Source organism: Coregonus lavaretus (genome assembly GCF_964263955.1).
Source record: "Coregonus lavaretus genome assembly, chromosome: 6".
Classification (NCBI taxonomy): domain Eukaryota; kingdom Metazoa; phylum Chordata; class Actinopteri; order Salmoniformes; family Salmonidae; genus Coregonus; species Coregonus lavaretus.
In genome coordinates this window covers 14,890,115-14,962,203 of record NC_139993.1, presented here as the reverse complement: position 1 = coordinate 14,962,203, position 72,089 = coordinate 14,890,115, and the positions used below count along the sequence as shown (strand labels likewise).

Here is a 72,089-nt window from a genome sequence, read left to right as displayed (position 1 = left end):
AAAAATACCCATAAAAATCCATCAATTTAAGCAAGAGATATCTATTTTTGCTTTGGATGCGTCTCAATCCACCGCGTCCGCCTTTGTCGCACTTCTGTATCTGCGGTGAAAGGTGAGACATCCCAAAAATTGGTCTTCAAACAAAAATGTCTGTAGCGTCCGAATGGTTTGGCCTACAAACTTTCTATGTTAAGATGAGACTCTCACGAACACGATGGGACTCATTTGAAGTTGGTACAACCAATTTGCTAACTTCTGTCTGTAGCGTCCGAACAGGACAGACACTTCAGAACAAACTTATTTTTGATTTTTTGGGGGGGACTATCTGTGGTTCCATGTAGTGAATCTGTTATTCAATACGTTTGTAAAGGCTAATAGCAGTAAGGCCCCAACATTTATCTAATTAAATACTTGTTTTATATATTTTTTTGATACTTCAAGGGGTTTTTAAATTCTAAATCAAATAGCTAAATGAGCCTTGGCATGATCTTCTTAAAACAATTCCATTAGTATTGGTCCAAACACAATAAGGCACTTACATTTTTTGCATTTTAGTCATTTAGCAGATGGTCTTATCCAGAGCGACATAAAGTTAGTGAGTGCATCAATTTTTCCTACTGGCCCCCCGTGGGAATCGAACCCACAACCCTGGCATTGCAAGCGCCATGCTCTACCAACTGAGCTACAGGAGGCTACTTACATCACACATAAAGCAAAAGATAAAACAGTACATCATATAACATTATTACTCCACTACATATCTAAAGTACAAAATGTATAATACCACCCTAAAACAATATTACAATATAGGTGTGTGTAGAGTGTGTGTGTGCGTATGCATGTGTCTGTTCCTGTGTGTGTATGTATATCTCTTCACTGTCCCCGCTGTTCCATAAAGTGTATTTTTATCTGTTTTTTAAATCTGATTCTACTGCTTGCATACCTGATGTGGAATAGAGTTCCGTGTAGTCATGGCTTTATGTAGTACTGTGCACCTCCCATAGTCTGTTCTTGACTTGTGAAGAGACCTCTGGTGGCATGTCTTGTGGGGTGGGCATGTGTGTCTGAGCTGTGTGCTAGTACTTTAAGCAGACACCTCGGTGCATTCAGCATGTCAACACTGCTTACAAAAACAAGTAGTGATGAAGTCAATCTCTCCTCCACTTTGAGCCATGAGAGATTTACATGCACATTATTTATTAATGTTAGCTCTCCGTGTACATTTAAGGGCCAGCCGTGCTGCCCTGTTCTGAGCCAACTGTAATATTCCGAGGTCCCTCTTTGTGGTACCTGAACACATGACTGAACAGTAGTCCAGGTGCGACAAAACTATGGCCTGTAGGACCTGCCTTGTTGATAATGTTGTTAAGAAGGCACAGCAGCGCTTTATTATGGACAGACTTCTCCCCATCTTAGCTAATGTTGTATCAACATGTTTTGACCATGACAATCCAGGGTAACTCCAAGCATTTTAGTCCCCTCAACTTGCTCAATTTCCACATTATTTATCAAGATTTAGTTGAGGTTTAGGGTTTAGTGAATGATTTTTCCCAAATACAATGCTTTTAGTTTTTGAAATATTTGAGACTAACTCCTTGCCACCCATTCTGAAACTATCTGCAGTGATTTCACTCGCTGAAGTAGCTGACGTGGATAGTGTTGAGTCATCCGCATACATAGACACACTGGTTTTACTCAAAGCCAGTGTCATGTCATTAGTAAAGATTGAAAAAAGTAAGGGGCCTAGACAGCTTCCCTGGGGAATTCCTGATTCTACCTCAATTATGTTAGAGACTTCCATTAAAGAACACCCTCTGTGTTCTGTTAGACAGGTAACTCTTTATCAATATACAGTGGGGAGAACAAGTATTTGATACACTGCTGATTTTGCATGTTTTTCTACTTACAAAGCATGTAGAGGTCTGTCATTTTAATCATAGGTACACTTCAACTGTGAGAGACGGAATCTAAAACAAAAATCCAGAAAATCACATTGTATGATTTTTAAGTAATTCATTTGCAAGTTATTGCATGACATAAGTATTTGATACATCAGAAAAGCAGAACTTAATATTTGGTACAGAAACCTTTGTTTGCAATTACAGAGATCATACATTTCCTGTAGGTCTTGACCAGGTTTGCACACACTGCAGCAGGGATTTTGGCCCACTCCTCCATACAGACCTTCTCCAGATCCTTCAGGTTTCGGGGCTGTCACTGGGCAATACGGACTTTCAGCTTTCTCCAAAGATTTTCTATTGAGTTCAGGTCTGGAGACTGGCTAGGCCACTCCAGGACCTTGAGATGCTTCTTACGGAGCCACTCCTTAGTTGCCCTGGCTGTGTGTTTCGGGTCATTGTCATGCTGGAAGACCCAGCCACGACCCATCTTCAATGCTCTTACTGAGGGAAGGAGGTTGTTGGTCAAGATCTCGCGATACATGGCCCCATCCATCCTCCCCTCAATACGGTGCAGTCGTCCTGTCCCCTTTGCAGAAAAGCATCCCCAAAGAATGATGTTTCCACCTCCATGCTTCACGGTTGGGATGGTGTTCTTGGGGTTGTACTCATCCTTCTTCTTCCTCCAAAAACGGCGAGTGGAATTTAGACCAAAAAGCTCTATTTTTGTCTCATCAGACCACACAACCTTCTCCTATTCCTCCTCTGGATCATCCAGATGGTCATTGGCAAACTTCAGACGGGCCTGGACATGCGCTGGCTTGAGCAGGGGGACCTTGCATGCGCTGCAGGATTTTAATCCATGACGGCGTAGTGTGTTACTAATGTTTTTTTTTGAGACTGTAGTCCCAGCTCTCTTCAGGTCATTGACCAGGTCCTGCCGTGTAGTTCTGGGCTGATCCCTCACCTTCCTCATGATCATTGATGCCCCACGAGGTGAGATCTTGCATGGAGCCCCAGACCGAGGGTGATTGACCGTCATCTTGAACTTCTTCCATTTTCTAATAATTGGGCCAACAGTTGTTGCCTTCTTACCAAGCTGCTTGCCTATTGTCCTGTAGCCCATCCCAGCATTGTGCAGGTCTACAATTGTATCTTAGATGTCCTTACACAGATCTCTGGTCTTGGCCATTGTGGAGAGGTTGGAGTCTGTTTGATTGAGTGTGTGGACAGGTGTCTTTTATACAGATAACGAGTTCAAACAGGTGAAGTTAATACAGGTAATGAGTGGAGAACAGGAGGGCTTCTTAAAGAAAAACTAACAGGTCTGTGAGAGCCGGAATTCTTACTGGTTGGTAGATGATCAAATACTTATGTCATGCAGTAAAATGCAAATTAATTACTTAAAAATCACACAATGTGATTTTCTGGATTTTAGATTCCGTCCCTCACAGTTGAAGTGTACCTATGATAAAAATTACAGACCTCTACATGCTTTGTAAGTAGGAAAACCTGCAAAATCGGCAGTGTATCAAATACTTGTTCTCCCCACTGTATGTTCCGGGATTCTTCCGATGGCATTGAGGAGTATACCGCCTCAGTCACCGGCTTCATCAGTAAGTGCATCGACAACGTCATCCCCACAGTGACCGTATGTACATATCCCAACCAGAAGCCTTGGATTACAGATAACATCCGCACCGAGCTAAAGGCTAGAACTGCACTTTCAAGGAGTGGGACACTAATCCAGACGCTTGTAAGAAATCCCGCTATTCCCTCAGACAAACCATCAAACAGGCAAAGCGTCAATACAGGACAAAGATTTAATCCTACTACACTGGCTCTGATGCTCGTCGGATGCTGCCCAGTGACGCGAGCCTACCAGAAGGGCTTCGAGGCAAGCAACATTGAAGCATGCATGAGAGCACTAGCTCTTCCGGACGACTGTGTGATCACGCTCTCCGTAGCCAATGTGACGTAGCCAATGTGAGAAATATCTTTAAATATGGGCCATACGGATTACTAGGATGTGTACTCAGAGCATGCACGGACCGACTGGCAAGTGTCTTCACTGACATTTTCAACCTCTCCCTGACAGAGTTTGTAATACCTACATGTTTCAAGCAGACCACCATAGTCCCTGTGCCCAAGAAAGCGAAGGTAACCTGCCTAAATGACTACCGCCCCGTAGCACTCATGTCGGTAGCCATGAAGTGCTTAGAAAGGCTGGTCATGGCTCACATCAACACCATCATCCCGGAAACCATCGACCCACTCCAATTCGCATACCGCCCCAACAGATCCACAGATGACGCAATCTCAATCGCACTCCACACTGCCCTTTCCCACCTGGACAAAAGCAACACCTACGTGAGAATGATGTTAATTGACTACAGCTCAGCGTTCAACACCATTGTGCCCACAAAGCTCATCACTAAGCTAAGGACCCTGGGACTAAACACCTCCCTCTGCAGCTGGATCCCCAGGTGGTAAGGGTAGGCAACAACACATCTGCCATGCTGATCCTCAACACGGGGGCCCCTCAAGGGTGTGTGCTTGGCCCCCTCCTGTACTCCCTGTTCACCCACGACTTCGTGGCAAGCACAATACCAACTCCATCATTAAGTTTGTTGACGTCACAACAGTGGTAGGCCTGATCACCGACATCAATGAGGCAGTGTGGTGCCAGGACTACAACCTTGCCCTCAACGTGAGCAAGACAAAGGAGATGATCGTGGACTACAGGAAAAGGAGGGCCGAACACGCCCCCATTCACATCGATGGGGCTGTAGTGGAGCGGGTTGAGAGTTTCAAGTTCTTTGGTGTCCACATCACCAACAAACTATCATGATCCAAACACACCAAGAAAGTCATGAAGAGGGCACAACAACGCCTTTTCCCCCTCAGGAGACTGAAAAGATTTGGCATGGGTCCGCAGATCCCCAAAAAGTTCTACAGCTGCACCATCGACGCCTGAAATGGCAAGTGCTCGGCATTCGACCGTAAGGCGCTACAAAGGGTAGTGCATACGGCCCAGTACATCACTGCGGCCAAGCTTCCTGCCAACCAGGACCTATATACTAGGCATGTCAGAGGAAGGCCCAAAAAATGGTCAAAGACTTCAGTCACCCAAGTCATAGACTGTTCTCTCTGCTACAGCACGGCAAGTGGTACCGGAGCGCCAAGTCTAGGACCAAAAGGCTATCTGGACTATCTACACTACCGTTCAACATTTTGGGGTCACTTAGAAATGTCCTTGTTTTCCATGAAAACATACATGAAATGAGTTTGAATAGGAAATATAGCAAAATGAATAGGAAATGTAGTCATTTGCAAGGTTAATTATTAATTACTTTGCTTTCGTCAAAGAATCCTCCATTTTCAGAAATTACAGCCCTGCAGACCTTTGGCATTCTAGTTGTTGATGTAATCTGAAGAGATTTCACCCCATGCGTCCTGAAGCACCTCCCACAAGTTGGATTGGCTTGATGGGCACTTCTTACGTACCATACGGTCAAGCTGCTCTCACAACAGCTCAATAGGGTTGAGATCCAGTGAATGTGCTGGACACACCATTATAGGCAGAATACCAGCTGACTGCTTCTTCCCTAAAATGTTATTGCAAAGTTTGGAGCTGTGCTTTGGGTCATTTTCCTGTTGTAGTAGGAAATTGGCTCCAATCAAGCGCCGTCCACAGGGTATGGCATGACGTTGCAAATTGGAATGATAGCCTTCCTTCTTCAAGATCCCTTTTTCTGAGATATGGCTTTTTCTTTGCAACTCTGCCTAGAAGGTCAGCATCCCAGAGTCGCCTCTTCACTGTTGACGTTGAGACTGGTGTTTTACGGGTACTATTTAATTAAGCTGCCAGTTGAGGACCTGTGAGGCGTCTGTTTCTCAAACTAGACACTAATGTATTTGTCCTCTTGCTCAGTTGTGCACCGGGGCCTCCCACTCCTCTTTCTATTCTGGTTAGAGCCAGTTTGCGCTGTTCTGTGAAGGGAGTAGTACACAGCGTTGTACGAGATCTTCAGCTTCTTGGCAATTTCTCGCATGGAATAGCCTTCATTTCTCAGAACAAGAATAGACTGACGAGTTTCAGAAGAAAGTTATTTGTTTCTGGCCATTTTGAGCCTGTAATCGAACCCACAATTGCTGATGCAACAGATACTCAACTAGTCTCTCTTATTGCTTCTTTAATCAGCACAACAGTTTTCAGCTGTGCTAATTTGCTAATAATTGCAAAAGGGTTTTCTAATGATCAATTAGGCTTTTAAAATTATAAACTTGGATTAGCAAACACAATGTGCCATTGGAAGACAGGACTGATGGTTGCTGATAATGGGTCTCTGTAGATATTCCATTAAAAATCAGCCATTTCCAGCTACAATAGCCATTTACAACATTAACAATGTCTACATTGTATTTCTGATCAATTTGATGTTATTTTAATGGACAAAAAAATTGGTTTTCTAGGTGACCCCAAAGTGTTGAACGGAAGTGTCCATTGACAATTTTTACTCGCTGTTTTTTATCTATGCATAGTCATTTTACCCCTACCTACATGTAAAAATTACCTTGACTAACCTGTACCCCCACACATTGACTCGGTACCGGTACCATCTGTATATAGCATAATTATTGTTATTTTATTGTGTTATTTTTTACTTTAGTTTATTTAGTAAATATTTTCTTAACTCTATTTTCTTAAATCTGTATTGTTGGTTAAGGGCTTGTAAGTAAGCATTTCACAGTAAGGTGAACCTGTTGTATTTGGTGCATGTGAGAAATAAATTTTGATTTGATGTATTGCTACCACTGTATCATCAAATGTATTATCTAAGTGAGTTTCAGAGATACTCAGAATATGAACATAATCTGTTACTAGCAAGTTATTGAATTAATGAAACTTGTTTCTGTCACGATCGCTAGACGGAGTAGACCAAGGCGCAGCGTTGGAAGCAAACATACTTTATTAATCGAATGATAAACACGAACAGCGAAAAACAAAACAACAAACGATACGTGACATCCAAAGGACAAACCTAACTAGGAACAAACCGAAAGGAACAAGATCCCACAACTATTGTGGGAAAACAGCCTCTATAAATATGGCTCCCAATCAGAGACAACCAGCAACAGCTGACACTCGTTGCCTCTGATTGGGAACCACTCTGGCCAACACAGAAATACAATACATAGAATTTCCACACCCTGGCTCAACATATAGCGTCCCCAGAGCCAGGGTGTGACAGTACCCCCCCCTAAAGGCGCGGACTGCGACCGCGCCTAAACATCAACAAACCAGGGGAGGGCTGGGTGGGCATTCCTCCTCGGAGGCGGTTCCGGCTCCGGGCTTGACCACCACCCTTCAACCTTCCCCCCATGGCGCCCCTGGTCCGGTCTGGCCCCACTGACTGGAGCTGGACTGGACATCGTAGAAGCGGATTGCTTCAGCTCCGGTGTGGAACAGCTGACCGGTACCTGACCAGGCACCGGTGACCCAGGCACGGGTTGTGCCGGACTGACGACGCACACCCCTGGCCTGGTGCGTGGAGCAGTGACGGGCCGGACCGGGCTGACGATGCGCACCCCTGGCTTGGTGCGTGGAGCAGCTACGGGCCGGATCGGGCTGACGATGCGCACCCCTGGCTTGGTGCGTGGAGCCGGAACGGGCCGTACCGGGCTGACGATGCGCACCCCTGGCTTGGTGCGTGGAGCAGCAACGGGCCGTACTGGACTGACGATACGCACCCCTGGCTTGGTGCGAGGAGCAGGAACAGGCCGGGCCGGGCTGGCAACGCGCACCGTAGGCTTGGTGCGTGGAGAAGGAACAGGCCGGGCCGGGCTGGCGACGCACACCGTAGGCTTGGTGCGAGGAGCAGGAACAGGCCGGGCCGGGCTGGCGACGCGCACCGTAGGCTTGGTGCGAGGAGCAGGAACAGGCCGGGCCGGGCTGGCGACGCGCACCGTAGGCTTGGTGCGTGGAGCAGGAACAGGCCGGGCCGGGCTGGCGACGCACACCGTAGGCTTGGTGCGAGGAGCAGGAATAGGCCGGGCCGGGCTGACGACGCGCACCGTAGGCTTGGTGCGAGGAGCAGGAACAGGCCGGGCCGGGCTGGCGACGCACACCGTAGGCTTGGTGCGAGGAGCAGGAACCGGCCGGGCCGGGCTGACGACTCGCACCGTAGGCTTGGTGCGAGGGGCAGGAACAGGCCGGGCCGGGCTGGCGACGCGCACCGTAGGCTTGGTGCGAGTGGCGGGAACAGGCCGGGCCGGGCTGGCAATACACCTCAGTACCTCTCGCCGTGCCTCTACAACTTCCTTCCCTCCTCTCACCAATGGCTCCCGTAACCCGGTGGCCTTCTCTCCTCGTCTCCCATTTCGCCCTGTGGCAGCCTCCTGCTGCCCAGTCGCCCATGCCATGTGCCCCCCCCTAAAAATGTTCTGGGGTTGCCTCTCGTCCGTCCGACGACGACACTGTTGACGCCGTTGCTCCTCTCTCGCCAGGGCCTTAATCTTAGCCCATGGCCCCTTGCCCCCGAGCATGTCCTCCCAGGACCACGATTTGCCCACCTGGGCCATCGCCAACCTTTCCAGCTCCTTTCCCGGCGCTTCCTCCCATGTCCAGGCCGCCTGCTCCTGGACACGCTGCTTGGTCCTGGTATGGTGGGATCTTCTGTTACGATCGCTAGACGGAGTAGACCAAGGCGCAGCGTTGGAAGCAAACATACTTTATTAATCGAATGATAAACACGAACAGCGAAACAAAACAACAAACTATACGTGACATCCAAAGGACAAACCTAACTAGGAACAAACCGAAAGGAACAAGATCCCACAACTATTGTGGGAAAACAGCCTCTATAAATATGGCTCCCAATCAGAGACAACCAGCAACAGCTGACACTTGTTGCCTCTGATTGGGAACCACTCTGGCAAACACAGAAATACAATACATAGAATATCCACACCCTGGCTCAACATATAGCGTCCCCAGAGCCAGGGTGTGACAGTTTCTTAAGCTACCAATGTTAATCTGGGCTATTTTTAGCACTTTTCTGTGATGCTTTACTGGGAAGCTTAGCAGGAGTAGACATGCTCATTTTATTTATGTTAGTGCAGGGTGAGCTGCACACAGTGGACTTCCTACTAGGGCACTCCGCCTCAGTGCTAACAGTATAACTCTGGTTCATAAGCACATGACAACTGCATACAATAGCTGTAGGATCAGCAGAGGCATTCAGGGCAGTTAGAGGGACATAAATTAGGTTATTTATATTGTGTCTGCCAATGCCCCTGGGATAATGTACATTTGCTGAAGCATTATGACAACTCAGCGACACAATGGTAGGGATTAACTGAGCTGGGCTTGGGTCATTGATAAGTAATTGTCTCAAATCAGCCTTATAATGCTGTGAAAGGATCCAGGAACCCAAATTGTTTGGGTGGATCCCATCCTCCTCATAAAACGTGTTTTGTTTCCAAAAGGTGTTGAAATTGTCAACAAAAGTTACACCCATTGTTGTGCAATAATCACGTAGCCAGTTGTAAAGAGAAATAATCAATGCCACGATTCAGAGAGGGCACAGGGTCAGATATGATGGGTCTTTTTATCAGCGTCTAGCAGAGAATCAATAAGCTCTTTAAAATTCAGTTTTGACTGTTCAGAGCTGCCGTTCATAGTGTCATTAAAACCCACATGGACTATGATAGAATAGATTTCCATGTCCTGGTGTAGAACATTCAGGAGCAGCTTAGTAATGTCATTTACTAAAGCTGCAAGATAGCACAATGTTTTTGCACCAGGAGCAGTTCTTACTATGGAGCTGCCCAACATCACGGCTGGGGAGAAGGACAAGGAAATCCGCGTACTCCCACGCTTCACAGGATCCAGAGAAACTTTTAAGGACGGGCGAGAGGCAGAATATCTTGAGCCCTGTAGCTCCCGATGTCTGGGCAGGCCTCCGACAGATGACGAAACCCCGCTCGTTCTAGAGCAGGGACGGAAGGTTGCCGACGTCGACTTCAAAATCGTAGGCGAAGGAGTAGGCACAGCGGCCATAGACACAGGTATCCCCAGCGATGAAGGTGCAGGAAGATCAGGCTCCAGGGAGGCGAATCTATTTGTTGTTTGTATCCAATCCCAGCCTCTCGTTGGGGTGTAGCCTGCGTTGAGGGAGGCCGTTGTCTTCGGCTTCCACGGCTCGTTGATTGGCATGCTCCTCTTGCTGTGCTCCTTCGATTCCGCTATCAGATGGGGGAGGAGATTAAGGAGATTGCTCCCCTGGCGAACGAACTCCGGGCAACACCGGCCTTTCGGACAATGACAAACGGCAAGGCGGAGATGCATCCAACAAGCCCGAACATCGTCCAGCCACCGGCGCAGAAAAGTTAAACATTCCACTCAAATTTTCTTACGTAGACTGGCGACCTGCTTGATCAAGGAAGCCACTTCAATCCTATAATCCTCATCAAGCAAACAATTGCCGCATTGGAACTCCAAGTGATTTAGCTTGTCCCGAAACTAATCGTAGTAGATACAGCTCCTACAGCGCTGTAAACGTTAATTTACTTCTCCAGACAAGAAGGGCTCCATTGCAAAACTCATCTGGGACTAACTTCGTTAGCTTGATGGTTAGCAGCTTAGCTAGCTAGCTAGCTAAGTTTAGTGGCTCTGTCAAGCAGGCTTCAACTTGTCTGCTAAGCGGGATTCTGGGACAAGAAATAGCAGTCCTAGCTGTTAAAAGCTAACCGCATCTCGGAATCCATTGAAAAACAAGTTCAGTATTTACACTTAACTTAGATTGGTTACTTTTAGTCAAAAACAACAAACCGAGCATCCAAGTGTTTCCAGCATACAAACCAACCAAGTGTCAAAGTGTTTCCAGCTTACAGTGTTCAGCTGTGCACTCTGATGAATTATTATGGCTTGGATAAGTTTTAGCTTGGTCGGGGCGGAGGAGAGTGAGAACAGGGTGGATCAAGTCATGTAAGCGACAAAGTTTGTACGGATGATCAGATTGAATGGTGTGCGCTTGTAATCAGCTGTTCAATATTGACTGCAGAGACCGTGGCATGAGTGAGGCGAGGTTGTAGATATAATGGGTTATCGTAAACTATGGAGTTCGACAGGATTATCTAGGTTTATGCTTTGGCGTCATCTATGGGCTGAATGTTACGTGGTTGGACCAGTTATCGATCTCCTTCCAAAACGTGGTTAGACTTGTATGAACTTCAAGTAATACTGAATACAAACCCCCCTAAAATGGTTTCTCCCAAATCTGGCAACCCTGTTTAGCTTTCGCACTATGGCTAGGCTACGCAGTAGGCTTGTATTTGAGGTGATAACATTTGCTTTGTGATTTGTCAAAAACTGTAAATGACTTGTCAAGTCATATGCTCTGGTTCTTGTATACACTGTAAAAAGCACATAGAAGATTTGTAATATGCTGAAAAGTGGCCAAACTAAGTTGATCTTATTCGGGCATTGGGTGCAGCCATCTTTGACTTTGACTTTGTTTATTTGTGTCTTATAGTGAATGGCATTCTGGGATTAGGGAGTTTTCGCTTGTCAAACATAAACAAACATAGCTGCCATCAAATAATTTAGTCGCTATTAGCTTAGTTGACACGTATCTCTTTTCTAAACAATATTACATTTCTCCCTTGTGCTCACCAGAGATGTGGTACATTGTAAACAAGTCTAGCTGTTAAGATCGCTAACTTATGTTTAGTTTTTTTGTCAACGCAACCTGTTATTTAGACTGGTTTATGGAATGAGTTTAGCTGTGGATGTGTTCCGTGTGATGCTTGGATGATGAAGTTTGCATTTATCTTTTACAATAAAAGGTGAAATTGAGGAATAAAGTTGTGAAGACCTTTATTTTCCATCAGTACAAAACATTGAGATGCTTTTCAGACAACCATGCTGTTGACGCGTTTGTTGCATCATAGGTTCTGTTGCTACTGTTCCAATCACATATTTGCGATGGTACACTGCAAGGACCATTCAACAATAATCACAAATATGTGATCGTATGCGTCAAAGGGTTAACAGTCTTAATATATTCAGTTACTGCCAGCACATTTAAACAGACACAGCATCACACAAAGGAGAAATTCAATGCAGTGAGGTATTTATGTGAGTCTCCTCCGGTTCAGTGGGGATAGATGGCGGAGTGGTAAGCAGGGAAAAGCGGGCCAGTGGTCCTGGTGTTGGAGCTTTCAGTCAAAGGAGCTGCTTCCTTTTCATAGGAGCTCATGCGTATGCTCAACATCCTTTCTCGGTTCAGTTCTCAATTTGTTCAGTCCGAAGCGATAAAGTTTGTTAAGACACTGGGGTTTAATATAATTTTTGGGTCCCTTCTGGGAGAAATAGGAAACTCAATGGTTCGTCGTGATTGATCAGTGTGTTGTTCAACAAAGTTCCTCTCAGGTGATTGTTTCCAGTGGTGGAAAAAGTACCCAATTGTCGTACTTGAGTAAAAGTAAAGATACCTTTTTAATAGAAAATGACTCAAGTAAAAGTGAAAGTCACCCAGTAAAATCCTACTTGAGTAAAAGTCTAAAAGTATTTGGTTTTAAATACACTTAAGTATCAAAAGTAAATGTTATTGCTAAAATATACTTAGTATCAAAAGTTAAAGTATAAATAATTTCAAATTCCTCATATTAAGTAAACCAGACAGCACCATTTTCTAGTTTTTTTTTTAAATTTACGGATAGCTAGGGGCACGCTCCAACAGTTAAACATAATTTACAAACGAAGCATGTGTTTAGTGAGTCCGCCAGATCAGAGGCAGTAGGGATGACCAGGGATGTTCTCTTGATAAGTGTGTGAATTAGACCATTTTCCTGTTCTGCTAAGCATTCAAAATGTAAAGAGTACTTTTGGGTGTAAGGGAAAATGTATGGAGTAGAAAGTACTACATTTTCTTAAGGAAAAGTAAAAGTTGTCAAAAATGTAAATAGTAAAGAAAAGTACAGATACCCCAAAAAAATGACTTACTGTAAGTAGTACTTTCAAGTATTTTTACTTAAGTACTCTAAACCACTGATTGTTTCTCTTGGAGTCGGATGGTAAATGTCAGACCTGCGTTAGGTTTCTAAAGCGGTGAATCATTGAAACTCTAAGGTGGTGGCAACACCTCCCAAAGTTCCGATTTGATTTCTGGTTAGTAAGTCCTCATATTTATAGGGAGACTCACAGAAGGTCGGTCTGTTTAATTGGGACCGCCCTGCAGATTGTAAGGATTCAGCATAGCAATGTTCATATGATATAAACCTGAGATTTGCCCATAAGTGTTCACATAATGCCAAAAGGTGATGTTGAACAAGAAAAAACCATCTCCAGCATGAAATACAGTGGCTTGCGAATGTATTCACCCCCTTTGGCATTTTTCCTATTTTGTTGCCTTACAACCTGGAATTAAAATTGATTTTTGGGGGGTTTGTATCATTTGATTTACACAACATGCCTACAACTTTGAAGATGCAAAATATTTTTTATCGTGAAACAAACAAGAAATAAGACAAAAAAACAGAACTTGAGAATCTCCCACATGCCTTTTGGCAAACACCAAACGTGTTTGCTTATTTTTTTCTTTAAGCAATGGCTTTTTTCTGGCCACTCTTCCGTGAAGCCCAGCTCTGTCCTCTGGACAGATAATCCAATCTCCGCTGTGGAGCTTTGCAGTTCCTTCAGGGTTATCTTTGGTCTCTTTTTTGCGTCTCTGATTAATGCCCTCCTTGCCTGGTCCGTGAGTTTTGGTGGGCGACCCTCTGGCAGGTTTGTTGTGGTGCCATATTCTTTCAATGTTTTAATAATGGATTTAATGGTGCTCCGTGGGATGTTCAAAGTTTCTGATATTTTTTTATAACCCAACCCTGATCTGTACTTCTCCACAACTTTTTCCCTGACCTGTTTGGAGAGCTCCTTGGTCTTCATGGTGCCACTTGCTTGGTGGTGCCCCCTAGCTTAGTGGTGTTACAGACTCTGGGGCATTTCAGAACAGGTGTATATATACTGAGATCATGTGACACTTAGATTGCACACAGGTGGACTTTATTTAACTAATGATGTGAATTCTGGAGGTAATTGGTTGCACCAGATCTTATTTAGGGGCTTCATAGCAAAGGGGGTGAATACATATGCACTTTTCCGTTATTTATTTTTTATAATTTTTTGAAACAAGTAATTTTTATCATTTCACTTCACCAATTTGGACTATTTTGTGTATGTCCATTACATGAAATCCAAATAAAAATCAATTTAAATTACAGGTTATGATGCAACAAAATAGGAAAAACGCCAAGGGGGCTGAATACTTTTGCAAGGCACTGTACATAGTCTGCAGAGTTCAAGGATGGCCCTGGTCAAATATCTACCTTTTCATATTACACTTATTATTACACTTAGTACACTTTTAATACATAAACTCAGCAAAAAAAGAAATGTCCTCTCACTGTCAACTGCGTTTATTTTCAGCAAACTTAACATGTGTAAATATTTGTATGAGCAAAACAAGGTTCAACAACTGAGACATAAACTGAACATGTGACTAACAGAAATATAATAATGTGTCCCTGAACAAAAATCCAGAAAATCACATTATATGATTTTTAAGTAATTAATTTGCTCACCTACCAACCAGTAAGAATTCCGGCTCTCACAGACCTGTTAGTTTTTCTTTAAGAAGCCCTCCTGTTCTCCACTCATTACCTGTATTAACTGCACCTGTTTGAACTCGTTACCTGTATAAAAGACACCTGTCCACACACTCAATCAAACAGAGTCCAACCTCTCCACAATGGCCAAGACCAGAGAGCTGTTTAGGACATCAGGGATACAATTGTAGACCTGCAAAAGGCTGGGATGGGCTACAGGACAATAGGCAAGCAGCTTGGTGAGAAGGCAACAACTGTTGGTGCAATTATTAGAAAATAGAAGAAGTTCAAGATGACGGTCAATCACCCTCGGTCTGGGGCTCCATGCAAGATCTCACCTCGTGGGGCATCAATGATCATGAGGAAGGTGAGGGATCAGCCCAGAACTACACGGCAGGACCTGGTCAATTACCTGAAGAGAGCTGGGACCACAGTCTCAAAGAAAACCATTAGTAACACACTACGCCGTCATGGATTAAAATCCTGCAGCGCACGCAAGGTCCCCCTGCTCAAGCCAGCGCATCTCCAGGCCCGTCTGAAGTTTGCCAATGATCATCTGGATGATCCAGAGGAGGAATGGGAGAAGGTCATGTGGTCTGATGAGACAAAAATATAGCTTTTTGGTCTAAACTCCACTCGCCGTGTTTGGAGGAAGAAGAAGGATGAGTAAAACCCCAAGAACACCATCCCAACTGTGAAGCATGGAGGTGGAAACATCATTCTTTGGGAATGCTTTTCTGCAAAGGGGACAGGACGACTGCACCGTATTGAGGGGAGGATGGACGGGGCCATGTATCGCGAGATCTTGGCCAACAACCTCCTTCCCTCAGTAAGAGCATTGAAGATGGGTCGTGGCTGGGTCTTCCAGCATGACATCGACCCGAAACACACAGCCAGGGCAACTAAGGAGTGCCCTTTGCCTCTCTCCTTAGAAACATGGAACAGAATATGAACTTTCTGCACTTAGTAACGTTCCATAAACCCAGTCCCTATCTACCCTTCATTGACCCCATCATTTACATTCCTTATACAGGTAAAGTAATCAATAACTTTTAGTATGGTAACATGAATAAGTATATTTCAAGCTAGAATCCAACAGAATGTATTAATTTTCAGTCCTGTGGCCTTCACCAAGTGAGTTCCTAGGCAAATATTATAATTAAACTCTTTATGACAATGCATTACATACCTCATAAGGCCTTATTTTGAGGCCTAGCTTTACACTAATACAGTGGCCTGAAACTAATGGATTACAGGCCACATCAGGCCTGCAAGTAAGGTTGCACAATTACAGTATTTTCCCCAAAATTAATTGGTAAAAAAAAGGAGGATTTTGGGAGGATTTCCAGGAATCTCCCAACAGGGATTTCTAGAAAACCTGGAAAATTTACCAGAATTTTGCAACCATGCCTTCAAGTCACATTATGCTGGCTTGCAAAGTGATGTATATTCCTGTTGGAATCCAGCCAGAGTCAGGATATCCAACAGTTGGAATTGTTATTCACCCACAACCTGCATCCATAATGAGGCCAGGGTTAGGAACAGTGTGAGGAGACTGCCTAAGCCATTTAAACTGGAACAACCATTTCAGTAACAGGTGCAAAAAATCAAACTAAATGATTGGATTAGTTTATATATATATATTTTTATATTTGTATAGCATAAGATTAATCAATCAATCACTCAATGTACATGCAAAAGCACAGATATTAAGAACATTATTTTTTTTATCTTGACATGGACAGCTGCTGGATTTACAGAGGTATTCAGGGGAATTAGAGGAACATAAATGAACCGCACTAGAGGAGAGAATATGCTTTCCATGTCCTCTGTTGCTAATTATGACAGGGAGGACTGGAACACTACCAGACCCAGGCTGTTTGTCTTTCACCCCCCCCCCCCCCCTCCCAAAATCACCCTGTTTTGCTTTTTACTTTCAGATATTGATAAATGCAAGAACGGCCAAATCTGTGGACCATTCTCAATTTGCCACAATAGAAATTGATCTTTCTTTTGCACCTGCCAAAGAGATTTTCTCTCTACTTCAGGCACTAAGAGAATGGGATAATATGTCAAAGTAAGCATCTGGATGCAAATCTGCATGGAATATCAATTCACCCTCGCGCAAGTTTTGAAAATAAAGGTTTTGAGGGAAATGGGAGGATACAATATGCAAATTATTGAGGTTACCATATTATATAAAATCTTTGCTGAGAATTAATAAACAAATTGTGAGGAGTGCTATCATAATTACCCTTTAAAACTTAAATATGTAACAATTTTGGTATGTCCTGATGATATCATAGTTGTACATATTTAGATACTGTTAAACAAACCAGCAGTTTTGAGGTTACTCTGGTCGACTGTCAAATTAGTATTGTTTTCCAGAGCATCCCAAGAAAAATTACCATGACAACATTGTGTGCATAACACAGTGTCAACAGAACACTTGAATATGTAGGTACACCAAAAAATGAACTAGGGAAGTAGTACCACTTATAACATTATTTATAGGAGGACACTGCCCTCTGATGGTCACTGTCAAGACATAGATGTATTTTCTTTTCTTCCTTTCGTTTCCACAGTCATTTTTAAATGTGGTAAACAATTTGGTTGAGAAGGATGAGTTTTTGGCTTGGAACAGAATCAAAGAGGAGCACTGGGGCTACACCATCACCAAACTCTTACACACAGTGGAGGAGAGTAATCTGACCTTGCCCAGGAATTATTAAATAACAACTGAGATTGAGATCAAAGAGAGTGAAATTGGTAAGAAGACCACAATCGTGTCTCTTACATCTGACTCCAACACCCAAAGCTTTTCAACACCCACTTTTGACCTTAGCCATTTTGATTGTATAAAATACGTTCTGCAGATAATTCCTGTATGCTTAATTGTTAGACAAGGTCAATGATTGATTTTGTAAGGTATGATGCTATATAGATATATTTTTTGTATTTTATTTTTACCTTTATTTTAGCAGGGAGTCACCATTGAGACCAGTGTATCTTTTTCAAGGGAGCCCTGCATATACAATTTCATAGAATAAAAATATCTAATATAATATAAAACAAGTAAAATACTCACAACACAAATTGCAGAGACAAACATAAATATACACAATATACACAATACACAATCAACAAAAACAAAAACATTCTTCATTATAAAATTCCTCTGTCCACTCTCTAAACTGCCCCAGGGACACTAAGGCATCTATATGTACTGTTTTTGGGGAGATTATTCCAAACAAAAACTAAAGTTCGATTTACCTAACTCTGATGACACCAAAGGTCTCCAGAGTTAACCAAACCTGTGAACTGGTTTTGGTAACTTGTCATTTCAAATCTTAATAGTGAAGTTAGGTAAGTCGGAAGCTTGTGGAGCAGGGCTTTGTAAACAAAAAGAGTGTAACGATGTGATCTACGTGACTTCAAGGAGGTTCAGCCAACCTTTTGGTAAAGAATATAGTGATGAGTAATAAAACTGTCTCCTGTGATAAAACGAAGGGCGCTATGAAGAACAGGTAGAAAGGTTGACTGCACAATTTGCTTCCTGCTGACTACAGAGAGACAAGATCTGTTTCTGTAAAAAAAAGCCCACTTTAAATCTTAGTTTCATAACAAGCTCATTTGTTTGTTTTTTAAACAATAAATCATTGTCAATCCAAATACCAAGGTATTTGTATGTAGAGACTCGTTCCATTTTATAACCATCCAATGAGTGAAGATGTAATCCATCTGAGACCATTTTATGAGAGTTAAAGTTAGTTTTATGCTGAAAAGTGTAATCTAGGTTTTTGGAAATGTGTTCTTCATTGACACAGATGCTGTATCAATCAAATTATTATTATTCCACTCAACTGAATAATTTCTGTTCTTTCACATACAGTGCCTTCAGAAAGTATTAATTCCCCTTAACTTATTCCAAATTTTGTTGTGTTACAGCCTGCATTCAAAATGGATTCTATACATTTTTTTTTCTCTCACCCACAATACCCCATCATTTTTTAAACATTGATTGAAAATGAAATACAGAAATATCTCATTTACATACGTTTTCACACCTCTTTGCTATGACACTCCAAATTGAGCTCAGGTTTATCCAGTTTCCTTTGATCATCCTTGAGCTGTCACTACAACTTGATTGGAGTCCACCTGTGGCCAATTCAATTGTCTGAACATGATTTAGAAAGAAACACACCTGCTTATATAAGGTCCCACAGTTGACAATGCATGTCAGAGCAGAAACTATACCATGAAGTCCAAGGAACTGTCGATAGATCTCCAAGATAGAATTGTGATGAGGCATTTCTCTGGGTATAAAACAACTTCTAGAGTGTTGAACGTTTCCAAGAGCACAGTGGTCTCCATCATTGGGAAATTGAAAAAATTGACTCTGCCTAGAGCTGGCCGTCCAACCAAATTGACCTTGGTCAGGGAGGTGACCAAGAACCCAACAACCACTTTGCCAGAACTACAGAATTCCTTGGCTGAGATTGGAGAAACTGCCAGAAGGACAACAGTCTCTACAGCACTTCACCAATCAGGACTTTATGGGAGAATGGGAGAGTGGCCAGATGGAAGCCCCTCCTGAGAGAAAGCCACATAACAGCATGTCTGGAGTTTGCAAAAAGGCACATGAAAGACTGAGATCATAAGGCAAAATATTCTGTGTCTGATGAGACAAAAATTGTACTCTTTGGCCTGAATGCAAAGTGCTATTTCTGAAGAAAACCAGGCGCAGCTCATCACCCGTCTAACACCATCCCAACCATGAAGCATGCTGGTGGCATCATCGTGCTATGGGGATGCTTTTTAGTGACAGGGACTGGCAGACTGATAAGGATAGAGGGAACAATGAATGGAGCCAAATACAGGTAAATCCTTGATGAGAACCTGCTTCAGAGTGCAAACAACCTTAGACTGGGGCGAAGATTTCCATTCCAACAGGACAATGACTCCAAGCATACAGCCAAAGCAACACTGGAATGGCTTCAGAACAAGAATGTGAAAGTCCTTGAGTGGCCCAGCCAAAGCCCAGACTTGAATGCCACTCCCCATCTAATTTAACAGAGCTTGAGAAAATATGCAAGGAAGAATGGGAGAAAATCCCCAAATGTGCAAAGCTGATACAGACATAACCAAGACGACTCAATGATGTAATCGCTGCCAAAAGTGCTTCTACAAATTATTGACTCGGGTGTGAATACTTATGTAAATGAGTATTTCTGTATTTAATTTTCAATACATTTACAAACATTTCTCAAAACGTGTTCACCTCGTCATTATGGTGTATTGTGTGTAAATGGGTGAGAAAAATAAAATATTTAATTAATTTTGAATTCAGCCTGCAACACAACAATGTGGAATAATTCAAGGGGTATGAAAGCTTTCTGAAGGCACTGTACAGAAATGAAACTCTACACTTTTGATGTCCGTCAAACAATGACAACCAAGCTGTCTGTCTTCATAGGAGGAGATCGTATCAATTTAAATCCAAAAAAACAGGAGGGAAACAAAAATGGTAAGAGACCAGATAAAAGGGAAAACAATCACTATGACAACATTAAGGCATATTGTCAGCAGCAACAGATGCATTTACATGTGACAAGAATCCTATCAAAGTAACAAGTCAAATGTTGTTGTTATTTTGGGGGGAACCATTATACAGTGGGGGGAAAAAAAAATCAGCTACCAATTGTGCAAGTTCTCCCACTTAAAAAGAGAGAGAGAACTGTAATTTTCATCATAGGTACACGTCAACTATGACAGACAAAATGAGAAAAAAATTCCAGAAAATCACATTGTAGGATTTTTAATGAATTTATTTGCAAATTATGGTGGAAAATAAGTATTTGGTCAATAACAAAAGTTTCACAATACTTTGTTATATACCCTTTGTTGGCAATGACACAGGTCAAACGTTTTCTGTAAGTCTTCACAAGGTTTTCACACACTGTTGCTGGTATTTTGGCCCATTCCTCCATGCAGATCTCCTCTAGAGCAGTGATGTTTTGGGGCTGTCGCTGGGCAACACAGACTTTCAACTCCCTCCAAAGATTTTCTATGGGGTTGAGATCTGGAGACTGGCTAGGCCACTCAAGGACCTTGAAATTCTTCTTACGAAGCCACTCCTTCGTTGCCCGGGCGGTGTGTTTGGGATCATTGTCATGCTGAAAGACCCAGCCACGTTTCATCTTCAATGCCCTTGCTGATGGAAGGAGGTTTTCACTCAAAATCTCACGATACATGGCCCCATTCATTCTTTCCTTTACACGGATCAGTTGTCCTGGTCCCTTTGCAGAAAAACAGCCCCAAAGCATGATGTTTCCACCCCCATGCTTCACAGTAGGTATGGTGTTCTTTGGATGCAACTCAGCATTCTTTGTCCTCCAAACACGACGAGTTGAGTTTTTACCAAAAAGTTATATTTTGGTTTCATCTGACCATATGACATTCTCCCAATCCTCTTCTGGATCATCCAAATGCACTCTAGCAAACTTCAGACGGGCCTGGACATGTACTGGCTTAAGCAGGGGGGCACGTCTGGCACTGCAGGATTTGAGTCCCTGGCGGCGTAGTGTGTTACTGATGGTAGGCTTTGTTACTTTGGTCCCAGCTCTCTGCAGGTCATTCACTAGGTCCCCCCGTGTGGTTCTGGGATTTTTGCTCACCGTTCTTGTGATCATTTTGACCCCACGGGGTGAGATCTTGCGTGGAGCCCCAGATCGAGGGAGATATCAGTGGTCTTGTATGTCTTCCATTTCCTAATAATTGCTCCCACAGTTGATTTCTTCAAACCAAGCTGCTTACCTATTGCAGATTCATTCTTCCCAGCCTGGTGCAGGTCTACAATTTTGTTTCTGGTGTCCTTTGACAGCTCTTTTTTTCTTGGCTATAGTGGAGTTTGGAGTGTGACTGTTTGAGGTTGTGGACAGGTGTCTTTTATACTGATAAGTTCAAACAGGTGCCATTAATACAGGTAACGAGTGGAGGACAGAGGAGCCTCTTAAAGAAGAAGTTACAGGTCTGTGAGAGCCAGAAATCTTGCTTGTTTGTAGGTGACCAAATACTTATTTTCCACCATAATTTGCAAATAAATTCATTAAAAATCCTACAATGTGATTTTCTGGGAAAAAAATTCTCAATTTGTCTGTCATAGTTGATGTGTACCTATGATGAAAATTACAGGCCTCTCTCATCTTTTTACGTGGGAGAACTTGCACAATTGGTGGCTGACTAAATACTTATTTTCCCCACTGTATGTACTTTGTGCATTTAGCACAATTTGTGCATTCAAATAATGTCAAAGTTGTTGAAATATAAACAATTCTTTGTAATAGACAATATGTGAGTTTCATAAAGCACATATTATTATTGTCCATTTCAGATCACTGTTTATTTTTCCTGAATTCCCTCCTTTTGCATGTCAGACTGACCACTGTCACCGGTCACTGGTTACACTCGTCTGACACACCTTTGCCCCCTTGTTACTTTATGTCCCTCATTGTTGCCAAATATGTGCTGTGCAGACACTGGGTCATGTACTCGTTTAGCCATTGTGAACACAGCATTGCATATAAAATAAAACGTTGAGCTGCAGGATCCCACTCCTGGATTTCACCATGTGGGGGTTTGTTCTTTGTCTCCTTGTGGCCTTGGCCGGTAAGTGTAGCTGAGAAGCAAAAATATAGAAAATATTTGATTGAGCTAATTATGACACTGGTTTTGATTATATATTCATTTTTTCATTTCAGCATGTAACAATATCAGTTATGGTGAGTTTGTTATCCAGCGATTTGAAATGTGTCATTTAAACCTAACCTTGCATTCAAATGAGCATTTATTCATAAATAATGGTATATCAATGATGTATTGTAGAGCCTGGCTTGAACCCTAAGAAAACCTATGAGTACAAATATGAGGGAATGGTGACTATTGGGCGTGGCATGCCAAACCTTGCAGAGTCTGGTGTGAGACTCATGTGCAAAGTCAAGATCATTGGTGTGTCTGCACAAACATACCTTCTCCAGGTATGCATTCAATTAAAATGACCAATGCGAGGTACTTCATAGGCATTTAGCTCATATTTCAGAACAGAAATATACTGCATGTGTTATTTTAAGGATCTAAGTTTGTTTTGATTAAACTAATTTAAAAACTTCAATTAATCGTAAATAAACTAACAAGTAATTCTACCTGGTGATCCAATTATATTTTCTTGTTTTAAGGTTTCAAACTTGAACTTCGAGGAGTTCAATGGCATTCCAGGGAAGAATGCATTTGATGCCTCACCAAAGCTTACCAAACGGATTGCTGCCGAGCTCAGCAAACCCTTCATGTTCGAGTACGCCAAGGCACGGGTTGGTGACATTCGCACCTCTGCTGAAATATCTGACACCATTGTCAATATTGTGAGAGGCATACTTGGGTTCTTCCAAGTCACAGTCAAGACCACCCAAAGAGTGTATGAGCTTGAGGAGGTAACTAAAACAGGTTTTACATAAACAATACTTACAGTATGTAATATTGCATTTTCATCTGTAAAGAAATTGCAGAGAGCATTGTTAATGTGAGGTTTTTCTACGTATTTGTTACCAGTTCGGGATCCATGGATTGTGCCAGAGTACCTATGCCATTGAGGAGGATGCCAACTCCCAAGAATTGTCAGTCACCCAAATTGTTGACATTAATAACTGCAAAGAAAAGGCAGCCATTTACAGAGGAATGGCCCTAGCTGTCGACGACAAACTCTCCAAAGAGGTTTGTCTTTCCTATCCATAGACCTATATGTGAACATGCACAATTCTATTTAAAATAGTATTCAGTGCCAAGACTACAGAGAATATCACAGTACAGTTGAAGTCGGAAGTTTACATACACTTAGGTTGGAGTCATTAAAACTCGTTTTTCAACCACTCCACAAATTTCTTGTTAACAAACTATAGTTTTGGCAAGTCGGTTAGGACATCTACTTTGTGCATGACACAAGTAATTTTTCCAACAATTGTTTACAGACAGATTATTTCACTTATAAATCACTGTATCACAATTCCAGTGGGTCAGAAGTTTACATACACTAAGTTGACAGTGCCTTTAAACAGCTTGGAAAATTCCAGAAAATGATGTCATGGCTTTAGAAGCTTCTGATAGGCTAATTGACATAATTTGAGTCAATTGGAGGTGTACCTGTGGATGTATTTCAAACTCAGTGCCTCTTTGCTTGACATCATGGGAAAATCTAAGGAAATCAGCCAAGACCTCAGAAAAAACTATTATAGACCTCCACAAATCTGGTTCATCCTTGGGAGCAATTTGCAAATTCCTGAAGGTACCAAGTTCATCTGTACAAACAATAGTACGCAATTATAAACACCATGGGACCATGCAGCCATCATACTGCTAAGGAAGGAGACGCGTTCTGTCTCCTAGAGATGAACGTACTTTGGTATGAAAAGTGCAAATCAATCCCAGAACAACAGCAAAGGACCTTGTGAAGATGCTGGAGGAAACATGTACAAAATTATCTATATCCACAGTAAAAAGAGTCCTATATCGACATAACCTGAAAGTCCGCTCATCAAGGAAGAAGCCACTGCTACAAAACCGCCATAAAAAAGCCAGACTACGGTTTGCAACTGCACATGGAGACAAATATCATACTTTTTGGATTAATGTCCTCTGGTCTGATTAAAGAAAAATAGAACTGTTTGGCCATAATGACCATCGTTATGTTTGTAGGAAAAAGGGGAACGCTTGCAAGCCGAAGAACACCATCCCAACTGTGAAGCACGAGAGTGGCAGCATCATGCTGTGGGGGTGCTTTGCTGCAGGAGGGACTGGTGCACTTCACAAAATAGATGGCATCATGAGGAAGGAAAATTAGGTGGATATATTGAAGCAACATCTCAAGACGTTAGTCAGGAAGTTAAAGCTTGGTCGCAAATGGGTCTTCCAAATGGACAATGACCCCAAGCATACTTCCAAAGTTATGACAAAATGGCTTAACGACAACAAAATCAAGGTATTGGAATGGCCATCACAAAGCCCTGACCTCATTCCTATATAAATGTGTGGGCAGAACTGAAAAAGCATGTGCGAGCAAGGAGGCCTACAAACCTGACTCAGTTACTCCAGCTCTGTCAGGAGGAATGGGCCAAAATTCACCCAACTTATTGTGGGAAGCTTGTGGAAGGCTACCCGAAACGTTTGACCCAAGTTAAACAATTTAAAGGCAATGCTACCAAATACTAATTGAGTGTATGTAAACTTCTGATCCACTGGGAATGTGATGAAAGAAATAAAAGCTGAAATAAATAATTATAAATAATAATTATTCTGACATTTCACATTCTTAAAATAAAGTGGTGATCCTAACTGACCTAAGACAGGGAATTTTTACTAGGATTAAATGTCAGGAATTGAGAAAAACTGAGTTTAAATGTATTTGACTAAGATGTATGTAAACTTCCGACTTCAACTGTAAATAGTACATTTTAACAGTCACTCACTTTCAATCCTTTTTGTATTCCTTTACGTCATCTAGAGAGGTGACTCTGTCATTTCAACAGTGAGATATGTCTACACAGTGAAACCAACAGTTGACGGAGGCCTGATCAAGAAGGCTCATGCCTTGGAGCACCAGCATTTCTCCCCATTCAACGTGAAAGGGGGCAACTCCAAACTGCAAGCCATGTATGACAAATCTCATTGTTTTCTTTCATTTCACTATATCAAATTGGGTGTCTGAAAATGAGAACCACATGTAGTTGGACTGGAAAGAGATGTCAGGGTTAGAGGCGTAATGACTAAGCAGGAGTTTAGTAAAAAAATAGATAAATAAAACATAAAAATATAAAATAATTAAAGAGCAGCAGTAAAATTGTCTCCCGAGTGGTGCAGTGGTCTAAGGCACTCTATCGCAGTGCTAGCTGTGCCACTAGAGATCCTGGTTTGAATCCAGGCTCTGCCGTAGCCGGCCTCGACCGGGAGACCCATGGAGCGACGCACAATTGGCCCAGCGTCGTCCAGGGTAGGGGAGGGAATGGCCGGCAGGGATGTAGCTCAGTTGGTAGAGCATGGCGTTTGCAACACCAGGGTTGTGGGTTCGATTTCCACGGAGGGCCAGTATAAAAAAAAGATATAAAAAAAATAATGTATGCACTCACTAACTGTAAGTCGCTCTGGATAAGAGCGTCTGCTAAATGACTAAAATGTAAAAAAAACACCAACATATAGAATAATAGGTGAAAGTGGTTTATTTGCCATGTACACACTAAGGCTGCATTTACACAGTCCAATTGACCAATCAGATCTTTTGCCAATAATTGGGCAAACAATCAGAATTGGGCTTCCTTAGTGAAAACACAGCCTAACACTAGGTTATGTGAAGGAATGTCCAGAAGGAGAGGTTCAGACATGAGTTATAAGGCTGCATTTACACAGGTAGCCCAATTCTGCTCTTTTGCCCAATTATTGGAAAATGAGATGATCTAATTGGTCAAAAGACAAATTCTTGAAAATAAATGATAAGAATTTGGCTGCCTGTAAACGCAGCCTTAGATGAAGTGCAGCGAAGAGGTTCACTGAGAGGTTCTCAGTCTTGGGGCTACAGTGAGGAACAAACCATGATGACCAATTACCTGCCAGAGTTTGTATGTGTAAGGTGCTCTTCTTGTTGACGCTTCTTTAGGAAAGAGCTTGTGCTGCTCAGTGTAACTGACACAGTGGTGACCCCTGCTGTTGGTCCCGTGATTAGCCGAGGAAATCTGGTTTACAAGTTTGTGAAGGTGCTGGCCCAAATCCCCATTTTGATTAAGAAATTGGATGATCCAGTGCCCAAGGTAAACAACAGGGTATATCAACAATACTCAAAACCTACTTGCTCTAAAATTGTTTTTTCCTCAACCTGTCATGAAGATGTTTACGGCTCATGATTATTTGTAATATGCCACAAAAAAAACACATTGTTGTTCACAGATTGCAGAGATGATCAAACGTTTGGCCCAAGCGAACATCTACCAGACTGACAGTGCAACAAGTGAGGATGTTGTTGTTCTGTTCCAACTCCTGCGTGTGACATCGCTAGAAGACCACGAGGTTCTGTGGAAACAGCTCTCAGGGAATGATGAACACAGGTGCATATTCATGTTTATTTAATTTATATTCATAAATTATATGTATTTTTATATTCATTCAAACATTCTAAGGTTTCTATGGCAAACATTTCTATTTGAAGTGTAACATATGAAAGGACTGTTTGCTACGATGTGAGTTTTTTTATTGTCATCCTTATCCCTTGTCAGACGGTGGTTTTTGGACACGATTGTTGAAGTTGCAGACGCAAGAGTCCTCAAATTCCTGAAGAACAGATTCAAAGCCGGTGATGTATCAGCCAACGAGGCTGGACAAATGCTTCTGATCGCATTTAATCATGTAGCAACGGAGACTGACTTGATGGAGATGGCCAAGGTGAGTTGTCTTGGTTGGAAGTATTATTATTATTATACAGTAGAAAGACAAAGAGTACATTGTCCCTACATAGGCTTGTGGACCATTTCGCACATAATTTTCATACTAGATGACAAAATCATGTGGTCGATGTGATGTGCTCAGAGAGATTTATAATCTATCAATCGTCCCTCTGTAGGAGTTCCTGTCCATGCCCTTCAGTAAGTCCCACCCAATGCTGTGGAACACTGTGGTGCTGTCCTATGGATCACTGGTCTACAAGTACTGTGCCTATGAATATGGTCAGCCTTGCCCGGTGGCAGTTGTTCAGGTAATTAGCTACATTACCATTGCATTACTTACTGGTAAAGAAACCAAATGCATAGGCTATGTTCAAGTTTATTCTGGTTATATGGCAGAAGATGGTAGTGTGAATGTTATGACTACTGCTAAGTTAATATTGTGTAGCTTTGCTGTTGTACAGACTCTTTCTGTATAGATATTAGCTGCAAATCACTGCGGATTAGAGAATTCAAGATGTGACACGTCCGTTTCAAACAGCCCCTGTTGGACCTGGTGACCGATGGCCTGAAGAGAAACAGTGAGTTGGACATGGTGCTAGCCCTGAAAGCCATTGGGAATGCAGGCCACCCCTCCAGCATTAAGACCATCATGCGCTTCCTCCCTGGAGTGTCTGCCGCCCCTGTGACCCTCCCAGCCCGTGTGCTAAGTGCAGCCGTGCAGTCTCTGAGACACCTGGCTGTCAGAGAACCCCACAGCGTTAGTAGTAGTAGTAGTAGTAGTAGTAGTAGTAGCAGTACTAATTTAGTAGTAGTAGTAGTAGTAGTAGTAGTAGTTTGGTTTATTTCATTGTGTACACATTCCCAACTAAAAGCTAAATTCCAGTATACTAACAAGAAAATAAAAAAGGTGTCATGGATATTGTGGTTCTGGTGTCAGAGTTGAATTGGTGTCAATGCCATTTCGACCCAGTCACATTAGTACAGTGGGGAAAAAAAGTATTTAGTCAGCCACCAATTGTGCAAGTTCTCCCACTTAAAAAGATGAGAGAGGCCTGTAATTTTCATCATAGGTACACGTCAACTATGACAGACAAAATGAGGAAAAAAAATCCAGAAAATCACATTGTAGAATTTTTAATGAATTTATTTGCAAATTATGGTGGAAAATAAGTATTTGGTCAAAAACAAAAGTTTCTCAATACTTTGTTATATACCCTTTGTTGGCAATGACACAGGTCAAATGTTTTCTGTAAGTCTTCACAAGGTTTTCACACACTGTTGCTGGTATTTTGGCCCATTCCTCCATGCAGATCTCCTCTAGAGCAGTGATGTTTTGGGGCTGTCGCTGGGCAACACAGACTTTCAACTCCCTCCAAAAATGTTCTATGGGGTTGAGATCTGGAGACTGGCTAGGCCACTCCAGGACCTTGAAATGCTTCTTACGAAGCCACTCCTTCGTTGCCCGGGCGGTGAGTTTGGGATCATTGTCATGCTGAAAGACCCAGCCTCGTTTCATCTTCAATGCCCTTGCTGATGGAAGGAGGTTTTCACTCAAAATCTCACGATACATGGCCCCATTCATTCTTTCCTTTACACGGATCAGTCGTCCTGGTCCCTTTGCAGAAAAACAGCCCCAAAGCATGATGTTTCCACCCCCATGCTTCACAGTAGGTATGGTGTTCTTTGGATGCAACTCAGCATTCTTTGTCCTCCAAACACGACGAGTTGAGTTTTTACCAAAAAGTTATATTTTGGTTTCATCTGACCATATGACATTCTCCCAATCCTCTTCTGGATCATCCAAATGCACTCTAGCAAACTTCAGACGGGCCTGGACATGTACTGGCTTAAGCAGGGGGACACGTCTGGCACTGCAGGATTTGAGTCCCTGGTGGCCTAGTGTGTTACTGATGGTAGGCTTTGTTACTTTGGTCCCAGCTCTCTGCAGGTCATTCACTAGGTCCCCCCGTGAGGTTCTGGGATTTTTGCTCACCGTTCTTGTGATCATTTTGACCCCACGGGGTGAGATCTTGCGTGGAGCCCCAGATCGAGGGAGATTATCAGTGGTCTTGTATGTCTTCCATTTCCTAATAATTGCTCCCACAGTTGATTTCTTCAAACCAAGCTGCTTACCTATTGCAGATTCAGTCTTCCCAGCCTGGTGCAGGTCTACAATTTTGTTTCTGGTGTCCTTTGACAGCTCTTTGGTCTTGGCCATAGTGGAGTTTGGAGTGTGACTGTTTGAGGTTGTGGACAGGTGTCTTTTATACTGATAACAAGTTCAAACAGGTGCCATTAATACAGGTAACGAGTGGAGGACAGAGGAGCCTCTTAAAGAAGAAGTTACAGGTCTGTGAGAGCCAGACATCTTGCTTGTTTGTAGGTGACCAAATACTTATTTTCCACCATAATTTGCAAATACATTCATAAAAAATCCTACAATATGATTTTCTGGAGAAAAAAAATCTCAATTTGTCTGTCATAGTTGACGTGTACCTATGATGAAAATTACAGGCCTCTTTCATCTTTTTAAGTGGGAGAACTTGCACAATTGGTGGCTGACTAAATAATTTTTTTCCCCACTGTATATCAAGTCATTTCCCAAAATGAAAATTAATTAAAGACCTCATAAAAAAATTTGCAACTGAGTTTCTATTGATTTACTCAATTGACTTTATATCAAATAAAATGATGACCAGTTGACATACAGTTGGATGTTGTATTAGTCCCAGTCTAATCTCTTTGATAATATGACTTTAGCTACAGTATGACTTACGTGTGTGCTTTCAGGTCCAGGACATCACAGTGAGCCTGTTTGTGCAGAGGCACCTTCCCACAGAGATACGTATGCTGGCCTGTATGATCCTGTTTGAAACTAAGCCACCTTTGGCTTTGGTGTCAACAGTGACTGCATTCCTATTGGAGGAGGCTGACATGCATGTGGCTAGCTTCTCTTACTCTCTCATTTGGAGCATTGCCAAATCCAGCACTCCGGACAACCACTTCCTGTGAGTGTTTCTGTCAGGGCACAGTGACATTTCTTGTGTCAATGCTTCTGATTTTGCATTAAAACTGTGGCTGTTTTGTTATCTTTGTAAAAGCTCAACAGCCTGCAATGTCGCTGTGAAAATCCTGGCCCCTAAATTTGGTCGTATCAGTTACCACTACAGCAAAGCTATGCACCTCGATTGGTTTAATGGTAAGTTCAAAGGACCTGTAAGGGGCATGGGTTTACTTTGAGAACATACAGTATATGCAAGGCTGAGGAAACTGTTTTCTTCGCTCATCAGTAAAAAACGTTGACTAACCACATATCTCTTGAATATCCAGATGACTTCTTGATTGGTACAGCCACTGAGATCTTCATGCTGAAAAATGCTGCAAGCTACATCCCAACAGAAATAGTGACTAAAGGGAAATTCCATTTCATTGGCAAAATATTACAACTTGTGGAGGTAATCGGTAATGTTCATATTAATTGATTTGTACATGTTCTCCTGTTTCATGCTGAAATATTTTTTTGGGGACTATTGTTTGTGTCATACAGCTTGGTTTCCGTGCTGAAGGAATCAAGGAACTGTTTAGACAGAACATTCAAGTTTTTAACGGCCATCTCAGCTACACTGACTTTGAGGCCATATTCAAAGTGGTGAGTTCATGACTTTTCAAGACGCATACTGCACAGTTGCGGGCACAAAAATAGCCCTCAATGGTACTGTACCATCCCTTCAAACTCAACTTTATTCTATTGAATCATCTTCTTTCAGCTGCAAGATTGGCAGACATTGCCCGAGGATAAGCCTCTTTTGTCTGCCTATACACGAATCTTTGGTCAAGAGTTCTTCTTCGTGGATTTGAACAAGGACTTAATTCAGAGTGTTATCAAGGTGAGATTTCAACAGTCAATCAAGTATTGCATGTTACTCAGTATAACATTGTGTCCCGCTCTATCCAGTCTGGGCAATAACAAAACCTTATGATACACATTTCCTGTGGTCTCCATAAGCTGTTACACACTGTGCTCTTCTGCCACGGTTACTCCATGCAGACTGTCAGTCCATCTGCAGGCAAAGAGAGCCCAGTCTGGAAAATGATTGAACATCTTCAGAAGGGGATGTCATGGCACTGGACCAAGCCCTTCCTTATGTTTGAGACCCGCTACATCCAAGCCACCTCCCTCGGTCTCCCACTGGAAATCAGCAAATATTATAACACAGTAACAACCATTACTGTCAATGGTAAACATTGAATACCAGGGCCCTTTGAATTCCAAAGCAGAATAGAGTTTAAAAATATAAATAATCAATAAAACGCAAACATTTTCTCTTATGTAGCTAAGGCTGCAATCAGCCCACCCCTGACTGATCGCCTGGGACAACTGTTGACCTCAGATGTTTCACTAGTGACTGATGGATTTGCTGGGTAAAATATTTATTTATGTTTTGGTAGCAGGGGCAGTCAAACTCCTTGCATATTTGTATGTTTCTTGTAAAGGATAGTGAGAAAGAGAGATAGTGGGTCGCTTGCAAGAGAGATAGTGGGTCGCTTGCAGCACTACCAAGTAAGTGTGATCTAGAGGCACTGAGGCAGCGACTTAAACAGCTGGACCACCCCAGGCCACATCAAGTATTTATTTAATGGACAACCATGTACAGTATTTTACATCATATTATGAGAAGAACAAGACTATGAGGAACCCTCCCATATCAGTGGCTTCATATTACAGAATGTCTTCATGGCTCAATTATTATTTAATGCTAACATAACTGATTGTATTCTATATGTAATTTTATTGCAGTTTCTCAAAGGACCAATTTGTCTTCCATGGGATAAACACAGACATTTTCCAGTGTGGTGCGGAACTGAAGAGTAAAACAGTAGTTGCCATGCCATGGGAATTCAGCATGAAAATGAACATCAAACAAAATACATTTGAACTTGACCTTCCTCCTTGCAAAAAGGAGACTAAGCTATTCTCAGTCAAGTATGTTTCTCACATTTCCTTACACCTGTCGAAAAAATATTTTAAGTGTCGATGGATAGTAACTTAACAGATGCTACTTTTCTTTTTGTTACAATAGGTTTGATGTATATGCGGTCTCAAGGAATATTGAGGAACCATCATTTGCTAAAATGACCCCAATGATGCCTGACTCTATTGAGTCTAATGAGGATATAGAGCCACCTAAGCAAAGACATTTGGCTTCTGGACGAAAGGTACAATCACCCTCCATTGCAAAGAATATTACATGTAACGTAAGAGAGATGTGTGCATGCCTAATATGCTTTCTTTTTTGTCAAATAGATTGTAAAATTTGACATTTACCATCCACAAGTAAAAGTGTGTGCAGAGGCTAACATCTATGGGGCAGCTTTCTGTGTTGAGTCTGAGGCAACGAGATCACACTACATTGAAGAATACCCCCTTTACTACTTATTGGGATACACCAACTTTGCATATACAATTAAACCAGGTAACAGCATCTACAAGTATACAGTACAATATAGACAAAATATGCTTTTTCCTTGTACATTGTTTTGGACTGTCATTTATTGAGCCTTATTGGATGTGCCAGGGATTGGTCTAGCGGTAGTGCTGCCGACCCTGGACTGTACATCAGCCCAGTGGCAGGGTTCAGTCCTTGCTTACACCTTACTTAACTTTACCTATTCTATACTTCCCTCTAATCTATCTTCCCCTTTCATTCTTTCACAAGAAAGCACCACAATTTGAAAGGGAAATAAAATTCCATAAAATAAACCAAGCCTTTAGATTTCATACATGTAACATGCGTGATTATGAAATGTAATTCCTCTCTTTCATTATCAGTCCAGTCCAACAAACCTGTTGACAGGATTCACATTGAGATGAACGCCAGCCCAACCAAGTACCCAGTTAGTGTCCGCCAACTGCTTGACACCCTGCGGAGGCATTCCAAGGTACTTGGTCATGGTTGTACTGTCATCATCTGCACACATGCATTGCTAAGTTCATACAGTATGTGACCATTTCTACTCTGTTTTTGTGTCTGCAGGACGCAACCAAGCATTTCGATCTCTCCTCTGATTCCTCAAGCAGCAGAATGTCTCGTCACGCAAGCTTCAAAGCCAAAGAAGCTTCTGCTTCTGAGGTAGAGCTATGGCTGAAGTGCACCATTGACTAGTGTACCTTTTTGTTGTGGTTGTTGTTTTTTGTTGTTGTTTTAAGGGGGCGGGGTATATTCATATCAATCAATATGCAAAGACTGACTGCATTCTTTCGGATATGGCGAAGGTACTATGTATTTCACTCTGAAACCTAGTTGTGTATACAAAACAGTGATGGCAGTATAAGGACTTTTGCGCCTTCTTGTACTCCTCCTCAGGCTTGGAATGCCACTCCTGAACCATTGTTCACCATCAAGGCTCTGGCCATGAGTGGCAACACGAAGCCAGAGGGTTACGAAGCAGCTGCTTACTACACCCCTGCTGCCCAGATGGACAACACCCAGCTGATTGTGTCTCAGGTTGGGGAGGAGGCCAACTGGAAGTTGTGCACAGATGCCAATGTGGATAAGGTCCGGCAGGAAGAGCTAAAGGTAATATACAGTACACTCTTAGAAAAAAAGGTGCTATCTAGAACCTAAAAAGGTTATTCGGCTGTCCCCATATGAGAACCCTTTGAAGAACCATTTTTTGGTTCCAGGTAGAACTCTTTTGGGTTCCATGTAGAACCCTTTCCCCAGAAGGTTCTACATGGAACCCAAAAGGGTTCTACCTAGAATCAAAAAGGGTTCTACCTGGAACCAAAAAGGCTTCTCGTATCAGGACAGCCGAAGAACCCTTTTGGAACCCTTTTTTCTAATAGTGTAGATATCTCTAACTAGGGATAGGAGAAACAGGACTTGTTATTCAATGTGATGGCTTCATACGTGTTCTCTTTTGCATGTTAGATGCACCTAAGATGGGGAGCTGAGTGTCAGTCATATGAGATGTCTATGAGAACTGCCACTGCACATCTGCCCGGGTCCAAACCCACACTGAAGGCAAAGATTCACTGGAAGACTGTTTCAGTGTACATGACAGAGGTTGGTAAAAGGTGAGACAAGCACACATTCAGTACACTGAAAATTATATTCAGTTTCCCAATCCTACTGTAATCAGAGACATGTATTAGCAGGTCGTGTGACTATTCACATTATACATAAATGCTATTGGTTCCTTAATGAAAAACGGTGAACTTCATTTTTATGCTGATGACACTGTGCTGTACTGACTCCTCTGTGAACCAGGCTATAGCCGATCTGCAGACTGCATGTAATGTCATACAAAAAGCACTTGTTGACATTAAACTGGTACTGAATTTAGAAAAAAGTTGTTTTCTAGAGAGCCCACAACATTGACTTCACTGATTTAACCCTTTGGACCCCAATATAATTCTAGAATGCTGCTGTAGATTACTGAGGATTTTCAAGATGAAGCTAATTTTCTCACAAATTTCAAACAAACAGACATAGCTCAAGAACAAAAAACAAATGACAATTACAATTTAACTTAGTTTTAATATGACACCACATTCATGTCAATAGGAATAACACTAATTGTTGTCTCCCATTGTGTAAAGACACTATCAAAAAACAATTAACACTCAACACAACTAAAAACTCTAGAGTTTTTAAATTGTTGTAAATTTCACCAAATTATTTCAAAACCCACACAAAGTAGGCTATTGGATTGGCAAAGATTCTTACTTCTGTTACAATGTAAAAATACAAACAACTATTCAGAGACTATTTCAAAATGTAGATAACCTTTCTCAATACAATTTAGAACAGACCAGGCCTGACACAAAATGTAGAAATAGTACTTTGACAACAATTTAGTGAATGCAACAAGTATCAGATAGAGAAAGATTCAGAGAGAAAAAAATCTAATATACCAAGTATTAGATAGAGACAGATACAGAGAGAAGATAAAAAACACAACTGTTCAGAGACTATTTTAAAACATCCACAATGTGCCTATAAGATTTGTAGGGCACATTAATGTGTCACACTGTCACTTGAGTGTTTGCATGTAGCCTACAACATGTCATGGAAGTTGTTGAAGCATGGCCCCATCCTACAAAGTGACACAGAACATGTAGACCACCCAAAGGAGGTTTCAACACATCTCCCACTCTTTGTTCTGCGTCCAATCCGGATGCACACAACACACCCTCTCTTGCGCCCTTCAAACTTCACCAAGGAGTGGCCTGCTTTCAAATTATGAGTTACAACTAGGTCCACACTCCCTGGTGCCACACTCTTAGCTCCCCGCTTCCTGCCACCGTAGCTATAGCATTTTGAATGCCTTCAGGGACACGCGCCTGCGGTTTCTGGGAAGGGGCCTTTGCAGGGCCAATGTAAGCATTGATAATAGCGATGTTGAGCATCCCCCAAAACACATACTTCCACCATTTCCTGAACTGGCCGAGACAGTCAACCCCACCTAAAAAAATAATATTAGGGGATGGATCAGCTTTAATATTGCAACTGGATTGTGGCTTCTAACATTGTAATTGTCTGCATCATTTCCAATCCCCCATATATGTTTTTTTTAATATATATATTATTTTAAATATATAAATATATATTATTTTCCCCTAACCCTACCACCCCTCCCCTAATTGGAGTAAACTGATGTACAACAACACTTAGGCTTCTACTTCCAGCTTATACATACTATATACAGTGCCTTCGGAAATTATTCAGACCCCTTGACTTTTTCCACATTTTGTTACTTTACAGCCTTATTCTAAAATTGATGAAATATTTATTTTTCTAAGCAATGTACACACAATACCCCATAACGACAAATATTTTTGCAAATGTATTACAAATACAAAACAGAAATACCTTATTTACATAAGTATTCAGACCCTTCGCTATGAGACTCGAAATTGAGCTCAGGTGCATCCTGTTTCCATTGATCATCCTTGAGATGTTTCTACAACCCAATGGTGGAGCTCTAGAATTCCTCTGTGGAGATAGGAGAACCTTCCAGAAGGACAACCATCTCTGCAGCACTCCACCAATGAGGCCTTTATGGTAGAGTGGCCAGACGGAAGCCACTCCTCAGTAAAAGGCACATGACAGCCTTCTTCGTTTGCCAAAAGGCACCTAAAGGACTCTCAGACCATGAGAAACAAGATTCTCTGGTCTGATGAAACCAAGATTGAACTCTTTGGCCTGAATGCCAAGCGTCACGTCTAGAGGAAACCTGGCACCATCCCTAAGGTGAAGAATGGTGGTGGGAGCATCATGCTGTAGGGATGTTTTTTAGCGACAGGGAGACTAGTCAGAATTGAGACAAAGATGAACGGAGCAAAGTACCGAGATCCTTGATGAAAACCTGCTCCATAGCGCTCAGGACCTCAGACTGGGGCGAAGGTTCACCTTCCAACAGGACAACGACCCTAAGCACACAGCCTAGACAACGCAGGAGTGGCTTCGGGACAAGTCTCAGCCAGAGCCCGGACTTTAACCCGATCAAACATCTCTGGAGAGACCTGAAAATAGCTGTGCAGCAACGCACCCCATCCAACCTGAGAGAGCTTGAGAGGATCTGCAAAGTGGAATGGGAGAAACTCCCCAAAAACAGATGTGCCAAGATAGTAGCGTCATTGCCAAGAAGACTCGCGGCTGTAACCGCTGCCAAAGGTGCTTCAACAAAGTACTCAGTAAAGGGTCTGAATACTTATGTAAATGTCAAATTTCCGATTTTTTTTTTTTATACATTTGCACAAATAAAAAATAAAAAACTGTTTTTGCTTTGTCATTATGGGGTATTGTGTGTAGATTGATGAGGGGGGATTTTTATTTTTTTAATCAATTTTAGAATAAGGCTATAATGTAAATTAATTGGAAAAAGTCAAGGGGTCTGAGTACTTTCCAAATGCACTGTACATTTTATGGACACAGTATATTTTACATTAGTTATCTTTTGTTTGTTTTTAGTCCTATCTTTCAGCAACCCTCAACCCCTCCCATCTATCTCAAAACACCATCATTTATTATTTCTATTTGCCATACAGTACCAGTCATAAGATTGTACACACCTACTAATTCCAGGGTTTTTCTTTATTTTTACTATTTTCTACATAGTGAAGACATCAAAACTATGAAATAACACAGTAACCAAAAAAGTGTTAAACACATCAAAATATATTTTATATTTGAGATTCTTCAAAGTAGCCAGCCTTTGCCTTGATGACCGCTTTGCACACTCTTGGCTTTCTCTCAACCAGCTTCATGAGGTAGTCACCTGGAATGGATTTCAATTAACAGGTGTGCCTTGTTAAAAGTTAATTTGTTAATGCATTTGAGCCAATCAGTTGTGTTGTGACAAGGTATGGGTGGTATACAGAAGATAGCCCTATTTGGTAAAATACCAAGTCCATATTATGGCAAGAACAGCTCAAATAAGCAAAGAGAAACAACAGTCCATCATTACTTTAAGACATGAAGGTCAGTCAATACGGAACATTTCAAGAACTTTGAAAGTTTCTTCAAGTACAGTCGTAAAAACCATCAAGCGCTATGATGAAACTGGCTCTCATGAGGACCGCCACAGGAAAGGAAGACCCAGAGTTACCTCTGCTGCAGAGGATAAGTTCATTAGAGTTAACTGTACGTCAGATTGCAGCCCAAATAAATGCTTCAGAGTTCAAGTAACAGACACATCTCAACATCAACTGTTCAGAGGAGACTGCGTGAATCAGGCCTTCATGATCGAATTGCTGCAAAGACACCACTACTAAAGGACACCAATAAGAAGAAGAGACTTGCTTGGGCCAAGAAACACAAGCAATGGACATTAGACCGGTGGAAATCTGTCCTTTGGTCTGATGAGTCCAAATTTGAGATTTTTGGTTCCAACCTCTCTGTCTTTGTGAGGTGCAGAGTAGGTGAACGGATGATCTCCGCATGTGTGGTTCCCACCATGAAGCATGGAGGAGGAGGTGTGATGGTGTGGGGGTGCTTTGCTGGTGACACTGTCTGTGATTGATTTAGAATTCAAGGCACACTTAACCAGCATGGCTACCACAACATTCTGCAGCGATACGTCATCCCATCTGGTTTGCACTTAGTGGGACTATGACCCAACACACCTCCAGGCTGGGAGCATGATAAAGTGCTGCATCAGATGACCTGGCCTCCACAATCACCCAACCTCAACCCAACTTAGATGGTTTGGGATGAGTTGAAAAACAGCCAACAAGTGCTCAGCGGCGCACAATTGGCCCAGCTTCGTCCGGGTTTGGCCGGTGTAGGCCATCATTGTAAATAGGAATTTGTTCTTAACTGACTTGCCTAGTTAAATAAAGGTAAAAATAAAAATATAAAAATATGTTGGAACTCATTCAAGACTGTTGGAAAAGCATTCCAGGTAAAGCTGGTTGAGGGAATGCCAAGAGTGTGCAAAGCTGTCAAAGGCACAGGGTGGCTACTTTGAAGAATCTAAAATATAAAATACATTTAGATTTGTTTAACACTTTTTTGGTGACTACATGATTCCATGTGTTATTTCATAGTTTTGACGTCTTCACTATTATTCTACAATGTAGAAAATAGTACAAACAAAGAAAAACTCATGAATGAATAGGTGTGTCCAAACTTTTGACTGGTACTGTATATTTTTCAACTGTGTTGTGATGTTTCACTAAAGTTCGGAACCTTTCTATTCTCATAGTTTCTACAGGTTGTAAATGAAAGATAAACATTTTTGCTATTTTTGCTATTTTTTTTTTGCTATTATATTATTGATCGATTGACTATGACTTTCCAGATCACCCAGCAGTGCTATTTGCAGAGTTAATTGCAGGAAAACGTTGCAATTCTTCAGCCATTCCTTAACCTGCAACCAAAAATAAGCTACATATGGACAGTAGAAAAACAAATGATCTAATGATTTGTATTGGTATTTGTATTTATTAGGGATCCCCATTAGCTGCTGCCAAACACATTAAGGCACTTACATTACATATAAAACAAAAGATAAAACAGTGCATCATATAACATTATGACAGCACTACATATCTACAATACAAAATGTACAATACCACCATACAACAATATTACAATGTACGTGTGTGTAGATTGCGTGTTCTAGCGCTTCTGTGCGTATGCGTGTGTCTGTACCTGTGTGTGTCTCTTCACTGTCCCCACTGTTCCATAAGGTGTATTTTTACCTGTTTTTTTTTTCAATCTGATTCTACTGCTTCCATCAGTTACCTGATGTGGAATAGAGTTCCATGTAATCATGGCTCTATGTAGTACTGTGCGCCTCCCATAGTCTGTTCTGGACTTGGGGATTGTGAAGAGACCTCTGGTGGCATGTCTTGTGGGGTATGCATTGGTGTCCGAGCTGTGTGCTAGTAGTTTAAACAGACAGCTCTGTACATTCAGCTTGTCAACACTTCTTACAAAAACAAGTAGTGATGAAGTAAATCTCTCTTCTATTTTGAGCCATGAGAGATTGACATGCATATCACTAATGTTAGCTCCCCGTGTACTTTTAAGGGCCAGCCATGCTGCCCTGTTCTGAGCCAATTCTAATTTTCCGAGGTCCCTCTTTGTGGCACCTGACCACACGACTGAACAGTAGTCCAGGTCCAGTCACCTTAACTTGCTCAATTTCCACATTATTTATTACAACATTTAGTTTAGGGTTTAGTGAATGATTTGTCCCAAATACAATGCTTTAAGTTTTTTAAATATTTAGGTCTAACTTATTCCTTGCCACCCATTCTGAAACGAACTGCAGCTCTTTGTTATGTGTTGCAGTAATTTCAGTCGCTGTAGTAGCTGACGTGTATAGTGTTGAGTCATCTGCATACATAGACACACTGGCTTTCCTCAAAGATTGAATGTTGTTAGTAAAGATTGAAAAAAGGGGCTTAAACAGGTGCCCTGGTAAATTCCTGGTTCTACCTGGATTATGTTGGAACTTCGGTTTTCCTAGATATGGCTACTATATTGTGATCACTACATCCAATGTATCTGGATACTGCTTTCAAGCACATTTCTGCAGCATTAGTAAAGATGTGATCAATACATGTTGATGATTTCATTCATGTGCTGTTTGTAACTACCCTGGTTGGTTGACTGATAACCTGAACCAGGTTGCAGGCACTGGATATAGTTTGAAGCTTTTTCTTGAATGGGTCGCTTGATGAAAGCCAGTCAATATTTAAAATCACCCAGAAAATATACCTCTCTGTTGATATCACATACATTATCATGCATTTCACACATATTATCCAGATACTGACTGTTAGCACTTGGTGGTCTACAGATGCTTCCCACAAGAATGGGCTTTAGGTGAGGCAGATGAACCTGTAGCCATATTACTTCAACAGTATTTAACATGAGATTCTCTCTAAGCTTTACAGGAATGGATGTGGTTCTGAATATAAATAAAATAAAATAGTACTGGTCACATACATATGTGACCGACCGGTTTGATTCGGTCTTATGTAGCAACATTTGAAATGGTGTTTTTTACATTGGATAAAAGTAGAAAATTATACAGTTGAAGTCGGAAGTTTACATACACCTTAGCCAAATACATTTAAACTCAGTTTTTCATAATTCCTGACATTTAATCCTAGTAAAAATTCCCTGTCTTATGTCAGTTAGGATCACCACTTTATTTAAGAATGTGAAATGTCAGAATAATAGTAGAGAGAATGATTTATTTCAGCTTTTATTTATTTCATAACATTCCCAGTGGGTCAGATGTTTACATACACTGAATTAGTATTTGGTAGCATTGCCTTTAAATTGGTTAACTTGGGTCAAACGTTTCGGGTAACCTTCATGCAGCAAAGCACCCCCACAGCATGATGCTGCCACCCCTTGCTTCACTGTTGGGATGGTGTTCTTCGGCTTGCAATCTCCCCCTTTTTCCTCCAAACATACCGACGGTCATTATGGGCAAATAGTTATATTTTTGTTTCATCAGACCAGAGGACATTTCTCCAAAAAGTATGATCTTGGTTCCCATGTGCAGTTGCAAACCGTAGTCTGGCTTTTTTATGGCGGTTTTGGAGCAGTGGCTTCTTCCTTGCTGAGCGGCCTTTTAGGTTATGTCGATATAGGACTCGTTTTACTGTGGATATACAGTGGGGAGAACAAGTATTTAATACACTGCCGATTTTGCAGGTTTTCCTACTTACAAAGCATGTAGAGGTCTGTAATTTTCAAAAATCCAGAAAATCACATTGTATGATTTTTAAGTAATTAATTTGCATTTTATTGCATGACATAAGTATTTGATCACCTACCAACCAGTAAGAATTACGTCTCTCACAGACCTGTTAGTTTTTCTTTAAGAAGCCCTCCTGTTCTCCACTCATTACCTGTATTAATTGCACCTGTTTGAACTTGTTACCTGTATAAAAGACACCTATCCACACACTCAATCAAACGGACTCCAACCTCTCCACAATGGCCAAGACCAGAGAGTTGTGTAAGGACATCAGGGATAAAATTGTAGACCTGCACAAGGCTGGGATGGGCTACAGGACAATAGGCAAGCAGCTTGGTGAGAATGCAACAACTGTTGGCGCAAATATTAGAAAATGGAAGAAGTTCAAGATGATGGTCAATCACCCTCGGTCTGGGGCTCCATGCAAGATCTCATCTCGTGGGGCATCAATGATCATGAGGAAGGTCAGGGATCAGCCCAGAACTACGCGGCAGGACCTGGTCAATGACCTGAAGAGAGCTGGGACCACAGTCTCAAAGAAAACCATTAGTAACACACTACGCCGTCATGCATTAAAATCCTGCAGCGCACGCAAGGTCCCCCTGCTCAAGCCAGCGCATGTCCAGGCCCGTCTGAAGTTTGCCAATGACCATCTGGATGATCCAGAGGAGGAATGGGAGAAGGTCATGTGGTCTGATGAGACAAAAATACAGCTTTTTGGTCTAAACTCCACTCGCCGTGTTTGGAGGAAGAAGAAGGATGAGTACAACCCCAAGAACACCATCCCAACCGTGAAGCATGGAGGTGGAAACATCATTCTTTGGGGATGCTTTTCTGCAAAGGGGACAGGACGACTGCACCGTATGGGGCCATGTATCGCGAGATCTTGGCCAACAACCTCCTTCTCTCAGTAAGAGCATTGAAGATGGGTCATGGCTGGGTCTTCCAGCATGACAACGACCCGAAACACACAGCCAGGGCAACTAAGGAGTGGCTCCATAAGAAGCATCTCAAGGTCCTGGAGTGGCCTAGCAAGTCTCCAGACCTGAACCCAATAGAAAATCTTTGGAGGGAGCTGAAAGTCCGTATTGCCCAGCGACAGCCCCGAAACCTGAAGGATCTGGAGAAGGTCTGTATGGAGGAGTGGGCCAAAATCCCTGCTGCAGTGTGTGCAAACCTGGCCAAGACCTACAAGCAACGTATGATCTCTGTAAATGCAAACACAGGTTTCTGTACCAAATATTAAGTTCTGCTTTTCGATGTATCAAATACTTATGTCATGCCATAAAATGCAAATTAATTACTTAAAAATCATACAATGTGATTTAATGGATTTTTGTTTTAGATTCCGTCTCTCACAGTTGAAGTGTACCTATGATAAAAATTACAGACCTCTACATGCTTTGTAAGTAGGAAAACCTGCAAAATCGGCAGTTTATCAAATACTTGTTCTCCCCACTGTAGGTACTTTTGTATCTGTTCCCTCCAGCATCTTCACAAGGTCCTTTGCTGTTGTTCTGGGATTGATTTGCACTTTTCGCACCAAAGTACGTTCATCTCTAGGAGACAGAATGCGTCTCCTTCCTGAGCGGTGTGATGGCTGCGTGGTTCCATGGTCTTTATACTTGCGTACTATTGTTCGTACAGATGAACGTGGTACCTTCAGGCATTTGGAAATTGCTCCCAAGGATGAACCAGACTTGTGGAGGTCTACAATATTTTTCTGAGGTCTTGGCTGATTTCTTTTGATTTTCCCATTATGTCAAGCAAAGAGGCACTGAGTTTGAAGGTAGGCCTTGAAATACATCCACAGGTACACCTCCAATTGACTCAAATTATGTCAATTAGCCTATCAGACGCTTCTAAAGCCATGACATCATTTTCTGGAATTTTCCAAGCTGTTTAAAGGCACAGTCAACTTAGTGTATGTAAACTTCTGACCCACTGGAATTGTGATACAGTGAATTATAAGTGAAATAATCTGTCTGTAAACAATTGTTGGAAAAATTACTTGTGTCATGCACAAAGTAGATGTCCTAACCGACTTGCCAAAACTGTAGTTTTGTTAACAAGAAATTTGTGGAGTGGTTGAAAAACAAGTTTTAATGACTCCAACCTAAGTGTATGTAAACTTCTGTCTTCAACTGTATATAATCCACTGCAGTTGAGGAACAATGGGAAAGTATTTCTGTTTTGAAAGTTGATCAACTTGTAACCTCACTTTTGAGAAAATGGCCCTTGAATGTTTTGGTACACCTACTGGAGAGCACTTATAATAATAATATAATAATATGCCATTTAGCAGACGCTTTTATCCAAAGCAACTTACAGTCACGCGTGCATACATTTTTTGTGTATGGGTGGTCCCGGGGATCGAACCCACTACCTTGGCGTTACAAGCGCCGTGCTCTACCAGCTGAGCTACAGAGGACCACAAAGCTCTTCTTTGTCTACACCCATTCATCATCGTTCACACACTCTTAAGCTTTAGCCCCACCCAGCTCTTTAAGGATTCACATGTGAGGCCATGTACTAAACAACCAAAGATTTCAAGACTAAAGGATGGTTTATACTATAGTTTGTTCGTAAATTCAATCTGGAGTGTCAGAGTGGACTATAGTTTGTTCGTAAATTCAATCTGGAGTGTCAGAGTGTGCTCAGAGTGCGCTCTGGGCATTTGTAAACTCAGAGCGTTGTCAGATTGTCCGTTCGTAAATTCAGAGCGTTTCAAATTTGTCAATTATTTCTGCGCGATGGCACACTAAGACAAGTGCTCAACATCATAGCCAGAGCGAATTTACCAGCTATGTCTATCGACAGTTGTCACAGTGACATCCATGAACATTCTATTGAAATGGTTCCTTGCATAGTGGAGTCTTTTGTTCAGACATGTATCTAGCTAGCTAGCTAAACAAGGAACCATAATCCCAACTCATAACATTACTACCCTATATGAATCTGCAGGTAACTAACCAACCAGGTTCAATGTTAGCTAGCTAGCTAACATTAGGCTATAAATAGCAATGCAAATGGCTCTGAGATACGAATAATATTACTACACAGATCATACACGTAACGTTAGCTAGCGAGCAAGCCAGCTAATGTTAGAAAGCAAGCTAACAGTACGCTTTAACTTGAAATGAAAATGACTTTCTGACAAAATTAGAAATGTGTAATATCTGAAAATGTAGCTAGCTAGACTATCTTACCCGTATACACGGATGGATGCTTCAAACTCTCTGTCATGGATGCCATGGTTGCCTTAGTTTGAAGATGTAATCCGGAGACAGGTGTTTTATAAAACAGCCTTGTGTATTCTCTTTTCGACTCGTCCTGTTATTTGCAATCAAACGCCAGAATTCTCTTAATCTCCTTAGCTATCATGCTCTACTTCCACTGTCCACGGTCCTCCAAAAAGTGGAGAGCAACACTTTTGCAGTTCTACTACGTGATATCTTTCAAAAAATCTGCATTAGAAAGGATTACCTACACATATTGACCCGCTCATGTTATAGACAGAAGCGTTCTACATGGCAGACCAATCCAAATTCATCTCTCGGCATGTCCAGCCCACTCATTATCTCAGCCAATCATGGCTAGCGGGAAGGTTCCTGTCTTTGTGGCTAAACCAACTAGACTCGTAATTTTACAATTGTATTCGTATTTACAGATGGCATACAAGTTTGTTGTTAAGGCACATGAAAGTTCACATGTTCCAGAAGGCATTTCTGCCCAAAAACGCATTTTGCTAAAAAAAAGTTTTTGTTCAAATGGCTCTCCTGTGAAGTAGTGATGCACGTCATACACCTAGTTTCCTGAAATGACTCACATATTTAGCAGATGTTATTGCGGGTGTAGGAAAATGCTTGTGTTCCTAGCTCCAATAGTGCAGTAGTGTCTAACAATTCACAACAATACACACAAATCTAAAAGTAAAATAATGTAAATAAGAAATATATAAATATTAGGACTAGCGGCATTGACTAAAATACAGTAGAATACAGTATATACATATGAAATTAGTAAAACAGTCTGTAAACATTATTAAAGTGACTAGTGTTCCATTTAAAGTGACCAGTGATTCCATGTCTATGTACATAGGGCAGCAGCCTCTAAGGTGCAGGGTTGAGTAACCGGGTGGTAGCCAGCTAGTGATGGCTATTCAACAGTCTGATGGCCTTGATATAGAAGCAGTTTTTCAGTGTCTCCAACACATATGGAATCATCTAGTAACCCAAAAGGACCAATGATGGGAGGTACATTTTAAATTCTGCTCAGGCTACAGTCACAAGTGAGTTGATGCACTCCCCAAAAAATATTTGGATCCACTTCAATTCAATTTTGGAAAGTAGTTACACAATAAATTGTTATTTTTTACATTAAATGATTATTACATACACTACCAGTCAAAAGGTTGGACACATCTACTCATTCAAGGGTTTTTCTTTATTTTTACATTGTTGAATAATAGTGAAGACATCAAAACTATGAAATAACACATATGGAATCATGTAGTAATCAAAGAAGTGTTAATGTAAAATATATTTTATATTTGAGATTCTTCAAAGTAGCCACCCTTTGCCTTGATGACAGCTTTGCAAACTCCTGGCATTCTCTCAACCAGCTTCATGAGGTAGTCATCGGTGTGCCTTGTTAAAAGTTAATTTGTGGAATTTCTTTCCTTCTTAATGTGTTTGAGCCAATCAGTTGTGTTGTGACAAGGTAGGGGGGGTATATAGAAGATAGCCCTATTTGGTAAAAGACCAAGTCCATATTATGTCAAGAACAGCTCAAATAATTACTTTAAGACATGATGGTCAGTCAATCCGGAACATTTCAAGAACTTTGAAAGTTTCTTAAAGTGCAGTCGCAAAAACCATCAAGCGCTATGATGAAACTGGCTCTCATGAGGACCACCACAGGAATGGAAGACCCAGAGTTACCTCTGCTGCAGAGGATAGGTTCATTAGAGTTACCAGCCTCAGAAATTGCAGCCCAAATAAATGCTTCAAAGAGTTCAAGTAACAGACACATCTCAACATCAACTGTTCAGCGGAGACTGTGTGAATCAGGCCTTCATGGTCGAATTTCTGCAAAGAAACCACTACTAAAGGACACCAATAAGAAGAAGAGACTTGCTTGAGCCAAGAAATACAAGCAATGGACATTAGACCGGTGGAAATCTGTCCTTTGGTCCTATGAGTCCAAATTTGATATTTTTGGTTCCAACCGCTGTGTCTTTGTGAGACACTGTGTGGGTGAACGGATGATCTCTGCATGTGTATTTCCCACCGTAAAGCATGGAGGAGGAGGAGGTGTTATGGTGTTGGGGTGCTTTGCTGGTGACACTGTCTGTGGTAGCCATGCTGGTTAAGTGTGCCTTGAATTCTAAATAAATCACAGCCTTCTGCAGCAATACGCCATCCCATCTGGTTTGCGCTTAGTGGGACTATAATTTGTTTTTCAACAGGAAAATGACCCAAAACACACCTCCAGGCTATGTAAGGGCTTTTTGATGAAGATGACCTGGCCTCCAAAATCACCTGAACCTAATTGAGATGGTTTGGGATGAGTTGTACCGCAGAGTGAAGGAAAAGCAGCCAACAAGTGCTCAGCATATGTGGGAACTGCTTCAAGACTGTTGTAAAAGTATTCCAGGTGAAGCTGGTTGAGAGAATGTCAAGTGTGTGCAAAGCTGTCATCAAGGCAACGGGTGGCTACCTTGAAGAATCTAAAATCTAAAATCTATTTTGATTTGTTTAACACTTTATTGGTTAGTATATTATTCTATATGTGTTGTTTCATAGTTTTGATGTCTTCACTATTATTCTACAATGTAGAAAATAGTAAAAATAAAGAAAAACCCTTGAATGAGTAGGTGTGTCCAAACATTTGACTGGTACTGTATATTAAACAAATCTTGCATATCTTAATTTATTTCCACAATTAACTAATAATATGCATAATAATGTAGGCACTTCATACGAAGGATTGTTACCTATAACTAGGACTGACATTGCAAAAAATATTTTTTGGGGCAATAAATTATTATTTTGGGAAACAATTATTGTTAATCATCCTATACTCTCCCTAACGTCATTACCCCTTAGCAACAGATGTGGGACACATACATACTCTCTCCACCCTTCACCCACAAACAACCACAAGCTTAGATGTTCCAGTTGTTCCATCCTAGAGCCCAACTCAAGAGAATACCAAAAAAAAAGAACAATCCTTTGAATATTAAAACATACAATCTACTTGCAGTGAAGCCGCTCAACATTTACATTACATTCAGTCATCTAACAGACTTCCATACAGTGCGACCCAAAGAAACAACCAGGGTCAACGCCCTGCTCAAGGGCACGTCGAAAGATCTCCCACAAGGTCAAAACGGGGACGCGAACCAGCGACCTATCAGCCACCGGCCCAAGCTCCCAACCGCCAGGCCACCAGCCCTCCAAGATCCCCCTCCACAGTTCCCTGAGAGCTGCCCCTCAACCATCCGAGACCCCCCCCCCCCCAAAAATAAATAAATATATAATATAATTACATTCCCCACCCCCAAGAACCCCCCCATGCACGAACCACCAAAACAAATTTACAAAAGAGAAAAAAGAGAAAGAGAAAGGAAAACTGATAACAACAATGCGAAAAACAAAAGACATCAAGGACAACACAAATCATAACAGCAAGGCCAACTGAATACATTTGAGTGCATTAATGGCACGATTTACAGTGGGGGGGAAAAGTATTTAGTTGCCACCAATTGTGCAAGTTCTCCCACTTAAAAAGATGAGAGAGGCCTGTAATTGTCATCATACGTACACGTCAACTATGACAGACAAAATGAGAAAGAAAAATCCAGAAAATCACATTGTAGGATTTTTTATGAATTTATTTGCAAATTATGGTGGAAAATAAGTATTTGGTCAATAACAAAAGTTTCTCAATACTTTTTTATATACCCTTTGTTGGCAATGACACAGGTCAAATGTTTTCTGTAAGTCTTCACAAGGTTTTCACACACTGTTGCTGGTATTTTGGCCCATTCCTCCATGCAGATCTCCTCTAGAGCAGTGATGTTTTGGGGCTGTCGCTGGGCAACACGGACTTTCAACTCCCTCCAAAGATTTTCTATGGGGTTGAGATCTGGAGACTGGCTAGGCCACTCCAGGACCTTGAAATGCTTCTTACGAAGCCACTCCTTCGTTGCCCGGGCGGTGTGTTTGGGATCATTGTCATGCTGAAATACCCAGCCACGTTTAATCTTCAATGCCCTTGCTGATGGAAGGAGGTTTTCACAAAAAATCTCACGATACATGGCCCCATTCATTCTTTCCTTTACACGGATCAGTCGTCCTGGTCCCTTTGCAGAAAAACAGCCCCAAAGCATGATGTTTCCACCCCCATGCTTCACAGTAGGTATGGTGTTCTTTGGATGCAACTCAGCATTCTTTGTCCTCCAAACACGACGAGTTGAGTTTTTACCAAAAAGTTCTGTTTTGGTTTCATCTGACCATATGACATTCTCCCAATCCTCTTCTGGATCATCCAAATGCACTCTAGCAAACTTCAGACGGGCCTGGACATGTACTGGCTTAAGCATGTACGTCTTGCACTGCAGGATTTGAGTCCCTGGCGGTGTAGTGTGTTACTGATGGTAGGCTTTGTTACTTTGGTCCCAGCTCTCTGCAGGTCATTCACTAGGTCCCCCCGTGTGGTTCTGGGATTTTTGCTCACCTTTCTTGTGATCATTTTGACCCCACGGGGTGAGATCTTGCGTGGAACCCCAGATCGAGGGAGATTATCAGTGGTCTTGTATGTCTTCCATTTCCTAATAATTGCTCCCACAGTTGATTTCTTCAAACCAAGCTGCTTACCTATTGCAGATTCAGTCTTCCCAGCCTGGTACAGGTCTACAATTTTGTTTCTGGTGTTCTTTACAGCTCTTTGATCTTGGCCATAGTGGAGTTTGGAGTGTGACTGTTTGAGGTTGTGGACAGGTGTCTTTTATACTGATAACAAGTTCAAACAGGTGCCATTAATACAGGTAACGAGTGGAGGACAGAGGAGCCTCTTAAAGAAGAAGTTACAGGTCTGTGAGAGCCAGAAATCTTGCTTGTTTGTAGGTGACCAAATACTTATTTTCCACCATAATTTGCAAATAAATTCATTAAAAATCCTACAATGTGATTTTCTGGAGAAAAAACATCTTAATTTGTCTGTCATAGTTGACGTGTACCTATGATGAAAATTACAGGCCTCTCTCATCTTTTTAAGTGGGAGAACTTGCACAATTGGTGGCTGACTAAAAACTTTTTTCCCCCACTGTACATGTGTATATGTGTGTGTGTGTGTGTCCGTGTATGTGCACGTGTGTGCGTTTGAATGAGAGTGTGTGTATATGCAGGCAAACAGGCATTAGATGTAACAATGTTGCCCCTGTGTCATTCAAACATACTTTTTGTTTTGTCATATTTTGACAATTTTTTTTAACTTTTATGTTTGACCGTCATTCTATCCCCTTGCCCAGTACCTCCACTCCCACTTGTCTCCAATTCCACATCCCAACCCTCAGCTTCCCTCAGCCCATCCCACCTAACTCTGCTGGCCACCCTCTTCGGATTTCTACTCACCTTATATCTTTCAAAAATGCTGTGATGTTAACAACTTTAATCTATCTAATCGAACAGAGTCCACAGATTCTGAGTTGGAGATAAATAATTTTACTAAGAGTATTAGTATATTACTAATTGACTGACCAGGTCTCTCCAGATCTCCCAACAATGCTATTTCTAGGGACAATTTTAGATTCATGTTATGCTTTTTCAGCCATTCCTGAACCTGAGACCAGAAACAGGCTACATGAGGGCAATACCAAAACAAATGGTCTATTGTTTCTGTATCCTCACAATAAAGTCTGCAGATCTGCAATGATTGTATACCCCAAATATTCAACACTTGGTTGCTGGCAAGAATGCTGTATAATAATTTTAACTGAAAAGCACAAAGTCTTGAATCTTGAGTCGTTTTATATATCAACTCATACACCCTGTACCATGGAATCGGTACATCACAAATCTCTTCCCAACTATTTTGCAATCTGTATGGCACAGCTGTCAACATCCTGGTCCTCAAATGAAACTGGTATACTTTCCTATTTATGCTATTTTTATTCCTCCGCCAGTTTTGATCCTTTACAATGCCTTCGGAAAGTATTCAGACCCCTTGACTTTTTCCACATTTTGTTAAGTTACAGCCTTATTCTAAAATGGATTAAATAAAATCCTCAGCAATCTACACACAATACCCCATAATGACAAAGAGAAAACAGGTTTTTAGAGATTTTTGCTAAAAAATGTACATAGGTATTCAGACTCTTTGCTATGAGACTCGAAATTGAGCTAAGGTGCATCCTGTTTCCATTGATCATCCTTGAGATGTTTCTACAACTTCATTCAATTGATTGGACATGATTTGGAAAGGCACACACCTGTCTATATAAGGTGTAAAAACCAAGCCATGAGGTCGAAGGAATTGTCCATAGAACTCAGAGACAGGATTGTGTCGAGGCACAGATCTGGGGAAGGGTACCAAAACATTTCTGCAGCATTGAAGGTCCACAAGAACACAGTGGCCTCCATCATTCTTAAATGGAAGAAGCTTGGAACCACCAAGACTCTTCCCAGAGCTGGCCGCCCGGCCAAACTGAGCAATCGGGGGAGAAGGGTCTTGGTCAGGGAGGTGACCAAGAACCCGATGGTCACTCTGACAGAGCTCTAGAGTTCCTCTGTGGAGATGGGAGAACCTTCCAGAAGGACAACCATTTCTGCAGCACTCCACCAATCAGGCCTTTATGGTAGAGTGGCCAGACGGAAGCCACTCCTCAGTAAAAGGCACATGACAGCCTGCTTGGAGTTTGCCAAAAGACACCTAAAGACTCTCAGAACATGAGAAACAAGATTCTCTGGTCTGATGAAACCAAGACATAACTCTTTGGCCTGAATGCCAAGCGTCACGTCCCTACGGTGAATCATGGTGGTGGCAGCATCATGCTGTGGGGATGCTTTTCAGCGGCAGGGACTGGGAGACCAGTCAGGATCGAGGCAAAGATGAACAGAGAAAAGTACAGAGAGATCCTTAATGAAAACCTGCTCCAGAACGCTCCAGACTGGGGCAAAGTTTCACCTTCCAACAGGACAACGACCCTAAGCACACAGCCAAGACAACGCAGGAGTGGTTTCGGGACAAGTCTCTGAATGTCCTTGAGTGGCCCAGCCAGAGCCCGGACTTGAACCCAATCGATCATCTCTGGAGAGACCTGAAAATAGCTGTGCAGCGACGCTCCCCATCCAACCTGACAGAGCTTGAGAGGATCTGCAGAGAAGAATGGGAGAAACTCCACAAATACAGGTGTGCCAAGCTTGTAGCATCATATCCTAGAAGATTCGAGGCTGTAATCGCTGCCAAAGGTCCTTCAACAAAGTACTGAGTAAAGGGTCTGAATTCTTATGTACATTTACATAAAAAAAAAAAACATTTTTAGTCATTTAGCAGATGCTCTTATCCAGAGCGACTTACAGTTAGTGAGTGCTTACATTTTTCATACTGGCCCCCTGTGGGAATCGAACCCACAACCCTGGCGTTGCAAGCACCATGCTCTACCAACTGAGCTACAGGAGGCCTGTCATATTTCCATTTTTTTTTTTTTATACATTTGCAAAAATGTATAAAAACCTGTTTTTGCTTTGTCATTATGGGTTAGTGTGTGTAAATTGATGAGCAAAAACATTTTTTTGGAATAAGGCTATAACCTAACAAAATGTAGAAAAAGTCAAGGGGTCTGAATACTTTCCGAAGGCAATGTTCCCTATCTCCTCCCGCTGCCACCTGCCTCCTCCATTTTTGGGGTAATGCTGTAATCAATTGGTTGTAATCTTGGATTGAGCAGACCTTCCCATACAATTCTGATAATTCCATGAAAGACATAATTCTACCATTCCAATTTTCAATATTATTCAAAAACAAAATACCCTTTTCAAACGTATTTTCCATAAATACAGGTATTTTATCAACCAGCACATCTGAGTTCAGCAATAATATTTTTTGTAATATTGTTCTATCTTTTCAGGGGAATAAAATTATAACCAGCTCTGCAATGCTTGAGAAGACTTGATGTGTGTATGCATATACAGTTGTAGCTGTTTGAGAAGGCATGCAAAATTTAGCAAGAATGTGGAGATTTGCTAAACCAATGTCAAGTCTAGCTGATTGAGCTCATATACACCCCTTTCCTCTGAAACACTCTATGGTCCCCCGATGTGACCATTTCCCCAAGCATCTCTGAGCAGTCAGTCTCTGATTGTCCAAGTGTTATCCCCTCCCCATGGGTTACAGCAGCTAGTGTTACCAGCACTGCCACTATTTGGGTGGGGGTCTCCACCAGAATTCCCATCGGCTAGGTAAAAGGTTGTCAAGGTTCTCATTATCAGCTTTCAGAAATTCCTTGTATATTATGCTCACTCACCTGGGGGCTTTGGCTTTGTTGGACCAACCCTGCCAGGCGGGCTCACACTCTTGAGGGGCGGAGCTGCTTTAGTGGGTCTCTGACAATTAAATCCATTTTAATCCCACTTTGTAAAACACAAAAAATGTGGAAAAAGTCAAGGGGTTTGAATACTTTCCGAAGGCACTGTATGTTCATATAACTAGGAATAAAAGTGACAGATGATAAACAGTAGCAGCATGTGTGATGAGACAAAAAAGTTTGTGCAAAAAGGGTCAATACAGATAGTCCGGGTAGCTCTTTGGTTAACTATTCAACTAACTATTTAGTAGTCTTATGTTTTAGGGGTAGAAGCTGTTCAGGGTCCTGTTGGTTTCAGACTTGGTGCATTGGTATCGCTTGCCGTGAGGTGGCAGAGGGAACAGTCTATGACTTGGGTGGCTGGAGTCTGAACATTTTTAGGGCCTTCCTCTGACACCGGCTGGTATAGAGGTTCTGGATGGCAGGGAGCTCGGTCTCAATGATGTACTGGGCTATATGCACTACCCTCTGTAGTGTCTTGCGGTCAGATGCCAAGCAGTTGCCATACCAAGCATGGATGCAGCCAGTCAATATGCTCTCAATGGTGCAGCTGTAGAACGTTTTGAGGATCTGAGGGCCCATGCCAAATCTTTTCAGAATCCTGAGGGGGAACAGGGGTTGTTGTGCCCTCTTCACGGCTGTTTTGGTGTGTGTGGACCATGATAGATCCTTAGTGATTTGGACACAGAGGAACTTGAACCTCTCGACCCACTCCACTACAGCCCTGTCGATGTGAATGGGGGAATGCTTGGCCCTCCGCTTCCTGTAGTCCATGATCAGCTCCTTTGTCTTGCTGACATTGAGGGAGAGGTTGTTGTTCTGGCACCACACTGCCAGGTCTCTGACCTCCTCCCTAGAGGCTGTCTTATCGTCGCTGGTGATCAGGCCTACCACCGTCGTGTCATCATCAAACTTAATGATGGTGTTGGAGTCTAAATGGTGCTGGCATGTGTAGCGGCCGTTTTACGAGCTCCGTTTTGCACTGATCGTAACTTTTTTTGTACATAATTTTTCCGCCATCATTTTCTATGACGAAAAACAGCTTCTGGAAATCAGAACAGCAATCACTACCTCAATTTGGATGAAGAATTCTACTTCAATGACTCGGCTGTGCAGGACATACTCGGGCTCCCGAGTGGCGCAGCGGTCTAAGGCACTGCATCTCAGTGCTTGAGGCATCACTACAGACCCCCTGGTTCGATTCCAGGCTGTATCACAACCGGCCATGATTGGGAGTCCCATAGGGCGGCGCACAATTGGCCCAGCGTCGTCCCGGTGTAGGCCGTCATTGTAAATAAGAATTTGTCCTTAACTGACTTGCCTAGTTAAATAAAGGTAAAATTAAAAATTACATAAATACTGCTCACCTGGGACCAGGCCATAATCCCAGACACTCGGAAGAGGAAAATATGGTGATATAGAGGCCGACGTGGGGGCAGCCTGATAAAACTATGGAGGCGTTCTATTGGCAAATGTACAATTACTGGAGAACAAACTAGACGAGCTCCGTTCCAGAATATCCTTTCAACGGGACCTGAATAAATGTAATATCCTATGCGTCAGTCGTGGCTGAACGAGGACAGCAGGTGCGCATTCTCTAATATTAATTAAGTATTGAGTTTCTGATCGCCTAAGTTAGAATACCTCATGATAAGCTGTAGAACATACCCTTTTTTTTTTTTTGCTGTATACAGACCGCCACAAACTGATGGTGGCAGTAAGACCGCACTCCTAGTGGCTGGTCATTTTAATACAGGAAAACTGAAATTCTTTTGATCTATTTTTTTTCCCAGCATGTGACCTGTGCAACTAGAATGATAAAAACGCTAGATCATCTTTACTCCACACACAGAGATGAATACAAAGCTCTCCCTCGCCCTCCATTGGCAAATCTGACCATAACTCTATCCTCCTACTCCTGCTTCCAAGGAAACACTCAAACAGGAAATACCAGTGACACACTCAATTTGGAAGTGGTCCAATGAAGCGGATGCTAAGCTACAGGACTGTTTCGCTAGCACAGACTGGAATATGTTCCGGGGTTCATCTGATGACATTGAAGATTTACCACATCAGTCACCAACAACATTAAAAATTGTGTCAACGACGTCATCCCCACAGTGACAGTACATACATATCCCAACCAGAAGCCGTGGATTACAGGCAACATCCACACTGAGCTAAAGGCTAGAGCTGCCACTTTCAAGAAATGGAACACTAACCCTTATAAGAAATCCCGCTATGCCCTCTGACGAACCAACAAACAGGCAAAGCATCAATACAGGACTAAGATTGAATCCTACTGGCGCTCGTTGGATGTGGCAGGGCTTGCACACTATCATGGATTACAAAGGGAAATCCAGCCACGAGCTGCCCAGTGACACAAGCCTACCAGATGAGCTAAATGCCTTCTATGCTCGCTTCAAGGCAAGCAAAACTGAACCATGCGTGAGAGCACCAGCTGTTCCGGACAACTGTGTGATCACGCTCTCTGTAGCCGATTTGAGTGAGACCTTTAAACAGGTTAACGTTCACAAGGCCGCAGGGCCAGACGGATTACCAGGATGCGTACACAGAGCATGCGCTGACCAGCTGGCAAGTGTCTTCACAGACATTTTCAACCTCTCCCTGACCCAGTCTGTAATACCTACATGTTTCAAGCAGACCACCATAGTCCCTGTGCCCAAGAACACCAAGGTAACCTGTCTAAATTACTATCGCCCCGTGGCATTCATATCCGTAGCCATGAAATGCTGGTCATGGCTCACATCAACACCATCATCCCAGACACCCTGAACCACTCCAATTCACATACCGCCCCAACAAATCCACAGATGACGCAATCTCTATTGCACTCCACACTGCCCTTTCCCACTTGGACAAAACACAGGCAACAAAACATCCGCCACACTGACCCTCAACACAGGGGCCCCTCAGGGATGAGTGCTCAGTCCTCTCCTGTACTCCCTGTTCGAGGATTAGGGCCTGGTCCGGGGTGAGCAGTATGTCCTGCGTCTCCGACTCGTTGAAGTAGAAATCTTCATCAAATCTAGGTTAGTGATCGCTGTTCTGATGTCCAGAAGCTCTTTTCGGTCATAGGAAACGATGGCGGAAACATTATGTACAAAAAAAGTTATTTGGTCAAGAGATTGTAAAATGTCTGCTATGCAATGCAGCGCCATTCTCCGGGTCAGAAAGTGAGCTGGCCGTTATTAGTGACGCGTAGATCGAAACATTGCATCCTGTTAATAAAACTCTTATGCAAAAACTCCCATGTTACCTTACATCATTGCTAACTTACAGAAGTACGAGATACCATACCCGCTCACAGCAATGGCTAACTCTTAAAATGCCTTCCTTCACTACAGATTTAGATACTTTTTACGCACCACACATGGAACAGATTTCAAAATACCCTACAATTGGATGCATTAGTGCCCTTTTGGGCAGTTCAGAGTAATGGTGGAAGACCTCTTCACAGAGTAATGTGCAAATTTTTTTGTTGTTGTGTTTTGTGTTTGTGTGTTTCCTGTGCTCCCGCCTTAATTGATGTATTATGTCACTAACTCCTTGCTGCTTTTGTAATGCAGGGCTCCCTTGTAAAAGAGACATTGGTCTCAATGGAATTTCCTCCTGCTTAAATAAAGGTGAAATAACTCAAATAACAAAATGATCTCTTTCTCCTTTAGTATTAAGAAGTACATTCCAGGCATGGCATTCCTTTTGGGGTTTTACCAGAAACATGACACAAATGCAAAACATGAAGTTTCTGCATCAGTTGTTGCAGCAACAGCAGACAGCATTGCTATGACGATCAAGCTCCCTGAGGTGGGTAATACACTAAGCTATTAAGACATTGGTTATAAATCTGTTTTTTATCCATAGCAATAATTTCTAAGCCTCACTTTATAAAAACTTTATGTTTTTCTAAAAGCCATTATAAGTTTATAAATGCTTAATGAATTGTTGTAAATGTTAACCATTAAATGCAATTGTAATTCTTATCCATTGTAATTAGGGCTGCACGATTAATACAATTGTTGACATGCGCAATATCCATATAGCAAGATGCTGTGATATTTTGAAATGCCACTTAGCCATCTGTAATGGCCGCATAAAAAAAATAAAAATGATATTGCTCGTCTTTTGGCCGCTTCCCAATCCCACACACACCAAACCCTACACAGTCAATCAAGCAGATAGTTCCTCGTGCTCGGAATTCACACTGCATGCATGGACCAAACAACAGCATACAGTCAACAGAGTTTTCCAAACAAGCTTACCACATTGCTTCTTAATATAACATCCACATTTTCTATATTATACTATTCGTTTGTGTAACTTTCTCTTTGCAAAACGCTAGTTAGTTGGTCTTAGCAAGCTGCAAATGTGCCCCAAAAAAAGATTTGCCCTATCTTGCTAGCAAACTTTTGCTCTTACTCCACCCCTGGTACTGGGCTGTATATATCAGCATTGTTAGTTCAACAGCTTGTTCTTAACTAGAGAATAATATTCTATAATATTTGTCTGAATTTAAACATTTAAACCTAATTAGGGTCCCCTGGGAAAAACTGGCCAACACTTTGGTTCCTACTATGTCACAACCATCTCCTCCCTTACTTCCGTTGTCATGCCAAACAAAACTGAATTCCAAGTGCCCACTGTATTGCAACAATACAATTAGAATGATCATTCTATTTCTATGATTCCAAAAGTTTACCAAAGTGTTTTGATCTACACTGAACAAAAATATAAACACAACATGTAAAGTGTTGGTCTCATGTTTCATGAGCTGAAATAAAAGGTCCCAGAATTTTCTATATGCACAAAAAGCTAATTTCTCTGAAATGTTGTGCACAAATTTGTTTACATCCCTGTTAGTGAGCATTTCTCATTTGCCAAGATAATCAATCCACCTGACAAGTGTGGCATGTCAAGAAGCTGATTAAACAGCATGATCATTATACAGGTGAACCTTGTGCTGGGGACAATAAAAAGGCCACTCAAAAATGTGCAGTTTTGTCACACAACACAATGCCACAGATATTTAAAGTTTTGGTCACAGATACCTTTAAAAAATTGCCCTCACAATGTGCCTCAGGATCTCGTCACGATATTTTGGTACATTCAAATTGCTATCCATAAAATGCAATTGTGTTTGTTGTCCGTAGCTTATGGCGCCTGCAATTGGCATGCTGACTGCAGGAATGTCCACCAGAGCTGTTGCTAGAGAATTTAATGTTAATTTCTCTACCATAAACCGCCTCTAGCATTGTTTTAGATCATTTGGCAATAAATCCAACCGGCCTCACAACCGCACACCATGTGTATGGCATCATTTGGATGAGCGGTTTGCTGATGTCTGCCAAATTCTCGTTGTGAACAGAGTGCCCCATGGTGGCAGTGGGGTTATGGTATGGACAGGCATAAGCTACAGACAATGAACAAAATTGCATTTTATCAATAGCAATATGATTGCACAAAAATACCATGACTAGATCTTGACGCCCATTGTGAGGCCCATTTTTTTAAGGTATCTGTAACCAACCAACCAATGTGAAATCATAGATTATGGCCTAATGAATCTATTTCAAATTGGCTGATTTCCTCATATGACCTGTAACTCAGTAAAATCTTTGAAATTGTTGCATGTTGCATTTATATTTTCGTTCAGTGTATAATCGCAAGTAAAATCACAATATTTGGTTAAAAAATTTCACTTTTTGCCCATATTGTGCTGCCCTAATTGTAATACAAAATAAATGTTTACTATTTATTAATAGTTTATAAATAGTTTTTTAATGCTTGTTCATGACCTTTGTTATAAAGTGTTTCTAGCAGTTTTTGGTGCTTTTCTAACAGTACGTTTTTGTCATTACATCAGTTGACAGTGTATCATCAGGCGATCGCTATTCCAATCCAAGTGACCGATTTTGAGGATGGTCAACAGTACATGGGAAACTCAACATTGGGGATGCATAGAGAGCTATAAGGTAAATTACAAGATTGTTTTTGGTTTGAAAAAAATGTGTACTGAGCTCAATTTATAAATGTACAGGTGATATTTTATATATTTGATTTGGATTGTTCTTAATGCCCCATTATTCCCCCATCTTACTTCATAGGTGTTGAGCTCAAAACATCAGGGGCCTTTGTTTTTTAGCATAAAAGTTGATGAATCATGTTGATTGTCTTACTAGTCTTACCATTGCAATTGTGTACTGCAGAAGGACAACGAAAGGAACAGACATCAATGCAGTACATCTCTTCATCAGCAATCATTCAAATGGCAGACATTCCCATTTCTAAAAAGGGAAGACCTGGAGAAGGCATCCTACATACCCACCATAAGTCTTATTTGTACAATAAGATGTGTTAAACTTTCATTTGGATATCATATCTGAAATCAATCTTGTGAAAAGTCTACCTTCTTTCACTTGACAGTTTGCCCATTGATGTGAAATAAAATGGTAATCTGCATTGTTGAAATTCTTTGATTATCCCCTTCAACACATAGAAAATAAATAGAACATTCATCATTTGAAAGAATGTCGGTTTCACGAATATGTAAACAATCCCGAAATTATATTATTCACAGATAATGTGAATTTCAAGAAAAATGAGACCCCAAAATATAACTAGAAGATGTGATTCCATCTTGAGCTGTTGTCAACCTCCTGAAACTTTGTTGTATTATTTTAGATTAAAACTATGTGCAAATATCTGAAAGGTGTATTATTTTCTTTAGAGTAGCAATGGTTTCCATTACTTGCATAGACAACTAATATGCTTCAAATTATGTTTGAGTATATACACTGCTCAAAAGAATAAAGGGAACACTAAAATAACACATCCTAGATCTGAATGAATGAAATAATCTTATTAAATACTTTTTTCTTTACATAGTTGAATGTGCTGACAACAAAATCACACAAAAATGATTAATGTAAATCAAATTTATCAACCCATGAAGGTCTGGATTTGGAGTCACCCTCAAAATTAAAGTGGAAAACCACACTACAGGCTGATCCAACTTTGATGTAATGTCCTTAAAACAAGTCAAAATGAGGCTCAGTAGTGTGTGTGGCCTCCACGTGCCTGTATGACCTCCCTACAACGCCTGGGCATGCTCCTGATGAGGTGGCGGATGGTCTCCTGAGGGATCTCCTCCCAGACCTGGACTAAAGCATCCGCCAACTCCTGGACAGTCTGTGGTGCAACGTGGCGTTGGTGGATGGAGCGAGACATGATGTCCAAGATGTGCTCAATTGGATTCAGGTCTGGGGAATGGCGGGCCAGTCCATAGCATCAATGCCTTCCTCTTGCAGGAACTGCTGACACACTCGAGCCACATGAGGTCTAGCATTGTCTTGCATTAGGAGGAACCCAGGGCCAACCGCACCAGCATATGGTCTCACAAGGGGTCTGAGGATCTCATCTCGGTACCTAAAGCAGTCAGGCTACCTCTGGCGAGCACATGGAGGGCTGTGCGGCCCCCCAAATAAATGCCACCCCACACCATGACTGACCCACCGCCAAACCGGTAATGCTGGAGGATGTTGCAGGCAGCAGAACGTTCTCCACGGCGTCTCCAGACTCTGTCATATGTGCTCAGTGTGAACCTGCTTTCATCTGTGAAGAGCACAGGGCGCCAGTGGCGAATTTGCCAATCTTGGTGTTCTCTGGCAAATGCCAAACGTCCTGCACGGTGTTGGGCTGTAAGCACAACCCCCACCTGTGGACGTCGGGCCCTCATACCACCCTCATGGAGTCTGTTTCTGACCGTTTGAGCAGACACATGCACATTTGTGGCATGCTGGAGGTCATTTTGCAGGGCTCTGGCAGTGCTCCTCCTGCTCCTCCTTGCACAAAGGCGGAGGTAGCAGTCCTGCTGCTGGGTTGTTGCCCTCCTACGGCCTCCTCCACGTCTCCTGATGTACTGGCCTGTCTCCTGGTAGCGCCTCCATGCTCAGGACACTACGCTGACAGACACAGCAAACCTTCTTGCCACAGCTCGCATTGATGTGCCATCCTGGATGAGCTGCACTACCTGAGCCACTTGTGTGGGTTGTAGACTCCATCTCATGCTACCACTAGAGTGAAAGCACCGCCAGCATTCAAAAGTGACCAAAACATCAGCCAGGAAGCATAGGAACTGAGAAGTGGTCTGTGGTCACCACCTGCAAAACTAGTCCTTTATTGGGGGTGTCTTGCTAATTGCCTATAATTTCCACCTGTTGTCTATTCCATTTGCACAACAGCATGTGAAATGTATTGTCAATCAGTGTTGCTTCCTAAGTGGACAGTTTGATTTCACAGAAGTGTGATTGACTTGGAGTTACATTGTGTTGTTTAAGTGTTCCCTTAATTTTTTTGAGCAGTGTATTACCAACCATTCTATCTGAAGCAATCATCAACATCACAAATACAGAATAGGCTGATGCATTTACTCAGACAAATCAATCAAATAATAATCAAATATTCAGACAAAAGAAAGGAAATTATTGCCTACTTTACCCATATTATCTCTTATTTTTGCAAGAAAAGTAGTGTGTAGTTCCAGTCGTTAGCTACACCACTACATGGCAAAAAAGTAATTAAGTACTGAAAACACTAAGATTTGAATTTAGTTCAACTACCACCAAGCGAAATGCAACTAAATTACTAGTTGTAGTATTTACGAGTAGTATTTCACTACGAGTAGTATTTCACTACTCCCCAAGACTGATCACATGCAGGGATTCTTGAAAGTTTGTATTATTATTATTTAAGCTTAAAAATTACATTTAGGGAAATTGTATATATAGTGGCAGATCAGGGGGTTGGGTCAAGACCGAGTATGAGTAGCTCGGTTTCAAGGGTGTTTATTAATAAAATAATCAAAAGAAAAGGTTAGGTCTCCCCCATGAGACCCTCTCCAGGATACTGTCTCCAACTACACGGAAGTTACCTTACTTCCCCCAGTCCTCCCTCATGTGCTGCCCTTCTGGCAGTTTTATGGGCCTTGCACAGCTGGTGAGCAATCCGCCCTTAATTACTCACCAGCTCCCAATCAGCCCCAATTAGTCCTGTCCGGAGAGCCGTCGAGACGTGGCACGTCCAGCAGATGGAGCCACCGCCTCGTGATGTATACTCCATCTGTTACCAGGCCTCGACGAGTCTCCCCCTGGAGGCTGACCTGCTTTACCCCCCCCCCCCCCCCCCAGCTCTGTCGGGGAGGGGACGGTCATCAGTGCAACGTCTGTCTCCCTTCTTGATAGTGCATCCGCGTTTCCATGCGTCTCCCCTGACATGTGCACAACAGAAAAAGAGAAGCGTTGAAGGGACAAGAACCACCTGGTGACCCGATCGTTTGTGTCTTTACCCCTGGCCAGCCAGACCAGGGGAGCATGGTCCGTGACCAGGGTGAAGTGGGTACCTAAAAGGTAATACTTGAGAGTGTCTAGCGCCCACTTCACCGCCAGACAATCTTTCTCAGCAATTGAGTATTTTTTCTCTCTGTATCAGCTTTCGGCTGATGTACATGATGGGGTAGTCCTCCCCATCGTGTATCTGGGACAGAATGGCCCCTAGTCCCGTATCACATGCATCCGTCTGGAACACCATCGGCACCTGGAAATCGGGCGTTACGAGAATTGGATGGGAGCACAGCGCTTCCTTCAGACGGCTGAATGCCGCTTCTGTCTCGTCCGTCCATTTAACTGTTTTCGGGAGGCGGGCCCTGGTTAGATCGGTAAGGAGGGAAGCTATAGACGCAAAGTTGGGAATAAACCGGCTATATTATCCTGCCAGTCCCAGGAAGGACTTGACCTGTGTCTTGGTGTGTGGAACGGGCCAGTCACGTACCGCGTGAACCTTCCTCTCCTGGGGCTTGATGTTCCCCTGTCCGATTAAATACCCCAGGTACTCCACCTCCTCGAACGATAGCTTGCATTTCTTGGGGTTTGCGGTCAACCCGGCTTGTCTGAGCGCGTCTGTTCGTCAGTCACTGGAATAATAATAATAATAATATGCCATTTAGCAGACGCTTTTATCCAAAGCGACTTACAGTCATGCGTGCATACATTTTTGTGTATGGGTGGTCCCGGGGATCGAACCCACTACCTTGGCGTTACAAGCGCCGTGCTCTACCAGCTGAGCAGGGCTCCGTGGAGACCGAACGGGAGCACCCGGTACTGGTACAGACCGTCTGGTGTCGAGAACGCCGTCTTCTGCCGGGAGGAGGCTGCCAATGGTACCTGCCAATATCCTTTGGTCAGGTCAAGGGTGCTGATGTACCGGGCCTTTCCCAATCGGTCGATTAGCTCGTCCACCCTCGGCCTGGGGTAGGCGTCGAATACGCTTATGTCGTTCACACCTCGGAAATCATTACAGAAGTGTAGGCTACCGTCCGGTTTGGGCACCAACACAATGGGGCTGCACCATGCACTGTGGGACTCTTCAACGACCCCCATCCTCAGCATAGCCTCCACTTCTTGTTTCACGGCCTTCCGTCGGGCCTCCGGAATTCGTTACGGCCTCTTTCTTACCGTTTCACCGGGCCGGGTACGGATGTGGTGTTCAATGAGGGTTGTGCGGTCCGGCTTCTCGGAGAACACCGCCGTGTTCCGATCGACAAGCTCCCGGAGCTCTTGCTTCTGGGCCGGGTTGAGGTCCTCACTGCTCGGGACCACCACTGGTACCGTTGGCGTCCTGGGTCCCGACCATAACACGGCCGAGGCTGTCCTCTCATGCCACTTCTTTAACAGGTTCACGTGGTAAATCTGTTGAGGTTTCCGTCTCCCCGGTTACGTACGCGGTAGTTGACAGGTCCCAGTTTCTCGACCACCTCGTATGGTCCGTGCCATGTTGTCAGGAACTTACTTTCGGCCGTGGGGATCAACACCAACACCCTGTCTCCCACCTGGAATTCTCGGGGTTGGGCTCACCGATTGTAGACCTGGGCTTGGGCGCGTTGGGCCTTCTCCATATGTTCACTCACGACTGGCCATATGGCTGTCATCCGCTCCCGCATTGTCTCCACGTGCTCTACCACGCTGCGTAATGGGATCGGTTGGGCTTCCCACACCTCCTTGGCGAGGTTCAGTAGGCCACGTGGCCTCCTCGCGTAGAGGAGTTCAAACGGGGAAAACCCAGTGGAGGATTGGGGTACTTCTCGGATTGAGAACATTAGGTGGGGTAGCAGCTGTTCCCAGTTCTTCCCGTCCTGCTCGTTGAACTTCCGCAGCATTTGTTTGAGCGTTTTGTTAAAGCGCTCAACGAGTCCATCCGTCTGCGGGTGAAAAACGGAGGTTCGGATCTGCTTGATCTGCATGAGGGCACACAACTCTTTCATGAGGCGGGACATAAACTCTGTACCTTGGTCTGTCAGGATCTCGTTCGGGATGCCCACCCGGCTAAAGAGGTGCAACAGCTCACCGGCGATTCCCTTGGATACCACCGCCCGAAGTGGAATGGCCTCGGGATACCAGGTGGCATAGTCTACTATTACCAAGATGTACCTGTGTCCTCGTGCAGTCTTTACCATGGGTCCCACTATGTCCATGGCGATGCGTTCAAAGGGCACCCCGATGATCGGCAGGGGGACCAGAGGGTTTCGGAAGTGTGCTTTCGGGGCAGTGAGTTGACACTCCGGGCAGCTGTGACAGTAGTCTTCCATGGCCCTCCTCATCCCGGGCCAGTGGAACTGGGCGGCAACCCATTCCCGGGTCTTCTCCATTCCCAGGTGCGCCCCCAACAGGTGGGTGTGGGCCAGCTGAAGAACGGTTCCTACGTACCGTCGGGGAAGCAACAATACCTCTCGAAGTTCCCCCTGTTGGCGCGACACTTAATACAAAAGGTTATTCTTATTTTGGAAATGGGGGTATCGCCAGTCACTCACCCCCGGAAGTAGCTGTCCATCCACCGCTATCACTTGGGCTGCGGCAGCTTTCAAATTCGGATCCTCCCACTGGGCCGTCCAGAATTGTCCCCTCAGTTGGCCCCCACCGGGGGTCTCAACTGGCCCCTCGAAATCAAGAAGGGGAAGGCTGGGCTCCTCCTCCAGTGGTTCCCCAGGGGGTTCGGGTTCCAGCTCCCCCTCCGACGCCGACTCCGGACCCGTAGAGTCAGGTTGGTTAACCGGTGGCGTCCTGGCCGCACAGGCGAGGGGTCGTCCCCGCTCTCTTCTTCGGCCGGCTCGTATCTTTTTTTTCAACTCATGCCCCCATAGGGCCGCGAACAGCGGACAATCCCGTCCCACTAGGATAGGTACCGGCAGCTCTGGTACTGCACCCACCATCATCTGGAAGCTCCCTTGTGGTTTCACGATGTTGGTCCATACGGCGGGATACCGCTTTGTGTCACCGTGAACACAGGGAATGGACATCTCCCTACCCCGTTCGGTCTCCTGGTTCAGCAGGCTCGTGGTTACGAGCGTAACCATGCTTCCGTGTCATGTCCGTCAACCTTCACCGGGACCATGGGTGCAGTTGATTCATGGTGCGCCCAACAGGAGGTGACATAGTTCACGGCGTGACCCACCTGGCCTCCGGTGCTAGCTGATGGCATCGACTCCTCTTGAGCAGGGCAATTCCAGGCAATGTGCCCCCGGGCACCACACTCAAAACACCTCTGTTGGTCTCCATCTACCTGGGGTCGTCGGTGGCGGGTCGGCCCTTCCCCAGCCGTCTCTCCACGGGTTTGCGGCCCCTTGGCCCTGCTGACTGTCGGTTTGGGGTACACCGCGGTGGGGTTGTCCTTCCATCCCCTCGCACAGGTCGCCGACTCGTCCCGGCTCCCCCTCAGTAGGGCCTGAGTGTTCTGATGCGTCTCCACTGCTTCCAGGAGGCCCTTCAAGGTCTGGGGCGCGCATATGCTCGCTGCCCTCTTCATGTCGTGGGGTAGCGCCTGTACGAAGCGATCCAGGACCACTTTGTAGAGGAGGGAGAGGGTGGATACGTCGGTTAGGAGCCATGCCCTGGTGATGCGCAGAAGGTCGCTCATCTGGGCTCGGGGGGGATGCGTCGGGTACGAACCTCCAGTCGTGGAACTGTTGAGCCCAATGGGCCAGGCTGTACCCGTAGTGGCTGAGTATCTCCCGTTTGAGTCCGTCGTAGTTAGCCGCCTGTTCGTCGTTCAGGTCCCAATACGCCTTTTGGGCATTCCCAGAGAGGAACAGGGCCAGCAGATTTGCCCACTTCGGCCTTGGCCATCTTTCCCGTAGCGCTGTCCGTTCAAACGTACAGAGGTATGTTTCAATATCATCGTCTTCCGTTAGCTTGATAAAAAACTGGTTGGGATGGGATTCAGGTGACGCTCCTCCTTGCAGCTTCCTGACTTCCTCCACGAGGCGGACGTTTTGTAGTCGCTGTTCCTCCAGCGTTCGTTCCTGAACCGCCTGTTGTGCTTGTTGGGCCCGGACGAACTGAGCTATCAACTCGTCCATGCTGATGCTGTGTAAATGTTAACCATGATCTGACCACATTATCAGTATGCCCGCATTCTCCACCACTTGTGGCAGATCAGGGGGTTTATTCAAGACGTTTACACAGATCAGACATGGACAAAGTGTGAGCAGCTCGGTTTCAAGGGTGTTTATTAATAAAATAATCAAAAGAAAAGGTTAGGTCTCTTCCATGAGACCCTCTCCAGGATACCATCTCCAACTACACGGCAGTTACCTTACTTCCTCCAGTCCTACCTCATGTGCTGCCCTTCTGGCAGCTTTATGGGCCTTGCACAGCTGGTGAGCAATCCGCCCTTAATTACTCACCAGCTCCCAATCAGCCCCAATTAGTCCTGTCCGGGGAGCCCGTCGAGACCTGGCACGTCCAGCAGATGGAGCCACCCCCTCATGATGTATACTCCATCTGTTACCAGGCCTCAACGAGTCTCCCCCTGGTGGCTGACCTGCTGTACGCCACAATATATAGAGTACCAGCCAAAAGTTTGGACATTTTACTATATTCTACATTGTAGAATAATAGTGAAGACATCAAAACTATGAAATAACACATATGGAATCATGTAGTAACCAAAAAAGTGTTAAACAAATCTAAATATATTTTATATATAAGATTCTTCAAATAGCCACCCTTTGCCTTGATGACAGCTTTGCACACTCTTGGCATTCTCTCAACCATGAATTGTCTTGTTGCACTACATGTAATCAGGAGATGAAGAAGGGGTTCCTATGGTAGCTGAACCTGCACAATTTTACCAAAACTCTGGATTTTTTTCGGAGGAATCACAGTTTTGAGAGAAATATTTGTGAAAGTCAGAGAGGACTATTGCAATAAAGTACTTTTTCAGTTAATATTCACTTTAGCCCGTTTTTAAAATTTAAAACACTTTTTGGAGTTCTTTGCTCCGGACAAGGGCACTTCCTGTCACAGAGCTGGCATGGAAATGAATATATATAAATGTTTTTGTTGTTGTGCACTCTCCTCAAACAATAGCATGGTATTTTTTCACTAATAGCTACTGTAAATTGTACAGTGCAGTTAGATTTAAAGAATTCAAGCTTTCTGCCCATATGTCCTGGAAAGTTTACTGTTACTTACAACAGTCATGCTAATCACATTAGCGCACGTTAGCTCAACCGTCCCATATACGGGACACCGATCCCGTAGAGGTTAACTGCAGGGCTCTCCAACGCATCACCGGGGGCACACTGCCTGCCCTCCAGGACACTTACAGCACCCGATTTCACAGGAAGGCCAAAAAGATCATCAAGTACATCAACCACCCGAGCCACGGCCTGTTCACGGCGCAATCATCAAGAAGGCGAGGTCAGTACAGGCACATCAAAGCTGGGACCGAGAGACTGAAAAACAGCTTCTATCTCAAGGCCATCAGACTGTTACATAGCCATCACTAGCCGGCTACCACCCGGTTACTCAACCCTGCATCTTAGAGGCTGCTGCCCTATGTACAGTGGGGAAAAAAAAGTATTTAGTCAGCCACCAATTGTGCAAGTTCTCCCACTTAAAAAGATGAGAGAGGCCTGTAATGTTCATCATAGGTACACGTCAACTATGACAGACAAATTGAGAAAAAGAAATCCAGAAAATCACATTGTAGGATTTTTAATGAATTTATTTGCAAATTATTGTGGAAAATAAGTATTTGGTCACCTACAAACAAGCAAGATTTCTGGCTCTCACAGACCTGTAACTTCTTCTTTTAAGAGGCTCCTATGTCCTCCACTCGTTACCTGTATTAATGGCACCTGTTTGAACTTGTTATCAGTATAAAAGACACCTGTCCACAACCTCAAACAGTCACACTCCAAACTCCACTATGGCCAAGACCAAAGAGCTGTCAAAGGACACCAGAAACACAATTGTAGACCTACACCAGGCTGGGAAGACTGAATCTGCAATAGGTAAGCAGCTTGGTTTGAAGAAATAAACTGTGGGAGCAATTATTAGGAAATGGAAGACATACAAGACCACTGATAATCTCACTCGATCTGGGGCTCCACGCAAGATCTCACCCCGTGGGGTCAAAATGATCACAAGAACGGTGAGCAAAAATCCCAGAACCACACGGGGGGACCTAGTGAATGACCTGCAGAGAGCTGGGACCAAAGTAACAAAGCCTACCATCAGTAACACACTACGCCACCAGGGACTCAAATCCTGCAGTGCAGACGTGTCCCCCTGCTGAAGCCAGTACATGTCCAGGCCCGTCTGAAGTTTGCTAGAGTGCATTTGGATGATCCAGAAGAGGATTGGGAGAATGTCATATGGTCAGATGAAACCAAAATAGAACTTTTTGGTAAAAACTCAACTCGTCGTGTTTGGAGGACAAAGAATGCTTAGTTGCATCCAAAGAACACCATACCTACTGTGAAGCATGGGGGTGGAAACATCATGCTTTGGGGCTGTTTTTCTGCAAAGGGACCAGGACGACTGATCCGTGTAAAGGAAAGAATGAATGGGGCCATGTATCGTGAGATTTTGAGTGAAAACCTCGTTCCATCAGCAAGGGCATTGAAGATGAAACGTGGCTGGGTCTTTCGGCATGACAATGATCCCAAACACACCGCCCGGGCAACGAAGGAGTGGCTTCGTAAGAAGCATTTCAAGGTCCTGGAGTGGCCTAGCCAGTCTCCAAATTTCAACCCCATAGAAAATCGTTGGAGGGAGTTGAAAGTCTGTGTTGCCCAGCGACAGCTCCAAAACATCACTGCTCTAGAGGAGATCTACATGGAGGAATGGGCCAAACTACCAGCAACAGTGTGTGAAAACCTTGTGAAGACTTACAGAAAACGTTTGACCTGTGTCATTGCCAACAAAGGGTATACAACAAAGTATTGAGAAACTTTTGTTATTGACCAAATACTTATTTTCCACCATAATTTGCAAATAAATTCATTAAAAATCCTACAATGTGATTTTCTGGATATTTTTTACTCATTTTGTCTGTCATAGTTGACGTGTACCTATGATGAAAATTACAGGCCTCTCTCATCTTTTTAAGTGGGAGAACTTGCACAATTGGTGGCTGACTAAATACTTTTTTTCCCCACTGTACATAGACATGGAATCACTGGTCACTTTAATAATGGAACACTAGTCACTTTAATAATGTTTACATACTGCTTTACTGATTTCATATGTATATACTGTATTCTAATGTATTTTAGTCAATCAAATCAAATCAAATTATATTTGTCACTTGCACCGAATACAACAGGTGTAGTAGACCTTACCGTGAAATGTTTACTTACAAGCCCTTAACCAACAATGCAGTTTTAAGAAAAATAAGAGTTAAGAAAAATATTTACTAAATAAACTAAAGTAAAGAATAAAAGAGCAACACTAAAATAACAATAACGAGGCTATATACAGGGGGTACCAGTACCGAGTCATTGTGCGGGGGTGCAGGTTAGTAGAGGTAATTGAGGTAATATGTACATGTAGGTAGGGTTAAAGTGACTATGCAGAGTCACCCCCCCCCAGAGGGGAGTCAATGCAAATAGTCCGGGTAGCCATTTGATTAGCTGTTCAGCAGTCTTATGGCTTGGGGTAGAAGCTGTTAAGAAGCCTTTTGGACCTAGACTTGGCGCTCCGGTACCGCTTGCCGTGCGATAGCAGTCTATGACTAGGGTGGCTGGAGTCTTTGGCAATTTTTAGGGCCTTCCTCTGACACCGCCCAGTATAGAGGTCCTGGATGGCAGGAAGCTTGGCCCCAGTGATGTACTGGGCCGTACACACTACCCTCTGTAGCGCCTTGCGGTCGGAGGCTGAGCAGTTGCCATACCAGGCGGTAATGCAAACAGTCAGGATGCTCTAGATGGTGCAGCTGTATAACCTTTTGAGGATCTGAGGACCAATGCCAAATCCTTTCAGTCTCCTAAGGGGGAATAGGCGTTCTTCACGACTGTCTTGGTATGTTTGGACCATGAAAGTTTGTTGGTGATGTGGACACCAAGGAACTTGAAGCTCTCAACCTGCTCCACTATAGCCTCGTCGATGAGAATGGGGGCGTGCTTGGCCCTCCTTTTCCTGTACTCCACGATCATCTCCTTTGTCTTGATCATGTTGAGAGAGATGTTGTTCTCCTGGCACCACTCTTCCAGGTCTCTGACCTCCTCCCTATAGGCGGTCTCATCATTGTCGGTGATCAGGCCTACCACCGTTGTGTTGTCGGCAGACTTAATGATGGTATTGGAGTTGTGCTTGGCCAAGCAGTCATGGGTGAACAGGGAGTACAGGATGGGACTAAGCACGCACCCCTGAGGGGCCCCCGTGTTGAGGATCAGCATGGCAGATGTGTTGTTGCCTACCCTTACCACCTGGGGGCGGCCCGTCAGAAATTCCAGGATCCAGTTGCAGAGGGAGGTGTTTAGTCCCAGGCTTAGTGAAAAGCTTTGAGGGCACTATGGTATTGAACGCTGAGCTGTAGTCAATGAACAGCATTCTCACATAGGTGTTCCTTTTGTCCAGGTGGGAAAGGGCAGTGTTGAGTGAAATAGAGATTGCATCATCTGTGGATATGTTGGGGCAGTATGCAAATTGGAGTGGGTCTAGGGTTTCTTGGATGATGGTGTTGATGTGAGCCATGACCAGCCTTTCAAAGCACTTCATGGCTACATACGTGAATGCTACGGGTCGGTATTAATTTAGGCAGGTTACCTTGGTGTTCTTGGGCACAGGGACTATGATGGTCTGCTTAACATGTACACGCCTGTTCAAAAGTTTGGGGTCACATAGAAATGTCCTTGTTTTCGAAAGAAAAGCAATTTTTTAGTCCATTCAAATAACATCAAAATGACCAGAAATACAGTGCAGACATTGTTAATGTTGTAAATGGCTATTGTAGCTGGAAACGGCTGATTTTTAATGGAATATCTACATAGTCGTACAGAGGCCCATTATCAGCAACCATCAGTCCTGTGTTCCAATGGCACGTTGTGTTTGCTAATCCAAGTTGATCATTTTAAAAGGCTAATTGATCATTAGAAAACCCTTTTGCAATTATGTTAGCACAGCTGAAAACTGTTGTGCTGATTATAGAAGCAATAAAACTGACCTTCTTGAGACTAGTTGAGTATCTGGAGCATCAGCAATTGTGGGTTCGATTACAGGCTCAAAATGGCCAGAAACAAACAACTTTCTTCTGAAACTATTAAGCGAGTCACTGAGCAATGCCATTCCGACATTGCTCATCCTAATATTTATTCATTCTTTTACTTTTAGATTTGTGTGTATTGTTGTAAATTGTTAGATAGTACTGCACTGTTGGAGCTGGGAACACAAGCATTTCGCTACACCCGCAATAACATCTGCTAAATACAGTAGCAGTCAAAAGTTTGGACACACCTACTCATTCAAGGCTTTTTCTTTATTTTTACTATTTTTTACATTGTAGAATAATAGTGAAGACATCAAAACTATGAAATAACACATATGGATTCATGTAGTAACCAAAAAAGTGTTAAACAAATCAAAATATATTTTAGATTTTAGGTTCTTCAAAGCAGCCACCCTTTGCCTTGATGACAGCTTTGCACACTCTTGGCATTCTCTCTCTTGGTAGTAGGTGCCAGGCGCACCAAGTTGTGTCAAGAACTGCAACGCTGCTAGGTTTTTCACGCTCAAGAATGGTCTACCACCCAAAGGACATCCAGCCAACTTGACACAACTGTGGGAAGCATTGGAGTCAACATGGGCCAGCATCCCTGTTGAACACTTTCAACACACTGTTACTTCTTTCCTCACTGTCCATTGAGTT

At 43.0% G+C, this 72,089-nt stretch overlaps 1 protein-coding gene across 2 annotated transcripts; it reads left to right on the top strand.

Moving 5' to 3' along the window:
• Nucleotides 1-22,149: 22,149 nt before the first annotated feature.
• vtg3 (vitellogenin 3, phosvitinless) lies at nucleotides 22,150-59,345 on the top strand. 2 transcript variants are annotated; one of them, XM_084164015.1, is made up of 28 exons: nucleotides 22,150-22,235; nucleotides 22,328-22,348; nucleotides 22,452-22,603; nucleotides 22,802-23,053; nucleotides 23,172-23,333; nucleotides 25,117-25,265; nucleotides 26,263-26,413; nucleotides 26,550-26,707; nucleotides 26,876-27,041; nucleotides 27,220-27,351; nucleotides 27,582-27,800; nucleotides 29,834-30,051; nucleotides 30,145-30,242; nucleotides 30,374-30,498; nucleotides 30,591-30,692; nucleotides 30,811-30,930; nucleotides 31,092-31,281; nucleotides 31,378-31,465; nucleotides 31,842-32,027; nucleotides 32,125-32,260; nucleotides 32,349-32,517; nucleotides 32,874-32,983; nucleotides 33,079-33,174; nucleotides 33,409-33,621; nucleotides 33,976-34,121; nucleotides 56,555-56,693; nucleotides 58,750-58,858; nucleotides 59,093-59,345. In XM_084164015.1, the coding sequence occupies exons 1-27, from the start codon at nucleotides 22,196-22,198 to the stop codon at nucleotides 58,855-58,857; spliced, it is 3,846 nt and encodes a 1,281-aa protein (XP_084020141.1). In that variant the 5' UTR covers nucleotides 22,150-22,195; the 3' UTR covers nucleotide 58,858; nucleotides 59,093-59,345. The 2 variants fall into 2 exon arrangements, with proteins under 2 accessions (XP_084020141.1, XP_084020142.1); XM_084164016.1 differs by lacking the exon at nucleotides 59,093-59,345 and adding an exon at nucleotides 58,991-59,086.
• The last annotated feature ends 12,744 nt before the right edge of the window (nucleotides 59,346-72,089 follow it).

Excerpts from the sequence above, each read along its gene's own strand:
- vtg3 (XM_084164015.1), top strand. The coding sequence starts at position 22,196 with ATGTGGGGGTTTGTTCTTTGTCTCCTTGTGGCCTTGGCCG. Across the intron at positions 23,054-23,171 it reads GAGTGTATGAGCTTGAGGAG|TTCGGGATCCATGGATTGTG; the intron begins GTAACTAAAACA and ends ATTTGTTACCAG. Across the intron at positions 31,466-31,841 it reads GTGACTGATGGATTTGCTGG|TTTCTCAAAGGACCAATTTG; the intron begins GTAAAATATTTA and ends ATTTTATTGCAG.